General features: G+C 43.9%; 1 pseudogene; it reads right to left on the bottom strand.

Moving 5' to 3' along the window:
- Positions 1–39,630: 39,630 nt before the first annotated feature.
- On the bottom strand, positions 39,631–40,515 carry LOC141002029 (coxsackievirus and adenovirus receptor homolog pseudogene; annotated as a pseudogene).
- Between the last annotated feature and the right edge of the window lie 31,574 nt (positions 40,516–72,089).

Below are 72,089 nucleotides of genomic sequence, written 5' to 3'. Positions count from 1 at the left end.
ATTTTTTTTTCAAGAGAAAGATATTCCAGCCTTTACGTGCTGCTGTAGAATATAATAACATTGTTTATTATACATTATTAAGACCATTGTCAGATTTTAAACACAAATCAATTCTCAAACATTTTCTAAAAATGGAGAGCAGAATGAAAATAAATGTCAACACCTTGACAACCAAAAGCACAGCCAGTCGGCCTCAGAGCAAAGTTACCAGGACAACTGGTGACCTGCTCGCATATGTTGGTTGAACCTTTGTCATGCCTCTTCCTGTGAGGCCTTTGGGTCGGGGAGGGAACCTATCACACACTGCAGGTTCTGCATGGCCTGCACGGTACTAAAAAGGAAAAGGTCCTGCACAGGATTTACAGTAGTAATGGCTTCAGATTTTTTGTGAGCGATCACACATGTGCACACAACCTGATTATTTGCAGCATAAAGTCAAGTTAGGGAAAACTGCAATCCAGGTGATGTTGATGAATTAAAGGTTTGATGGTGTTCAGGGTGCTGAAGAGGCCACTAGATACATTAGAATGCAGTTAAAAATAAAATTACAGGTTTGTAAGAGCATGATACTGGTGATGTGTATGGTGGCCCTGAGGGTAAAAAACATAACTACATTTAATAAAACAACAATAAAACATTTCAGAAAAACACAACAACAGTTTGGAAAACACGATTACATTTCACAAAAAAACACAACATTTTAGAAAATATGACATTTCAGAAGACACAACATTTTAGAAAACACATCAAAATTACACAAAACACAACAATATTTCATAAAACATGAGCTTTTAGAAAACAAAGCAACATTTCACAAAACAAAACATTTTAGGAAACACAACATTTCACAAATAAATGATCTGAAATGTCATGTTTCGGAAAATGTTGTTGTGTTTTGACCTTCAGGGCCACCATATATTTGTCATTATTTGGAAGTAGCTAACACAAAGAGATATTGTGTCACACTGATTTCAGTCACATCAATGATCGCTCCATATGTTGAACACGGTGTACAATACCTTATAAAGGTTATAAAACATCAATCACGAGGTGAATGATCTTAACTTAAAGAGGTGAGACTTCTTTGTGCGAGCGTGAGGATCATGAATCACTGCCATCATTAAGCACATGCAGGATAACAAGCTACCTTGTTTAAATGCAGCAACACGGCTCAGTCCTCTCGGATCAAACAGGGTGACATCACAGCAGATCAATAAACATAATAGCCTCCGCCTCAGGGCACAATTAGCCGTACATCGATACATGGTAGCCAGCGGAGGGTGGGGTTGTGGTTGGTTTGCCAGTATGCAACCCCAAAGGACGGATACGTCAAACTGAGCATTAACTCCTATTTAGTTTGTTTTTGGACTTCACTAAATAATTTGTCATCTTGTCTTGAACCAGACACGTTTGAGAGACACAAAGCTCGGGAAGTCAGACAATATACTTTTGTGTTGGTGGATCAGTGGCTTTAAAACTGTTCTGGGTTTATTCATACTGCAGCCAAACTGACAATGAATCACGTTTATTGATCAAGTCAGACCCCTGGGATGTGCGACCCTTACACCTGTTGATAATGTTTGGCAGATTGCTGCCTCGCAATGGCCCGATTGACATTTCACAGCAGTGAACATGTGGTACGGACCAGAAACGCCGGGCTTGGTTTGATGATCCTGATGTGGCCGTTTTATGGATATACTGCACTATCAGCTGTAACTGGCAGACAAATCACCCCGCTGTTAATTGGAGAGACCCTGCACAGAACTTAACAAACAAATGTATTAAATAAATATGAGAAGGTGTTTTTCGCCACTGGACCACAACTCATTGCGTGAAGTGTTTATACTTTTTCTGTCGGTTTTTATTAAAATACTAAACATTTTAATATTCGAGGTGGTCCAAGCCACACACACTGTTAACAATAATTTGGTTAAATCTAAATTATATTGTCAAGCATCTTTAACTTTTTACAAAAAGAAAACAGATGTGCAGCTTTGCAGTTCATAGCTGAAAGCCTTGGACTAAAATGTGTTTTCTTAAAATCTGATTGGGTTTTTGGTGCTTTTCTTTGTTTTGTTTTGACTCGATGTCGTTGTAAATTAGTGTTAACCCTCAATGACCTCTTGAGCATATTGTAAGTAGAAGTTGATTGATTGATTGATTGATTGATCTGAACCTTTAAACATCCCAGAATGCAACACACATGCATGCAGTCAACTGTCTTTCTTGAAGCACACACACACACAGCTGCTTGTCAAAAGACGACTTGTGATACCAGACTGGAGCTTGTTTCAACGTTTAGTCAGTCTGAGAGCAAAGTGAATTTTAGCAGCAGCACAGTTGCTTATAAAATCAATGCAAAGATGTGAGAGCAAATTAAAATGGTCCCTACAGGCAGCAGGAATTCAGGAGAAGACGTTCTGCTTGATTTGAAATGTTTCAGTCTAAACAAAAAGCTGCACATGCCGACACACGGTCTGCAGCCTACACTGTCAGCTAGCTCACAGCTAAAGTCTGCACAGCTCCGCTCAGCTTCAGCGAGATGAAGGTTTTGATTAACTGAAGTACCAAACAGTGCAATGGCTGTTTGAGATAAATATGTTAACATGGACTGCAAAAACACAACAGCTGTCAAATTTGCACAAATAACAAGAGGACAGTTGCTTTGTGCTCGGTCCAAAACACGCCTGACTGAGAACGCCAGTGTTTCACATTACGTTAGCTGACCTCTGGATACATCAAATGCTTTTTATTACATTTCAGAGGCAACACCCAAAAGAGTTTTTTTTGTTGATTTTCAGTCAATTTGTAAACAGTTAATCACATGGAGATGAATTCACTTCGAACAGGCTCAGAGTGCCTCCTGAAAGATGAAACGAGCAGAAGCGATTCCTTTTGAAATGCTTGTGCGTTCGAGAACAATTGTTCTCAGACCTGTCATCAGGGAAAAAAGACCTGAAGAAGACCTGCCTGAATTAGTTTAGTCTCATTAGAAAAGAAAGACCTTCTAGCCCTTTCCTCATTATTTTGTGACAAAGCTAAATATCTCTTTGTTGCTGCATTATGTCCCAAATCCACAGGGAGCTTCAGCGAGACAGCTGTGGATATTCGAAAAACAAAATAAGCTTTGGCAGGGAAACAAAAAGAGCCAAAGGGCAATAAAAAATGCTCAACTTGAAGTTTGCTTTTACTCAGATTGTATCTTTTTTTTGGCTTTTTTCTTCATCCCCTCCAGCAGCCCCCTGCTGTCTAGAGATAACAGTGGTACAGTTCAGTCTGGGAAGATGGCAATGTCATGGGGAGAGGGGAGGCGAGGGAGACAAAAAAGTCCAGGGTTGCAAAATTTCCTGCAGTAGAATCAGCATATCAGTAGCTGTATGTATATTCTGCATTATATCGGCTCACCTGCATACAGAAAAGTGGCTGTAATTTCACTCCCAAGTTGTTCTTCTGCATTACGGGGCAGTTTCTGCTCGACTGCACTAATATGCTGCACCGAGGGGAAAGGCTGGTAGGACTGGATGAGATCATTGGGAGGCTGACATGCTTTATGACCATGGACCATTGGCTAACGTTAGCGTTACATAAGAACGGCCGTTTCTACACCAAGTGTTTCAGTGATGATACCAGACAGGAGTGGAGAGTCAGATTGCGAAATGAGCCGCGTAGCCAAGCCAATAACACACATCACCTCTTGTCTTTGGGGAACTGAATGTTTGGGAGTTTCACAAATACAAGTACACACACACTTTTTTTTTTTTTTTTTTACTTTGCTCCAGCACATTCAGCTCCTACAGGGCTCATGTCAAGTACCATTACTGTATCCGTCCTGGTTACTTAAACAGACTTTACTTTGGGTGCTCGTGCTCTTGTTTCAAGATGAGGCCTCGGCTTCCACTTTAGACAGACGCGTCGTTTTCAATTTATTTCACTTTGAGTGAAATGCCGAAAATTACGTTAAAGGTCGAATGCAGTTCCCCCGACACGAGGAGGTTTGATTGTACTTTAACATCACGTGCTGCCATTGAATGAATGGATTGTTTGGATATACAGTCATTTCTGTAGCAAACGATGAATGATGATGAACGAGCGTGTTGATCCAAATGCATCCAGCCAACAAAAAAGGACCTTATATTGGCCCCAATAATGATCCAACAGATCTATTGGGGGAAATTAGGTGTCAGATCATCACAAATAAAAAAATATATTAAAAAAATATAAATATTTAACACTTTCTATAGCATCCAAATGTACTGTTTGCTTAAGACAAATAACTTGTGCTAGGAATCGATTTATTTTATGTTTGTACTTATGCATAGACACCCCAGATCAACCAACACCTTCCTAACCCAATTGCCAGAATAAATGTTACCTAAGCACGTCTCTGCAAAACCACAGATAAGTTAAAAAGTTTATTTACGTTGCAGCTTAACATTCGTTTAAGGTCTATTTTCTATTTCTCTCTCTTCATGATGCAGTGCTCATGCTCTGGCTAGCTTTACACATAAAAAACACTTGGTTAGGGTTAGGAAAACATCATGGTTTGGCTTAAAATGCCTGTTTTGGTCACCAGGATCATGGATGGAGATGGTCCAACTTCCTGTGAAAAATAGCTGTTTACGGTCGCCACAAAAACAGCTGGAAATGTCCTCAGGTGTCCCCACCGTCCCCTCCACCTCCACCTCCTGATGTAAAAGGTAGCTATCAAACACATAATGTGAACGTGATATACCACGTTTGGTAACACATGTCAACCTTGGACGCATCTGTGGTTGTAGAAACGTTATCTGCTAACATTTATCCAGCCAGGCTTTCCTTGAAATATCTGTTGCTGGCAATACGAAGGGATTCGTGTGGAGAAACTTTACCGGCAACAAGATGAAGGTTTTTAATTCACTGACGTACAAAGCAGTATCATTAGGGAGGTTTCTTTGGTGAGCTGTCAAAAGGGAAGACAGGATCTGGCTTTGGCACATCTAACAAAAGAAATTAATGCTTTCTCACAGGAATTAGCACTGGAACAACAGATAAAAGGTGAGGGGGAAGTCGTTGTCAGCCTTGTGTCTTTGTACAGTCAGTCCCTCCTCTTCAAGGCGGACACAGCCAGTGGCCCCCTCATCAGTCCTATTGTGAGGGCTTTTCTGCAGACGCACGGTTGATTTATCTCATTCTGTGTGTGAAAATGAATATTTACAGTTGTGAATTGTTGAAAAATGAAGCTACAGGCCTGCCAACTGTCAAAAAAACCCTCATTAAGATCTTTAAACCAAAGAAAGAGTGGCATGAACGAAAAAGAACAGCCAGCAGGTCCAATGACACAGACGTAATGACAGCAAGCATCAGCGAGTGGTGGAGGAAAAACAGAGAATGATGTAATTTCCTCTGTTTTGGCCACATTTCCATAATTTCCTCCATGTCTTGAGACGTCTTGCCACACTAGTACAAGGAGTGTCTCCAAATTACAGTAGATATCCTCTTTACTCTCCATTTTGAAGTCAACTGTTTGTCAAGTTTAGACAGCTAGGGGCGTGGTTTAGGTGTTGCGACCAACGATGAGGACAATGGCAGCTCCATTAGAGGTCAGCATAAAATTTGATCTGAACATTCAAATTCTGAAATCGTGGAAGTCCTGTGCTTTTTTTTTTACCTCAAACATCCATTCCTGACCTCGTCCCTATGTGGATTTTCTCGCTCTTTACACCACTTTCAAATCAATTTAAAATCAAATCAATTATATTCATATAGCCTAAAATCACAATCACATTGCCTCAGTGGGCTTTACAATCTGTACAGTGAACGACATCCTCTGTCCGTAGACCCTCGATTCGAGTGAGGAAAAACTTGCCATGTTGATGGTAAAAAAAAAGACGATGGAAGAAACCTCAGGAAGAGCCACAGAGGAGGGACCCCTCTCTCAGGACGGACAGACATGCAATAGATGTCGCATGTACAGAACAAAACAACAAAATCACAGTTTACAAGTCGCACTGACAGAATATCTGATAGAAATTATAATATATGTAAAGTGTGTGGATCCAGGTGACGACTGAGCGGGCCGAGGCATCGCCAAGCCACACGACATCCTCTCCACCGTGGTGACCTGGAAGAGGGCAGGCCACACAAGATGATTAGCAGTAAAACATAGTGAAACATTTCTTTCTTTCTTTCTATTTTAGCTGTCAAACAAGTTTGGATCGGCTTCACTACTTTCAATGAAGAATTACTTTGTGTCAAGTCTGCACTGTGCTGCGTTTTGTTTTCCTGCCACTGTCTCCACACTGGGATTTACCCTGTTTTAAGATCGTTAAGACCTGTGTGACAACAAACCTACTGTGTATGTTTTATCGGAGAGAGAAATCTAAACGCGGTACAGCAGACACAGTCCTGCTGAGAGATACCGTGCACCTGCTCCACAGATTGTTCGTATATCTATAGCTGTAAAAAACATGTGGCCTCTTACAATACCTCAAAAGGTCAACACTCTACTGTACAAAAGGGTAAAGCGAGGTTACCGGAGGATTAACTCTTATCACATCTCCCACATGGCCTCGCTGCTATAGATAGCCCCATCTTCCCTGACCTCTCAGTACAGCCCCCTAACAACATTATTTGGCTCGATTAAACTGACATTTGCAACTTTGCCTCGGTCTCGCATTATCCCATTTTGTGCCGCGGCTGCACGTACACACAATCGTCTGTGTGCAGCCACCAATTTGCAATTCAGCCCCCATCGCCGTAGCTAGGAGGAATGATTTACTTTCATTATTTTCAAAGCCAAATGCTGCCTGTCTGCTTATTGTTGTGCCGATAAAACCGGAGCTGGCTTGCCCTCAAAAGACTGTGTAATGTTCGAGCGATTTTTATTTCGCCTTTCATCATCGGGCGCTCTATCGTTTCTTTCTATCATTAAAGGAAGGATTGTGCAGCAGATGTGTTAAAGAGTTCACATCCAGGAACAAGGCAGCGTTCGTACGATCAAACTCCCGAGCTCTCCCTTTTTCTGACCCTTATCTCGCTCCATACAGGTGTCAGACCACAAACATGGCAACTCAAACACATCATCCCAGCACGGAGCCTGCTTCCTTTTATTTGTACAGCTGAAGCTCCCGTCGCCTTGGTTGAAAGGCACTGATGATGCACTTGTGTTAGAGAACAGATGAGTGACCTTTGCAGCCAGACGACCATGAGAAAGTCAAGGAAAATAAACATGCGTGTGCACGGGCCGACCCGTCGTGTTTTCACTTGTTGGTGTATCTTACAAAGTGCTTCGGGCTGTTTGATTTCCAGACACAGCTTATGATGCTCACGTATACAGTAACATTTCCCATGACTCCAGACTCACCTCTCTCACAGGGAATATGTTTTTTTAACCAAGCAAGGAAGTTGGTGAATCATGTTAAAAGGGAATATCATAATGATTATGAGTCATTTCCAGTAGCGGAGAGGGGACAGGATTAAATAAGTGAATACTTCTTCCTGCACCTTTTCCAACATGTAAATTGTGTTAACGGTCATATTGATAACATTTTACTTCGACAAATCATTTTTTGAAAATATTACTTGGGTCCACAACGATTGTTTTTGTTTACCTTTGTGTAAGAATCCTGATGGCTGGTTTCAGCTTCTAACAAGGTTTGTGAGCCACCGCTGGTGTCACGTGCTACTTGTGTTTCGTCAGCATCGAGAGTCTACGTAGTTGCCAGTCTGTTGGAAAAAAGTAAAAACAGCTGAGTTTCTACAGGATTCGCCCAGCATACTCAGTGTTTCCCACAGGATTTTGTGAGACCATGGTGGGTGGACCTCGGAAATTTTGCACATTTTAAAGTAAAATGCATCAATCTGGTGCACTTTGAGACGTTACTGTTATTAGAGACCACGGATTTTAGGTGCGGCTGTAGCTCAAGAGGCAGAGTGGGTCGTCTACCAATCGGAAGGTCACTGGTTCAAATCCCCGGATCCTCCAGTTGCATGTTGAAGTGTCCTTGAGCAAGATACTGAACCCCAAATCGCTCCTGATGAGCAGTTGGCACCTTGCATGGCAGCCTCTGCCATCAGTGTATGAATGGGTGAATCTGACAAGTGTTGTAAAGAGATGGAACGACACATTTAGTGGCTGAATGTTATCAACAACATCTTTTATGCTGATTTTGTTATTCTTGACTTGCTTTTAACTTTTTACATGTTCTCAATCAATCAATCAATTACGTTGTGTAAAGGAACAATGCAATTATACCAGAGGAATCTACTGTCTTACATAAATTACTTGAAACTTAAAACTTTTGAGTTTTTATGGCAAAACTGTTGCGTAATTACACATTCAAATAATGCGGAGCAACATTTGCATTCATTCGGAGTTTGTGTTTCCCTCCTTTCAGCTCGGTTAATGGTCTCTTTCAACTCCTGAGGGAAATATCAGATTCTTCAGCTGCTAACTATGTTCATCATCGAGTCATTAACTGTGTCTGTCTGCTGTCTGGTGATGATAAGGCAGCATATCTGAGCATTTTTTTGCAGAAGAGGGCCGACCGCTGCGTCCAAAAATATGACGCTGTGAGAGCAGTGAGAGTGAAAAGAGCGGTTGCATTCATGTCCAGAAGAACAACAAAATTCAGTTTTATTGTCAGCTTTCTATCACATTTTCACATGGGTGTAGATTTGAGAATTATGTGTTTTAATTCAGAAATAAAATGTGGAATCTGTCTCTTACTTTCAAACACTATCAAGCAAAATACACACAAAAACGTCAAAAAAAATCTGCAACCATCTGTCAAACGTGTGACTGAAATGAAACGGAACGGGAAAAACAAGTTCATGTCGAGAAAACATCCTCATCATCAAAGCTAATCTCACATAACAGAAAGTCTGCTGAGCATTTAACCACAACAGACCACAGGCGGAGCGAGACCCAGTATCCTTACGGAGCGGTTCTTGTGACATACATTGGACCCGGAGCAGCAGGAGACACAGCTGCTCTGCATTTGCTCCACAGGCCAAATAAATAAGTTCCAGCAAAACGTTATAGGCAACATTGGCTCTTGATCGCATTTGTTTTCAATTCAGTCAGCTGTAAAAATCCAACAATCGTAAATCAATTTGGTGTTTTTTGAGGCTCTGAAGCCATCAACAGCAATCTTTGATCCGCCCCGTCTGCACAGCACATGTCCCACATTCAATAAGCTCACAGCAGATTAGAGTCTCTTTGTCTTTTGAAATCAAGCTGTCCAAAATCGGCACTAAAGGAAGCTGGGTTTGTGCAATTACATAAATATTTAATTGTAATGGATGTTCTGTCATGTAGTACAAGTGTTCAGCCATGCCAGCAGCGGGTGTCTCGGATGGTAACGTGGGTTCGGTTGGTCGCTCCACCACTTTGCTTCAGTCTGAAATACCTCAACAACTATCGGACGGATGGCCGTGAGATTTTGTACAGACATTCATGGTCCCCAGAGGATGAATCCTGATGACTTGACCTTTCCTCCAGAGCAACTGAGAGGTTAAAATGTTTTGGCTTTGTATGAAATCTTTCAACAACTTGTGGATGGACGGCATTGCTAATAACTTTGGGGATCCCTTAACTTTTACCTTAGTGACATCACCAGAGCCATAAGAGCCATTAGCTGTAGTCTATAAGCTCAACACACAGTAGGACTCACAGTCAGCTAACAGCTAACTAGCCTAGTTCCACGCACAAGTTTTTTTTTCTCCTGAAATGTTATTTTTTTCACTCCGTTCCTCACAAAAATTCACTCGGGTCCACACAAGGGAAAAAAAGTCTTGTAAAAAAAGTTAAATTTTACTCAGTTTCACATATTAAAATTTTGCATTCTCCTGAAAAAAAGTCTTCACAGATGGACAAAAACAAAATGTGCACTTTGAAAGTTTATCCTTGCAAAACTTCTTTTTTTTCAGCAGATTGTAAATCATAAACACAAGAGAGATAACCAGAAAAAAAATCTCACTTGCATTAAAGGGGGAGTCCCCACTGAGAGTGAGTTAACTGCATCCCTTTCAGATTTCAAGTCATAGACAGTAACCAACAGTAACTATCGCAACCGCATGAGAATAATATGAGCTCCACTGTAGTCGGCCCTCGGCTCAGTTTGTCTTTTACTATGCTAACGCCTACTTTTTTCTTCATTTCTGTAATGTGAAGCTTATTCTGCATTGTGGTGACTAGTTGTCTTCTTGCAGTATGAAAACAACCTGAGGGAACAAATCTGGGTTAAAGGGTATTTCATAACACAGAGATACAGCATCTTGTTAAAACTGCTGTCTTTAATATTAAGTGTACTTTTCATTATCAGTTGAATCTGATCAGTTTCCTGTTCACTCTCCATGTGATTTTTCTTAATCAGTCACTGTAGCGTTATCAGGTTGTTTCCTATATTTGTGTTCGGCCAATAGAGGCTTCAGACTTCCTGTACAGACTGTACTGTCTTGGAGACGGTGACCTCAGATTCCTGCGTCTTGACCCCAAACCCCCTTATCACATGTTGAGCTAAGCCAACTGCATCAAGTATTCAATGTATTACATCCAAAAAATGTACTATTATGCCTAATTAGCTTTATTTACTGCATAAAATGTGGGTTTTTTTAGTCTATGGGCTACTGTAATATTTTTTAAGGTCACTTTATAGTTTATATATATATATATCTTTTAAAAAAAAGCTTCAGTTTCAATAAGAAGTTGCTGCTAAAAAGTGAAGGCAGGCAGAGACACAGCTGATACAGATGAGAGCCTGATTAACCAATCATGTGCAAGCTTTTTTACAGATATAAGGTGGTTTCTAACCCATCACTTCCGTTTGTCTCTCAGGAAGGACTGAGCTGAAATGTAAACCCACTTTTGTTTCTATACATGTCAGGAAGACGAGAGCCTATACGTGCCGGCAGCTCTATATGTATGTGTGACAAACAAAATGAAGGAAATGAGATGACACTTGAGACCTGACAATCTCTCAGGGTATCCATGTCAGTCCCCTTTTCAACTCCAGGCTATATCTGAACCCATTTACGCGAAGCGGGTGCTATTTTGGGGACAGCTGGAGGACTGGTGTGTTTTGTGTGTGTGTGCATGTGCAGAGGGGGGTGTTTTTGGAGACTAGTGCATCCCTTTTCAATTTGAAAATATATATACGGGACTTACTTTTAAAAGATGTGCTTCTTCAGCGGGAAGGAATTGGTTTGGGATTGAGTATGACAGACAGGAAAGGGAAAAAGGACAATACTGATACTAATGCTCAAAATAAAGTATTTCTCTGGCTGACAGGTATTTCAAAAATACATTTTCAAGTCAGATTGATCGTTGAGTGACACTTGAAACAACAATTTGAACAACAGTCGACTCTTCACGAAAGGTCACAGCGAGGTTTTACATTTACATGAAGATGGCTCAACACCTTTCTTGTAACCTCCAGGCCTTTGCTCCTCTGTCTTCTACAGCCTGAATCAATTGAGAATCCCACCGTGTATCTTGACTAATGAGGAGGATTTCTTGACATGATTGGAAACCTTTGTAAACACGAGAAAGAAAAGCATGCCTGCTAATAGCCTGCTGTTAAAACAAACACTGTTGAGCCGGCCTCTCATCTGTGTAACAGATACCCCCCTTTTTTCACCGCCGGCCGTGTTGCGTTCGCTGTCTGGCCTGGCGGGGGGGGTTCACGTTTCGAAAGCTTGGCAGTGCAATGGCATGTGAAAAATGTCCCCCATGTAGGGACGGCAAGGAAAAGTAGAACAATAGGGCACGTTAATGTATTCTGATGCTCGGTGGCACCGATACACCAGCCCTCGGTCAGCAACACACTGAACTGTGTGACGCAGTGTTTTATTATTTTTAACTGATGTTATTTGACAATTGAAAATATTAGATTCCGGCTGATCAACAGTGCATCATCATGAAAATCATGTGATAAGGTGACCAGATGTGAGGAAATTTAAAATCCAGATGAAAAAATGTCAATCCCGTCACAACATTAACATTAAATTCATGTGAAAATGTAAAAATGAGTCAACATGTGGAATTTCATGTGAGTTTGTGTGTGGAAATTCTAATCCACATCCACAAAAAATGTTATGTTACATGTGAAAATGTTCAGTTCATATGTGATTTTCATGTGATACGTGTAGTGGGTGGAGACGTTCGTGGCACCAGAGAAAGCTGTGTCACTTGAGTCAGTGTCTGTTGGGGCTGAAGACTACAAGTTTGAAATTAGAAAAAAACAACAACACATGGAGTTTATCTGCTGTCGAACTTGACGGAAAATTGTTTTTCCAGCCTGGAAAATTCACGTGAATGCCCTCTAGAGTCAGAACAACCACTCTGAAAGTCTGAGAAAATTTTGTGAAACGAGTTGCCGAGTTGACGTCATGTGAGGCTTAAACATGGCGGAGGAAAGAAAACATTGGGTTGATGGTAAGAAACCCAAAGTCATGTATCGTTGAGTCACTGTATCGTTTCCTTTGCTCTTCCTTGTCACTCAGATACTGGAAACAGCTGTCAACGTGTTGTTTAAACGCCCTGATCGATAAAAATGCAAAACAACTTATTGTTGGCCTCCATGTTTCTTGCACATTCTGACGTGACACACTATGTCCATCATGAGTCTGGCAATATTACGGGAGTGCAAAGCTAAATCAATGGAGCATTCTTTTATTACTGTTAAAGGAGAGGAAACAACATGCCAAAAGTGGTTTACTGTAAATCTCTCGGTTGCGGGCATCACGTCAATAGACTAAAAAACACTTTGTCGTGGGATTCTAACAGTTCCCCCAACAACTCGTGCACATTCGGTTGCTTTTGCCTCATAAAAACGCTGGAGAAACACGGTAAACAGTTCAGATGAGGTGTCTGCATGCGTTTGTCATTCACTGTCCCCCGTAGGCCAGCGCTAATCCCGCTGCTGTTTTATGATCCACCAAGTGCGTCAAACTGTTTCCACTCCGAGCAGATCCTCCAGCCGCCGTCCCTCTGCACTCTTACTCCACACATCCAGAGCTGCTTGGGCCAAAGCCAGGCGCTCAAGGCCTCTTTCCAGGGCAGAGAGGAGGGGAGGGGAGGGGGGAGTAAGTAAGTCAAAATGTTCATATTCACTGGTCAGTATTTGTGTCAGGATGTAGAGCAGAAGCAGTTGGGTGAGATCCAACAGTGAACGTCCGTCCACTGAGAATACAATGAGCTGATTGGCTGAAACCCTTCACACCCTGATCTTGTATCAATTAAAGGTTAACGCAGCACAGAGAGGTACAGTGGTGCCAGTGATGGAATGTAACTAAGTACATTTACTCAAGTACAATTTTGTGGTACTTTTAGAGTATTTCCATTTTCTGCTACCTCGTACTTCCACTCCACCTCATTTTGGAGGCAAATATTTGTACTTTTACTCCACTTCATTTATTTGATGACTTTAGTTACTAGTTACTTTGCAGATTACAGGCTGCATTAGAGCAATATCACATTTCAGTAATCAGAAAAAATCTGAATATCCCATGTAATAATCGGCCAGATCAATAATCTCTCGACCCATAGAAAACAATATATACATTTAAATACATACATAATTTACTTTTACTTGTATTTTTGATAGTTAATATGAGATACTTTAAGACTTTTACTCAAGTACTACTCATAGTAATATTTTAACACAATATCTTTACTTGATTGACTTTTGAGTATGTATGTATGTATGTATGTATGTATGTATATATATATATATATGTGTGTGTGTGTGTGTGTGTGTATACATATATATATGTATATATATATATATGTATGTTACTGTCCCCATAGACAGACCTAGAATTCAAAAGCCTGTTATGTAAAACTACTTGGATGAATTAGGATTTTAACTCAAATGGTTAAAAACACATTTCATTACCAGCGCAAAAACCAAGCTTGTACAATTGTGACCTCTAGTGGCCTGGAAGACGATGTGCAGCCGCCGGCTTTGAGCTACATAATGTGCCTCAGTGTGTTCGTGCAGGAGAATCCACCCAATGCAGGGCCGCCCCTGCCTACACGCAGATCACGCACAGTGCGTAGGGCCCCGCGATCCGATAGGGGCCCCGTTTTGCGCGAAGGATGCGCATATGCACAGCCGTGGTGCGCGCTACTAGATCAGCTGTCAGCGCGAGGCAGGAGAAGAGGGAGAAGAAGAGACCTTTTTTTTTTTTGTAATCTGACACCGCACGCGCCGTCACTGCAATGATTGACAGCAATCGATCTGACCAATCACTGGTCAGATGCGCTGCAGGCACTTGTCAAGTAGCTGCAGGTGAAGACGTGATGGCTTCGAAAAGAACCTACGAGTCAGGCGCGAGCAAGAGGAAAAAAAAAAGCAAAACACGAGGAAACTCGTGCTTCTCTCGAAGGTGGGTATTTGTTGAAGTTAGTGCTCCAGCACTAGTAAAAATGTAAAACTTTGTGGCATAAGCAAGCACTAATCCTCCATGCTCAGCACTGCTGCTGCTGCAGGTAGGAGGAGATGCTAGCCTCCAGTAGATGTGGACTGTGGTCTGGAGATGAAAGTAATTTTCCAGCGGCCCTTACCATTTATTAAATGTCTTGTTAACACCTTTGTCTGCATATGCATTCACCTCTGTTGAAAGGCAGTGGTAAATTTATCAGTTGTTGGTCGTATTTTCGGCTAAACTTTATAATCTATTTTAGAGGATTTGGCTAATTATTTTAATGGGTGTAAAATGTCGCCATCTGTTGGTGAATTTAATCTATGACAGGCAGTTTTGGAGGAGATATTAGAGATAAATATAGATAGAAATGAGTGTATTTGATACTTCAGTTGACAGAAGGAACTAAATTTGAATGAAGCTACATTTTGAAATGTCAGTCAGTTTGGTACTGAATTAGTATGTTTTATTATATATTATATTATTGTTTTATTAGGATTGTAGTTGTAGCCTATATAATAATAATACTGCTAATAATAATGATGATAATAATGACAATAATAGTAATAATAGATAGCAATAGCAATAGTTTTTTTAATTAATATTAGTATGAGTATAGAAGTAGTAGTACTGCCAGTATTAGTGGTTGTAGTTTGCATTATAATCGATTATAGTAGATACTACTATATATATATATAGTATATTTCATTATACTGTCGTTTTGTACCTGGGGGGGGGGGCCCGAAGAAATTTTTCCGCTTAGGGACCCATTTTGGTCAGGGACAGCCCTGACCCAATGACAGATAATATATGAGGTGCCCAGTCTTTCATAACCTGGACTTACATTTTCCCATCATTGCAGATATACATTGACTACTTGCCAACCCTCACTGTTTTCCCGGAAGACTCTTTTCTCCTGTGTTTCTCCCAATTCATGTGATTTTTTTAAAACTTTTCCACCTTTTTTGTTATTATAACCTGTTTCTGGCACTACAGTGTGTAGTTCACTGTGCATATGCACCTCGTCCTCCCCGGTGAGTGAGAGACAGACAGAGAAATGAAAGAATCCCTCTTTCTTCCATAAAGTTTTAAAGGAAAGGGGCTGTAAAAATCTGCCATGTTGAATTTTTTGTCAATCACAGGGGTCGCACCACATCAACCCCCACAGACGAACACAATCCAGTGGCGTGTACAGACTCTCTAAAGGGCAAAACATGAAAAAGTTATATAATAATAATAATAATAATAATAATAATAATAATAATAATAATATAAACTTTATTTATATAGCACTTTTTAAAAACACAGATTACAAAGTGCTTTGACAAAACAAAGCAGAAGGAAGTAGAACAAACACATTAGTGTAAAATTGCAAAGGACAAAGGAAAAAAATGGCATTTATAGCAAAACAATTAGAAACAAATAACTGAATAACAGAAATGATGAAAAGAAATGAATAAAATAAGCAAAATAAAGAAACGGAATCAATCAAATAGATAAAATAAACAAAACAAATAAAGTAATATAATAAACTCAAAAGGTAGATGGCGAAGGCACGATCACCTTTGGTTTTTAGCCTCGACTTTGGAACAGTTAGAAGTGGCCTGACCAAGATTTCGTGCAGTGGGTTTTATTTCATGCCACAGATTTACCCAAGTTTCAACAGAGAGCAAATTATTCTGCGTTGTTTATATTGTGTTATTATCATTCTTTAAATGTCGTCAGAATGCAGGAAACACAGTCCTTGAATCTCAAGTTTTCCAGGGGTAAGACCGCTGGAACCTTGCTTCGTTTTTTGGAAATCCTTCCTATTTTTCAGGTCTCGAGTCGGCAAGTATGATGCATAAAGTACAGTAACACTAACCTCTCCAACTGTTACAAACACCACTGGGTGTGATCCTTTTGTTGTGCATCTTAAAAAACAGAAGAGCCTGGGTTTTAAAACATTTTATCGAATATTCTGATTAGAAAAATACAGACAATACAAGAATATATTATTTCTGTACGCAAATTTAGCCTATGATTTATAATTTTCCAATCTCATTGCAATTCACAGCTCATGCACTGCTTTCACTGTTGCTCAGCTCCACTTTGACATGATATCCCTGAGCTGTGGATACGTGCTCAGAACATCGGGCACTTTGAGAATGTCAAGAAAACGAGAGCAGGTTTCTTGACCTCTGAAAATCACGTGATCGATCAGTTTAGTAACCATTTCCTCTGGCTGTGAGACACTGTTTATATTCAGATATTGTCTGTATGTGATGATTTTTTTGGCGTGCACGTGCTGCAGGATGAAGCGATCCGTCATCAGATGGCTGATGAGCTCCACCTTGTGTTTGATGATCATCTTCACAGCAGGGCCCTGGAAGACACAGCAGGTTTTGTTCATCACGATGCATCAGGGAGGTTTTTTTTGTATCAAATCGGTCGTTTGCTTTCGGGAAATGTTCGACACCATTCTTCTTTTCCAGCATGCAGGTTGTAGACATGCGTGTGGAGCTTGTGTCAATGTCTGCCTGAGTGGGAATGTGTTTGTTTGTATGCTCGGTAAAAAGTTCCAGCTACCTGCGGCCTGTAACGGCATAAGCAGACACAGAAAGTTTCAGCTCGGTTTAGCAGATGTCTTTCAGATCAGTAGCAGCTTTGTGCAAAAAGTCATGAAACACAGGAGTCAACCTCTCCAAAGATGCTAGAACTCAAGGCTCTTCATCCTTGAAACACATCCGGCCATCTGGTGCGTATGTAGACCTACTTGTGACTGACATTAATTGACAGATGCTGTTGTGCAAAATCTATTATACTTTTTCCCATACACTTAATACTGGCAGCAGTTTGGGCTTCATTATTGTTTAATCAAGGATGTTAGGAGAGGAGGAGCACAGGATTGGACCAACGACCTCATTATGGCTGTAAACTCATCAGCTTTCTGTGAAACTGAAGCTCTTTTTAGAGGGTACCATCAGCTTATGAAACTTGAGCCAGGAGGAGTTAATTTAGCGTAGCACCAAAGCTCAATAATTACATATTTTGGTTTATTACGTTTGCTTTATCCTTAAAAAACCTAAATTGAACTGAATTTAACCCAGGATATGCCAACATAAACTGAATCGGTTCAGTTTATGGTCAAAAACTGATGCTTTGGGATGGCGGCCGACCCGTCCTACAATCCCAAAGAGTCGGTTGAGAACGAGACTCAAACATCGACTTTTCTCACAAATAGCACCTTTAAAAACTCAAGTTATAAAAAAAGAACAAGGTGCATTCACATGTTCCTAGAATAATCGGAAAAATGAGCTCACAACTGAGAACATTCATGTGAACGCTTCCTCTAGTTGGAGAATGGACTTGGAAACGTTGGTGCATGACTCGCTCACTTTGTGGTCATGTACACAGAAACATGGACGAGAGTAAATGTTTGGTTTATGGTTAAAAACGTTTTAATAATTAGTTTTTTTGGCTCACATTTAATTTATAACATGTGAACTGCTGATTTATTATCACAAACTCTGATAACATGAAGCAATAGTTTTGTTGTTTAAAGGAATATACTGGTGCTGCAACAAGTCTGGGACAAAATCACCTCATAATATAAAGCTTCAAAGTTCAAACAGCTGTCAAGATGTTTAAATGCTCGGAGCAATAAAGTACAACACCTCTTCTTGGAGGCGGTCCAAGTTGTTTTCGCGGATGCAGCAAAACTGGAAGAACTTCTTCCCGACAAAGGGACACGAGGCCATCTGAGAACAGTTAAATTTAAGTAAAGAAGAAACTAACAGAAGGTGTGACTACACAGGAAATACCGAACAAAAGCTTAGTGTCATTATTTTTCTGTTGAAAAATTGAATAAGGTCAACGTAAAGGAGGAAGTGAACCCTGGAGTGTTGACTGTAAAGAAAGCTGGAGGGTGACTGACGTTCAGATCAGGTGTGTCCAATACAGGAAGCAACCATGAGTCACACACCTCCTTTAAAGACAGGCTAACAAGTGCAATGTGTTCATCTGAATTGGAGGAAGTGTGTGTGTGTGTGTGTGTGTGCTGTACCTTAGAGGAAGGCAGCGTCTCGCCTACAGTCCCTGTGAAGACAGCAGCGTTCAGATTTGCTGAATTCTCCCAAACACACTCACACACCTGACAGATCTCCATGAAGATGTTTGCTAAATGTTACCTTCATGTACTTGTGGGTTGCCAGTTTTAATTGAGAAATTCACATCACCGTCAACATCTCCGGAAGTTATGTTGTCAGTATTGATATGACTGCCACCAGTTGCGACGTAACCTGAATTGAGAACCTGTTGACACACGTTTCCTGAACACGAAAAAAACAACAATCACACGGTCTGGTTTCGACAGGCTCAAATCGAAACACTGATGTACAACCGGTTTCACTTTTGAAAGTGTTATTTCATAACTTTCGTTTCACACTCACCGGATGGATTACTTCCTCCATTGCACACTACTTCAATGTTCAGGGATCCCTTCACTTTTCCAATAGTTAGTTTTCTGGCAGTAACAACACTGCTGTCGTCAGCAAACACTGTAAATATTGATCACAATCATCAAAACTAATCGGAAACTTTGATCACAATCTGTATCTTGAATATGAGGATGATGTTATCTCGTGATAACGACAAAAATAACTCATGAGCTCAAGAAAACAAATCAAACTAAACTCGTTGTCACGGGAAGACAGAAGAAATAATGTTCGACCCATGGCCGCTCGGGGCACTACACGTTAAAAAAAGTAGTATATTGCACCTTTAAAGGCACAATTTGTTAAAAAAATTAAAGCCCAAACAAAAAGATCGTACCAAGAAAATGTTAACCAACAAGAGATTAAATGAATTTGAATCTGCCGTGTAATTATTTACTCTGACGTCTGAAATTACATTAGTTTAAGACCAATTTGATAAATACATTTTTTCCTCTGAGCCTTTTTTGTTCCCAACATGGGAAATGGGGACTTTTAAAGAACTCTATATATTATAATCAACTTTTGTGAGATAAAATGACCATTTTGCATCTTAACCTGCCCACCATTTAGTTTCAGTTTGGGCCCCCCTGAGGTAAAACACCCAGACACCCCTGCTCTAAGTATTCATGCATTTATAAATCTTCCAGCACTGATTGAGGATGAATCTACAGCTCACCTGGTGGAAGTCGGTCAGACATCTTGTCCGTGATCTGCAATGACAAGGATAATATTGCTCTAATGTACTAAAGTGAAAGTGTGATACAGGTTCCAAAGTTCATGGGCGAGTTGACAGAGTTTTACACGCCTGCACTTTGGATACAGAGGATTTACCGACAAGGAAATGTGCGTGTTCAGTCGGCAAAGTTAGAAAACTTACTACAATAACTCAACACTTTAACGTGACCATCCAAAAGTTTACGCAGAAATGTCCACCTTCACCTGACGCACATCTGGAGAGTCAGCCTACCTTTGTCGTGTCGTCAGCTGCGGTTGTTGCAATAAAGAAAAGCAGGTTTAAAGGAGTAAAATTAAATAATCAACAGAAAGTAAAAAGCTCGCTGCTCCGTGGCCGCGTCTTCTCTCTCTCACTGACAGATTAACGCACCGGATGCGCGCACTTCCCCCTTCTTCACCCCGATGTCACTGGCACGGTGCCAGGTTAAGACATCATGCTACATAGTTTCAGTCTATTGTAGCTCACATGTTCAAGTTGTCGTCTGATCTATGGGCAATGTGGGCGACCGCCCAGGGCGCAATCTATGTGACCGCTCGTGCGCCCTCGCCATTTTTCTAGATTACCGCTCATTTCCATGTTAAGTTAGTGGAGTGGCCGCTGGGGCGCCCTCATTGACACGTCAACTTGCTGCTGAGAGTCACACAGGCTGTGTGTGTCAGAAGAGAGACACAACTGTGGGCCATCCTGCATAATGAATACTTTTACTTTTGGTAAATCAAGTACTTTTCGCTGCTAATAGTAATACCTTTGTACTTTTACTGAAGTGAGATTTTTACTCATAACGAGTATTTTTACACTGCAGTACTTTTACTTATGTACATGTGATTTAAAGATCTGAATACTTCTCCCACCAAAAGTGTTACAGGAAAAATATGATAAACAAATGAGGAGGAGGAGGAGGAGGAGAGAGCATGGGAGGATGGGAGAAGGAGCAGAAGGAGAAGGAGGTGGTGAAGGAGATGAAGAGAAGTGGGAGGAGGAGGATGAGTTGAGGTGGTAGCAGAGGAAGAAGGAGGGGACAGAGGAGGGCAAGGAAGAGGGTGGAGGAAAGGGGAGAAGAGGGAGGAGGAGGATGAAAAGAAATAGCAGAAGGAGAAGGACGAGGAGGGAAAGAAGGAGGATAAGTGGAGGAGGAGACAACAGTCTCATACTGTATCTCATCTTTAGTCAGCTACAGAAACAGTCACAACAAAGGTCCAGTTTTTAATTAAAATATAATGAAATGATTCACTTCATTATAATATTCACAAAAACATGGACAAACAAGTCAAACTACACTGTTAAATACAAAAATATCAGTCATGTTAAGTTCGCCATGATAGTCCGTCTGTTAATACTGAGGGGATAACAGTTAATGACTGTTTATAATGGAGGTGATGACCTCTGAATAAATCACCAGTGTGACAGACAGGAAGAGACAGAGTTCAGATGTAACGTCCACACGCTCCTGTTGAAACTGTCCGGATTGGCACTTTAACATTAAAGTGACCCCTGGATGTCTTTGAGGATGCTGCTGCCTCTAAAACCCCGAGCTGGTCCTCAGTTTCCTCTGCCTGGCTCTGGCTGGCAGAGGAGCCTTTTGGGGCAGTCTGGGTGAAGCCGTCTTTGCTCTCGGCGGCGGCGCTGTTTGTCGCCCCGGTGCGGGGAAGAGTGGCCGACCTGCTCCACTGGGGTTCATCTGGCTGCTCCTCCAGATGGAAGAACGCTGGAGCGTGAAGGATGGCGACAGGCTGGTTGTAGAAAAACAAACTGTCGGTCAGAGAGGCTGGAACTCTGATCTGCTGCGTTGTTTTATCAAAACCATTCAGATCATTAAGCTCCAGGTCGTTACAGTCCATCGCAATGGCCACGGCGTTGGGGTTGGCTATTACGTCGTGCAGATTATCCCCCATTTCCCTTTCTCCTTCCTCTTCTTCATCATTGGTGGAGGTGGTTTGGTCTCTTCTCATCACAGGGAGGATCTTCTTTTTCTGAGTTTCACTGAGCGAACGTCTGCGAGCAAGACGAGAACATTTGACTTAAACAGTGACAGGATAATGAAACTCATTCTTTCGTCTAAAAGCTCACTCTGTTAAAATAATCAGACAAAAAATAAATGTGCTTTTGTGGTCAGTGAGCAGTTTGACTTCTTGGTGTTTTACTGATATAGAAGTACCTTTTTTAAAGGATAATATAATACTAAATGCTAAACAGTGGCTCTGCAACATCGCACCTTTAGATCGGCCTGGATACGACACAAAAGTGACCTTGAGATGTGACAAAGCTATCAGTGTCCTTTGAGGAACTACTAGCAGCTAGAGACGGCAGCTACAGGCACGGTTTAGGTGTGATGACTCGTTTAAAAACAACAATGGCCGCCCCTCAAGAGGTTAGCATAGATGCTATAGCAACTGTTACATCCGAACTGGAGAGTATTTCTTTATTGAAAGAAGAGGAAAGAACAGCACTGAAGGCTTTTCTCAATGGAAAACATGTTTCCGCTCTTCTCTAGACTGGCTTCAGTAAGAGTTGGCGCTCTCCTACTGTTGATCTGATTAGCTGATTAACAGTGATTGACACACGGTTCGTCCAATCACCTGCCAAGTAGGTTTGAAAGTGTCTGACTCTTCCAAACAGTTTCGAGCTGCTCCTCTCAAATCACTACTAACATACTCCTGAAATTATAAACTGTGCTACAATTATTGGTAGGTAGGAACTACAACCCTTAGTTACAGCACATAAGAGTATATGATTACCTTAAAAGGTAAACAAAGGTATACATGCTTGATTTGAGCTGGGACGACATTTGCGATTGCGACAACTGTCAACATGTTTAAATGCTCGGATTAATAAAGTACAACACATCTTCTTGGAGGCGTCCAAGTTGTTTTCGATTTCATTATGACTTAACCTTCCTCTAGTGTTATGGTCGGCACCAACCCGTTTTTAGGTTTTAAATGCATAAAAGTACTGCATAAATGTGTTTATTGCATCAAGACTTTTTGACTTTGTCAAGAACTTCTATTTAAATAAAATAAAATTTAAAAAAATCAATTTTACTAAATTATAAAATGCTCTGGTCAAAATTATGACCTTTGTGTTGTTAGGGTCATCTGAGGAGGAAGATGATGTGGAGTAGCAACCGGGAGACACATCTGATCAGTCTGATGAGGAGGTCACTGGTGCTGAAGAATGCTCCCGCTCCTGCTGAAACATTCAAATCCAAAAGTGGCAACATCTGTTGGAGCTCAGTACCTCCTGACGTACATGGCAGGGCAGCTTCACCCACAGCAACACGAAGAGCATCAGCACCAGCATCCTCCTCAGCCAGCCCTGCCTCAACATCAACAGCCACAGCCACAACCCCAGTGAGACCACCTGATTCTAAAAGAAAGAGGTGTCAGGTCTGCCCTAGCAATAAGGACAGAAAGACAAACACATTGTGCTTCACCTGCAAAAAATATCTCTGAAAAGAACACACTAAAAGTGTCACTTTTTGCCACACATGCATCTAAACACACACGCATACACATGCATGTTCTTGCACAGAGAGACTTTTTATGGACCTAGTTCAAACGTATTGTGCCTTTACTGCAAAAAATAGCTCTGCACTAGTGTCACTTTTTGCCACACATGCATCTAGAAATACACAAATACACATGCATGTTCTTGCACACAGAGTTTTTATGGAACTAGTACTTGATTTCTGTTGGTTTCATTTGCTTGATTGGTTGTTGTTTGTTTGACCTTGCAAATCTACAATTTATTATTATTTTTTTTATCATTTATTACTAGTTCTACTTTTCATTTTGTATTTGTATGAAAGTTCTATTTTTGAAAAGAAAAAGACTTGTTTTTTGCCTTTTTCTTGAAGTAAATATATATGTGTCGAAATTGACCCGTAACACCGTAGATGTCACTATAGTTAATAATATTAAAATTAAAAGAAATGTCTTTTTGAACATTTAAGAGATGTGTTGTAATACCCCTCAGGAATAGTCAGGTAACATAACAACCTTTTATTTATTTATATTATTCTCTTGAGGTTCACTTGACAGTTTTTTTATATTGAAAACGAGGGGTATGCTGTCAAAAGAAAGGCCCAGGGGGCCACAACAAAAATATTAAAACCAATCTTTTCATGGATAAGGAAGCCTAACAAACTAACCAAGAGGTAAGAAACAAATTGGATGATAAATAATTGTTTTTAGGGTTTTTTATGGCTGATTTAAGACACGGGTCAAAACCGACTCGTTAGCATATGAGAAAGCTATCACAAGAGGAAGGTTAAAAGCTCACGGATGCAGCAAAACTGAAAGAACTACTTCCCGACAAGGAGACACTAGGCCATCTGAGGAGCACTTACATTTAACTAAATATCTCAATGTGCGTGCTACAAACAGAAACTAACGTACAGCCAACAACGCTGAATGAACTGAGTGTGATGTACCGAACAAAAGCTTAGTGTCATCGTTTTTTCTGTTGAAAAGTTGAATAAGGGGAACCTAAAGGAGAAAGTGAACCCTGGAGTGTTAACTGTAAAGAAAGCTGGAGGGTTACTGACGTTCAGATCATCTGTGTGGCAGCAGGTGTGTTATTGATATAACTGCCACCAGTTGTGATGTAATTCGCATCGACAACCTGATGATACATGTTTCCTGAACACGAAAAAAAAACAACAATCACACGGTCTGGTTTCAACAGGCTCAAATCGAAACACTGATGTACAACCGGTTTCACTTTTGAAAGGAGAACAGCTCCACGTCAAGTTATTTCATAACTTTTGTTTCATACTCACCGGATGGATGACTTCCTCCATTGCACACTATTTCAAAGTTCATGGATCCCTTCACTTGTCCAATAGTTAGTTCTCTGGCGGTAAAAACACTGCTGTCATCAGCAAACACTTCTGGCATGGATGGCCCTGTGAATATTGATCACAATCATCAAAACTAATCAGAAACTTTTATCACAATCTGTATCTTGCAGAGGATGCATGAGGAGGAATATTACCTCGTGATAACGACATAAATAACTCATGAGCTCAAGAAAACAAATCAAACTTAAAACTCAAACATGCTGTAATCCTATATTCTTGAAATGTAGGACTTCTAGATGGGCTATGTGCTCAACAAACGTAAACATATGGTTTTGTAGTACATCTAAAACGCATGTCTGCTATTCCTTATATCAAGAGTGTTGTCTGTTTATTGGCCCCTTAAAAAAAGCAGTATATTGCACCTTTAACCCTCTAGGCCCAGAGTTTATTTAGGAAAATATTAAGTTTGGATTTTAAGATTTCAAAAGGCTATAACTTGGAAGTGGTGAGAGATAAATCCATAGTGTAAATGAGAAAAATATTCATAATGACCTAAAGTTTGTGATGGGAGTAAATTTACTCATCTAATTTGCATATTGTGACATCACAGGTTGGCAGCCATATTGGATTACGTAACTTTCAGTAAAACTGATTTTTGAACATATTTACACTGAAGAAAAAAAAAATTATATTGTCATCTCATCCTCAAAATAAAGGAACATGAGTTTGATTGGAGTAAATTTACTAATCTAATGTGTATGTCACCAGGTAAAATTCAGTAAAACGGAATTCTGAACATATTTACACAGTAGATTTTTTTTCATTTCATTTCATTTTTTCATAGATTTTTTTCATCCTCTCATCCTCAGAGTAAATGAACAGGAATCTGATAGGAGTAAATTTCCTAATCTAACTTGTAAAAAGAAAAGAAAACTCTCGCCGTGATCATCGCCGTGTGTGTTGCTTGTGTGACAGTGTGTGCAGCTGCAGCATCGTCAGAGTCACTCCTCTCTGACCAGCGATCATCATCAGAGGGCAAATCGTCCCCTTCTGAGTCGCGATCAGCAAAGATCTGTGCAAGCACCTCATCTGCACTGTGAAGTCCTCTGGGCATTTAGTTTTTTGTTACAAAAATTGCTATCTGTCTCTCTATCTGTCCAGCACGCTCCTGCAACCGCTCCGCTGCTCTCTCCTCTCCCGCTCTGTCGCTCAGCTTCTGCCGCTCTGACAGCTGGTGTCGGGTTTCAAACTTTTGTTTCTCAGATATTTTGCATAGAAACACAACCACAAAAGATGTCAGGATTGAAGCTGAATCTAGTGGCCATCTAGTGGTAGCAAGCAGTAACAGCACAAGGCAGTAGATTTGAAGACATGGGCTGTTTTATTGAGCAATTTTGCCTGTCGCAATAATGCAACTTTGGCACCTAGAGGGTTAACCCAGCCTCATGAAACATTGTCCCTTTTCACTAAAATATTCACCAAAAATACAAATTCCACCGGAATCCAATGGGAACTGCTGTGTCTCGTTCAGCCAGTATAGGAGCACATTTGGGAGCGATTTCAAGTCAATCGGTCAAAAGACGACCGTAACCCTAACCCTAGCACCCTAACCCTAACCCTAGCCCCAGCCTTAAGGCAGTCCCATGAAACATTGTCCCTTTTCACTAAAATATTCACCAAAAATACAAATTCCACCGGAATCCAATAAAAACTGCTGTTTCTTCTTTCCGCCAGTACCGGCGACATTTGTGGTCAATTTCGAGTCAATCGGTCAAGCGAAACCCTAACCCTAACCCCAACCCTAACTCCAGCCTTAACCCTCTAGGCGCCAAAGTCGCATTATTGCGACAGGCAACATTGCTCATTAAAACAGCCCATATCTTTAAATCTACTGCCTTGTGCTGTTACTGCTTGCTACCACTAGATAGCCAATAGATTCAGCTTCAATCCTGACGTCATTTGGGGGTGTGTTTCTATGCAAAATACCTGAGAAAAAAAAGTTTGAAACCCGACACCGGCTGTCGGAGCGGCAGCGGCTAAGCGGGCGGAGTGGGAGAGGAGAGAGCCGCGGAGCGGTGGCGGAAGTGTGCTGGACAGATCGAGAGACAGACAGCGATTTTTGTAATAAAAAACAAAATGCCCAAAAGACTTTACAGTGCGGATGAGGTGCTTGCACAGATCTTTGCTGATCGCGATTCAGAAGGGGATGATTTGCCCTCTGATGACGATCGCTCGTCAGAGACGAGTGACTGACAATGCTGCAGCTGCGCACACTGTCACACAAGCAGCACACGCTGATCACGGCGAGAGTTTTCTTTTCTTTTTACAAGCTAGATTAGGACATTTACTCCTATCAGATTCCTGTTCATTTACTCTGAGGATGAGAGGATGAAAAAAAAAAAAATCTACTGTGTAAATATGTTCAGAATTCCGTTTTACTGAATTTTACCTGGTGACATACAAATTAGATTAGTAAATTTACTCCAATCAAACTCCTGTTCCTTTATTTTGAGGATGAGATGACAATATAAATATTTTTTTTCTGTGTAAATATGTTCAAAAATCAGTTTTACTGAAAGTTACTTTCAGTCACCTGGTGACGTCACAATATGCAAATTAGATGAATAAATTTACTCCCATCACAAACTTTAGGTCATTATGAATATTTTTCTCATTTACACTATGAATTTATCTCTCACCACTTCCAAGCTACAGCCTTTTGAAATCTTACAATCCAAACGGAATATTTTCCTAAATAAACTCTGGCGCCTAGAGGGTTAAGCCAGTCTCATGAAACATTGTCCCTTTTCACTAAAATATTCACCAAAAATACAAATTCCACCGGAATCCGATGGGGACTGCTGTGTCTCGTTCAGCCAGTATAGGAGCACATTTGGGAGCGATTTCGAGTCAATCGGTCCAAAGACCTGGAAGCTATTGAAAAAATGGGCCACTTTTTTCACTAAAATATTCACCAAAAATACAAATTCCACCGGAATCCAATAAAAACTGCTGTTTCTTCTTTCCGGCAGTACCGGCGACATTTGTGGTCAATTTTGAGTCAATCGGTCAAGCAGAACCCTAACCCTAACCCTAACCCTAACCCTAACTACAGCCTTAAGCCAGTCTCATGAAACATTGTCCCTTTTCACTAAAATATTCACCAAAAATACAAATTCCACCGGAATCCGATGGGGACTGCTGTGTCTCGTTCAGCCAGTATAGGAGCACATTTGGGAGCGATTTCGAGTCAATCGGTCCAAAGACCTGGAAGCTATTGAAAAAATGGGCCACTTTTTTCTTTAAAATATTCACCAAAAATACAAATTCCACCGGAATCCAATAAAAACTGCTGTTTCTTCTTTCCGCCAGTACCGGCGACATTTGTGGTCAATTTCGAGTCAATCGGTCAAGCGGAACCCTAACCCTAACCCTAACCCTAACCCTAACTCCTATTAGGAGACTGTTATTGCGCAATTCCATTTTCGATTTCGGGCCGTTAACTCAGCCCACAGGACTCAGAAAATTACAAAAATTGCACCTAAATTAACACCGCGCCACGTTGGATTTTTTGATGCCAAGCTCGTCCGGATCTGACGACAAAAGTGCAATGGCCATTTCTGCACAAACACCAGGTGGCGCATGACCAAAAGTTGAATGTCCAATGTGGAATCTTCCACATTCACACCTAAACCCATTCATTTTCTTTTCACGTCGACCTCTCGGCCCACGAGCCTCCCAGCTGCTCCCTGATAGGCTCTACCCCCCCATTTTTGGCCACACCGGTTCCAACGGTGCCAACCCCGAGTCTCTACGATGTAAGGAAATGGGTGTAACCTCAAAAGCTGCCTTGAAAGACATGTTTTTTTCAGCCCAACATTTACCATGTCCCTCCTTTTAAAAGGGATGTCCCACAGACTCGGTCTAGATGTCTACTTGCTCCTCAGGAGGAGACCTTTCAATGGACACCTGAACTGAGCATGTGGGACCTACGGATGGAGATATATCTGGGAGAGAAAGACCCCCTTATGCTTCAAAGTGACACACTTCCAAGTTGCATGCAAACAGGCGAGAATATGGAATGCTTCCAAATTACATGCAAATAAGCGAGAATATGGAAGGCTTCCACATTACATGCAAACAAGCGCGAATGTGGAAGGCTTCCAAATTACATGCAAACAAGCGAGAATGTGGAAGGCTTCCACATTACATGCAAACAAGCGAGAATGTGGAAGGCTTCCACATTACATGCAAACAAGAGAGAATGTGGAAGGCTTCCACATTACATGCAAACAAGCGCGAATGTGGAAGGCTTCCAAAAGATGCACTTCCAAATTCCCACTGTCCATAATCTGGAAGCTGCCCCATATCCCACTGGCGGGAATGTGGAATGTGGATTCATCCATAATCTGGAAGCTGCCCCATATCCCACTGGCGGGAATGTGGAATGTGGATTCATCCATAATCTGGAAGCTGCCCCATATCCCACTGGCAGGAATGTGGAATGTGGAATGTTTCATAATCTGGAAGCTGCCCCATATCCCACTGGCGGGAATGTGGAAGGTGGAATCATCCATAATCTGGAAGCTGCCCCAAGTCTAACCTTTTCCACTGGCGGGAATGTGGAAGGTGGAATCATCCATAATCTGGAAGCTGCCCCAAATCTAACCTTTTCCACTGGCGGGAATGTGGAATGTGGAATGTTCCATAATCTGGAAGCTGCCCCATATCCCACTGGCGAGAATGTGGAATGTGGAATGTTCCATAATCTGGAAGCTGCCCCATATCCCACTGGCGGATTCCAAAAGATGCAGCCTTGGCGGCGGTGGCATCGGTGGCGGAAGAGTCGCCTGCGGAATCAGGGGGGCAGCATCACACTCCCGTGCGGAAGTGTCTGCAGATGACGCCCAAATCGGCCCAAAAGGGAGAGCAATTGCACAAGTTTCCCAGGAAAGGGACTCTGTGCGGTAGGTGGTGTGTTTGTTTGTTTGTTTGTTTGTTTGTTTTGGTGGGGTGGGGTTAGACTTGGGGCAGCTTCCAGATTATGGACAGTCCGGATATGAATGTCCGTAATCTGGAAGCATTCCATTTTCTCGCTAGTTGTCCATAACTTCGAAGAGGTTAGATTTGGGGCAGCTTCCAGATTATGGATGATTCCACATTCCACATTCCCGCCAGTGGGAAAGGTTAGACTTGGGGTAGCTTCCAGATTATGGACAGTCAGGATTTGGAAGTGCACCTTTTGGAAGCATTCCATATTCTCGCCAGTTGTCCATAATTTGGAAGGGGTTAGACTTGGGGCAGCTTCCAGATTATGGACAGTTTGGATTTGGAAGTGCGCCTTTTGGAAGCGTTCCATATTCTCGCCTATTAGTATAGCCTATCGTGTGTGCGTCTCCCTAGCTCGTATTTTTCTGCTGAATAGGCTGACTTCCTGTTGACACAGGAAGTTAAAAACTTGACCTCCGGCAACAGGTGAGAATGTGGAAGATTCCACATTTCAACTCCCGCTTCCAATTTGTATACTAATAGGCGAGAATATGGAATGCTTCCAAAAAACGCACTTCCAAATCCAGACTGTCCATAATCTGGAAGCTGCCCCATATCCCACTGGCGGGAATGTGGAAGGTGGAATCATCCATAATCTGGAAGCTGCCCCAAGTCTAACCTTTTCACTGGCAAGAATGTGGAATGTGGAATCATCCATAATCTGGAAGCTGCCCCAAGTCTAACCTTTTCAATGGCCGGATTATGGAAGGGTGGAGTCTTCCACACTCTGTGTCTAGCTACAAGGTGGCAATAATCATGACAAGCAAAGGCATTTTGCAAATTTTTTATTGCTTTACAGCACACAACCTGAGGTAAAAACCAGTAGAAGACCTGAAGGCAATGGATCGAACATAGCTATAATAGCACACAACATTTAAAACCAGTGGAGGTATCAGAGCGTCTGGATTCAGGCACCCGTCTTTTCGTCAGCACAACCGTGCTGTGTACATTCCCCAGTGGTGTAGGTCGGTGGGGGGAGAGGGAGCTGCTGCGACTGGGGGGATGGAGGAGTCGAGGGGTTGGACATAAGGGTTGGAAGGGTGGTGGCAATAATTCTACATTGGGAGGGGGTGGGGAGGGCCACTCGTCCTTGAATTCCTTCACCTGGATTCTAGTGCCGGCCTCTACATCACTGAGGTGGACCCTGGATGGATGAAAGGAAAATAGTTGGACAATTTAGACCATGACAGACAAATGGCCAGCAAAGTACAAAAATATGACATTTGGATATCTTTTACACTGTTGATCCACGCTGGATTGAGACCTTGAATTCTGCGTCATCAGGGGTGATAGGGCTGGTCTCACAGCTGTTCTCGGACTGTGTATGGAGAACAGAGTAATGACAGCAAAGACAAGCTGTATTAATCAAAGTTAGCGCACAATCGATCGGATGACCTTGTGTACTTACCTTGCTCATCTCAGGTGGAGAAATCACCCAGGCCTGAAAAGCAAATGGAATAGGTGTATATCTGGAAGCAGACGATCTGCTTCCAAATTCCTATCTATTGCACTAGCATTAGCCTGCTAGTTAGCATAGTTTCGAACGCTGGCAAAAGTCAAAGCGAAACAAATAAATACACCACATATTTAGTGTCCAAAGGGGAAACGTTACTAACACATGTCGGGATGGCCCATGTTTACTTACCTGCACCGTCTTTTTACTGCAGTCTATGAAGAGCGCTGAGGAGGAGCGTGTCGTGTGTGCGTCTGCCTAGCTCGTATTTTCCTGCTGAATAGGCTGACTTCCTGTTGACACAGGAAGTTAAAAACTTGACCTCCGGCAACAGGTGAGAATGTGGAAGATTCCACATTTCAACTCCCGCTTCCAATTTGTATACTAATAGGCGAGAATATGGAATGCTTCCAAAAAACGCACTTCCAAGTTCCAACTGTCCATAATCTGGAAGCTGCCCCATATCCCACTGGTGGGAATGTGGAAGGTGGAATCATCCATAATCTGGAAGCTGCCCCAAGTCTAACCTTTTCACTGGCAAGAATGTGGAATGTGGAATCATCCATAATCTGGAAGCTGCCCCATATCCCACTGGCGGGAATGTGGAATCATCCATAATCTGGAAGATTATGGATGATTCCACATTCCACATTCCACATTCTCGCTAGTGAAAAGGTTAGACTTGGGGCAGCTTCCAGATTATGGATCATTCCACATTCCACATTCCCGCCAGTGGGATATGGGGCAGCTTCCAGATTATGGACAGTTGGAACTAGGAAGTGCGTTTTTTGGAAGCATTCCATATTCTCGCCTATTAGTATACAAATTGGAAGCGGGAGTTGAAATGTGGAATCTTCCACATTCTCACCTGTTGCCGGAGGTCAAGTTTTTAACTTCCTGTGTCAACAGGAAGTCAGCCTATTCAGCAGGAAAATACGAGCTAGGCAGACGCACACACGACACGCTCCTCCTCAGCGCATAGAAAGACGGTGCAGGTACGTCAACATGGGTCACCCCTACATGTGTTAGTCACCCTGTCCCCTTTGGACACTAAATATGTGGTGTAGATATTTGTTTTGCTTTGACTTTTGCCAGCGTTTGAAACGATGCTAACTAGGGGGCTAATGCTAGTGCAATAGATAGGAATTTGGAAGCAGATAGCGTGCTTCCACATTCACACCTAATCCCATTCATTTTTTCCCCCCCAGGAAGCACATCTAATCGTGACTAGTTTTGACGTGAGATGGTAAGTGGACACAGATGACCAAATTCTTTGTACTCAAGTTTGATGCAGCTTTTCATGTTTTGACACCTCTCTTCTCTTTACACTGCTCCCACCCAGTCGGACCAACAACAACCTTCCGGCCCTACAGAGGGAGCCAATGGTCCACCTGAGTACTCTGTCACCGATCCCACTCCGCTGTGCCCCACTCCGTTGCGCCCCATGAGCCCGACTCCCACTGATGAAGCCGAGCTGTCTTTGGCTTCTTCCCAGCCAATTGGAAGTGAGGCTAAGAAGGCCTTGCAGAAGTCCAACAAGGAGGTGGGGGCAGAAAAAAATCCAGCTGAGAAATAACCCCTGTACATTCCATCCTGTTGGAGCCAGTTCGTTGCCACTGTTGGATCCTGCCTTACGACACTTGATTTATTGTACAGCATGTCATGTACTTTCACTTTAGGTTCAGTGATAACAATTTGTCCCAAGTGGGGAGAAACATTTGGGCACCAAGCACAGGGAAGGCTCTGAAGGAGCCATGTTTCGCTCTTGTGTGTACCTGTATGGCTGTTTATGCTTGCCCATATTTTTTGGTTAACATAGGGATAAGGACCAAGCTCGAGGCCTGTGTTGATGACAATGGCAAATACAATTTTTTGTAAAAGGTATGTGACTTGTCCTCATGAATGCGGGGAAAGGGAAGGGAATTTAAATGCAGTTTCCAGAAACTCGATACTTCCAAATGATGAAGTAGGGACTTTGGAAGCCTTCCATATTCTCGCTATTTGTCCGTAATTTAGAAGGGGTTAGATTTGGGGCAGCTTCCAGATTATGGACAGCGGGAATTTGGAAGCCTTCCATATTCTCGCTATTTGTCCGTAATTTGGAAGCCTTCCATATTCTCGCTTGTTTGCATGTAATGTGGAAGCCTTCCACATTCTCGCTTGTTTGCATGTAATGTGGAAGCCTTCCACATTCTCGCTTGTTTGCATGTAATGTGGAAGCCTTCCACATTCTCGCTTGTTTGCATGTAATGTGGAAGCCTTCCACATTCTCGCTTGTTTGCATGTAATTTGGAAGCCTTCCACATTCTCGCTTGTTTGCATGTAATGTGGAAGCCTTCCACATTCTCGCTTGTTTGCATGTAATGTGGAAGCCTTCCACATTCTCGCTTGTTTGCATGTAATTTGGAAGCCTTCCACATTCTCGTTTGTTTGCATGTAATTTGGAAGCCTTCCACATTCTCGCTTGTTTGCATGTAATTTGGAAGCCTTCCACATTCTGTGGAAGGTGGAATCATCCATAATCTGGAAGCTGCCCCAAGTCTAACCTTTTCACTGGCGAGAATGTGGAATGTGGAATGTTCCATAATCTGGAAGCTGCCCCCCCTCCCAGAGCAACAACAACTGGAGCCAACACATTCATGCCTTTAACAAAAAATGTTTTTAATTTTTTTAACAGAACAGAACAGAAGAAGAACAGGCCTCTTCTTGACCCAAAACAAACAGAAATTACACATAGGTGCTGTACATGATTAACTAAAAATAAATAATATATTTTTTACATAATGTACAAAACAAAAATAATTTAACTAACAAAATAATTTAACTAACCAAAGTAGCCATGGCAACCAAACCCTTAATTACTGTGTTCCCCAAAGAGGTCAAGTGAGCAGGACAGCTGGATGGACTCATCCTCAACTCCTGTGCTTGAGATCTGCGGTTGGAACAGGGAGGAGGGCGGAGAAGCGGGCAGAGAAGCGGGCCCAGCAGCAGCTGGCTCAGAACAGGGCGGAGAAGCGGGCCCAGCAGCAGCTGGCTCAGAACAGGGCGGAGAAGCGGGCCCAGCAGCAGCTGGCTCAGAACAGGGCGGAGAAGCGGGCCCAGCAGCAGCTGAAGAGAGTGCACCGTCCGGCACACCGTCCGGCACACCGTCCGGCGCACCGCCACTCGGGGTTCCCTCGGTGGTCCCCGGCTGAGAAGAAGCATTCTGTGGCATGTTGAGGGTAAAGCTCCATTTATCCTCAGATTGTTGGGTTATGAGGGGATCCAGCCTTTCAATAGTCACCTGAATTCGTTTTCGTTTGGCAGCCGAGGGGGAGAAGAGCCTCTTCTTCCGTCGACTGTTTACCATTACCTCCTCCTCTGAAGACAGCGAGGTGGAGTCCGGCCTGTCATCATAGACAGGCTCCTCTTCATCCTCGCTGTCTTCAGAGGAGAGGGAATAGGAGGACTCTTCCTCCAGGGGCTTGGGCTTGGCTCTGGCTTTATGTCTCTCCTTTAACAGGGCTTTCATGCGAAGTTTTCTGTTCTGGTAAGCCACGTCCTTGGTCGGAAGGGAGACATAAAACTTTTCTGCTGTTGATGGGTCGTGGCACATTGAGAGGGCAACCTTTCTCCTCTCCGTCTCAGACAGGTGCCTCTCGGCCTGAGTGGAGACGCTGCTGCGGATCATATTAAAATTGATCGGCCCCTGGAGCCCTGCGTCCTTCCAGGCCAGCTGGAGAAAGTTTGTCGGCTTGCTGATGCTGCGCCCGAGGTACGTGTGAAAAATGTTTTTGCTGGTCTTTCCCTTGGTACAGCAGTCGCCATCATAGAGCCTCTTCAGCCAACTAAACTCTTTGGCGTTGAGCACCAGCGATGCCTGGCCGAAGGTCTTGGCAGTCTTGTGCTCATTCACCTGTGAGAAGGAAGGAAGGAAGGCAGAAAGGATCCGCTGTCAAAGACCTCCCGATTTGTATACTAATTGCCTACAATTTGGAATGCTTCCAAAATATGGACTTCCAAGTCCGGACTGTCCATAATCTGGAAGCTTCCCCAAGTCTAACCTCTCCCACTGGCGGGAATGTGGAATGTGGAATGTTCCATAATCTGGAAGCTGCCCCAAGTCTAACCTCTCCCACTGGCGGGAATGTGGAATGTGGAATGTTCCATAATCTGGAAGCTGCCCCAAGTCTAACCTCTCCCACTGGCGGGAATGTGGAATGTTCCATAATCTGGAAGCTGCACCAAGTCTAACCTCTCCCACTGGCGGGAATGTGGAGGGATGGATCCCCCCCCCTCACACTACTCACCAGGACCTGGTATCGACTGCCATCCATCCAGACGTCCGCATTAGCCACATACTCCTTAAGCATGCTTGTGAGCACCACCGATCTGTGGCCGCTGATTATGCAGAGATAACCCATCAGGTAGCCCATCAACATGGAATGGTCACTGTCTGTAAATTTGTCGCTGGCCAAGACATCTACAAACGCGCACACACACACACACACACACACACAAAACATCAGCAAAAAGGTAGGTTCAAAACATGTGCACTGCCGCTGAGGTCCACTTACCCAGCAGCTGCTGGATTCTTTTCTTGGCAGTGCTTAGGAAACTAAGCTCTTGCTCTGAGTCCAGCTGGGTGACTGCGGAGACAGGAGGAGGATTAGCCCCTGCCAAAAGTGGTACGGTTCTTTGGTTTTGAAAGGAATTTTGAAGGTCCCAAAAAAATGAAAACATAACTCACTAGTCTTTGTCAACTTGACCTTCTGCTGGCGAATCACCACATCCCTGTGGATCTCTGACTGGAGCCTCTTAAGCTCGTACAGGACCCTGCCGATGTCCTCTCTCTTGAGCTTACTCTGCTTCAGGAAGGCGTGCTCCACGTGTCTATACAAGTTGACCACATTGATCAACATGTTTTTGACGGTGGTGGGCATATAGCCCTTATTCTTCAAGTAAGCGGGATAGCTGCGGGAAGAGGCAGGGAGGCACATGGTGAGCGGTGAAAGAGAGAGAGAGAGAGAGACAGAGAGCAGTGACACCTTGCAAAGGAGGAGGAACCCATACAAACTTACTTCCTCAGCTTGTCCATGCGGGCTAAAAAACGCAAGTCATCCCTAGTCGAACTTTCAGGCATTCCGCCCACCATGTAAGCGCAAAAGCGGACACAGTGACTGGCAACCTGCTTTGCATTGTCGACGTCTTTCCGACCCGTCCGTGACCCCAGCTTAAATGTCCTGTAGTCGTCGATGACCCGTTCTACAGTGGGAGGGGACAAAAACCAAACAAAAACAACAAATCATGTAATCATCCAAATCATGCACTTCCAATTTGTATACTAATAGGCGAGAATATGGAACGCTTCCAAAAGGCGCACTTCCAAATCCAAACTGTCCATAATCTGGAAGCTGCCCCAAGTCTAACCCCTTCCAAATTATGGACAACTGGCGAGAATATGGAATGCTTCCAAAAGGTGCACTTCCAAATCCAGACTGTCCATAATCTGGAAGCTACCCCAAGTCTAACCTTTCCCACTGGCGGGAATGTGGAATGTGGAATCATCCATAATCTGGAAGCTGCCCCAAGTCTAACCTCTTCCAAGTTATGGACAACTAGGGAGAAAATGGAATGCTTCCAGATTACGGACATTCATATCCGGACTGTCCATAATCTGGAAGCTGCCCCAAGTCTAACCCCACCCCACCAAAACAAACAAACAAACAAACAAACAAACACACCACCTACCCCACAGAGTCCCTTTCCTGGGAATCTTGTGCAATTGCTCTCCCTTTTGGGCCGATCTGGGCGTCATCTGCAGACACTTCCGCACGGGAGTGCGATGCTGCCCCCCTGATTCCGCAGGCGACTCTTCCGCCACCGATGCCACCACCGCCGAGGCTGCCCCTGCCCTGCATGCCATGGCGGCCGCCATGGCTGCTGCCGCTTCCTTCTTGGCCATTGCCACTTCACGTTCCAGTGCTGCCAACCGACTGAGGATTTTAGCGCACCTGCAGGGCCGCTCATTGTTGTTCTCATCAGTCTGCTGGAGTTGAAAAGTAGACCACCGCTCCTCCTCATCCCCCTCCAGCGTCTCTACCTCTCCCTCCTGCTCCTCCTCCTCCTCCACCGCCCACTCTGCTGCCACCTCCTCCAACATCGTCCACTCTGCCGGCACCACCTCCGCCTCTTCCTCCTCCGCCTCCGCCTCCGCCTCCGCCTCCTCCTCCTCCGCCTCCGCCTCCGCCTCCGCCTCCGCCTCCTTGCCACCGTCGCTTTGGGCAGCGGGAGCAGAGTGAGCCCGCGGTGTTCTCTTTCTGGGAGTCGGGGGAGGGACCGGCTGTCCAGAAGAGTCGGGGGCATCTGGAGGCATCTCGCCATCCTTGATGAGCAGGGACAGTGCACTCAACACAGAGTTTTTGCTAATGTCTGTGGGGGTGGGACTCAAAGCCACCCTCTTCGCCTGCGTCTGTAGAGGTTCTCGTTCCTGTTAAAAATGGTCAGATGTCAATTGGCTGCTCTTCACCTCGTAAGAGCTTTCACCTGTTGGCACAGGCGCCCACCCAGACCAACCATACGCATACACTTACAGCGGGAGATCTGATTTGGTGCGCGTCCAGGAGATGCTTGTCAAGGCGCACCAGCTTTTCCTTCATACAGATGGGGCAGTCCAATGGATCTGTTGTTCTGCAGCAAAGGCAAAAAGGTCATTATTCCCAAACATCCAATTTGTATGCTAATAGGCGAGAATATGGAAGGCTTCCACATTACATGCAAACAAGCGAGAATGTGGAAGGCTTCCACATTACATGCAAACAAGCGAGAATGTGGAAGGCTTCCACATTACATGCAAACAAGCGAGAATGTGGAAGGCTTCCAAATTACATGCAAACAAGCGAGAATGTGGAAGGCTTCCAAATTACATGCAAACAAGCGAGAATGTGGAAGGCTTCCAAATTACATGCAAACAAGCGAGAATGTGGAAGGCTTCCACATTTCAACTCCCGCTTCCAATTTGTATACTAATAGGCGAGAATATGGAATGCTTCCAAAAAACGCACTTCCAAGTTCCAACTGTCCATAATCTGGAAGCTGCCCCATATCCCACTGGCGGGAATGTGGAAGGTGGAATCATCCATAATCTGGAAGCTGCCCCAAGTCTAACCTTTTCACTGGCGAGAATGTGGAATGTGGAATCATCCATAATCTGGAAGCTGCCCCATATCCCACTGGCGGGAATGTGGAAGGTGGAATGTTCCGTAATCTGGAAGCTGCCCCAAATCTAACCCCTTCCAAATTACATGCAAACAAGCGAGAATGTGGAAGGCTTCCACATTTCAACTCCCGCTTCCACATTACATGCAAACAAGCGAGAATATGGAAGGCTTCCAAATTACGGACAAATAGCGAAAATATGGAAGGCTTCCAAATTCCCACTGTCCATAATCTGGAAGCTGCCCCAAATCTAACCCCTTCCAAATTACGGACAAATAGCGAGAATATGGAATGCTTCCAAATTACGGACAAATAGCGAGAATATGGAATGTTTCCAAGTAACATGCCATCTTACCGTGCATTCCCATATTTCAGAAGGAGCCCAAACTCCGTACTGTTGGGAATCGTGTGAGCAGACTCCAGGTGTTGCTTAAGCCTCGTATAGCTGCGGTAGCACAGCGCGCACAGCTTTGTTGGAGGCTGCATGCAAAGGATGGAAAACAATCAGACAACTAAGCAGCATGTGTCTTCTAAAACAAATTAATAGTACCGCTGGGGTATACTTACCATCTCCGTCAGAATAGAAAGAATACAGGCGACCTCGTCCCTGAAAAACAAAAGACTGTCCACAATGTGGAAGCACACACTGTCCAAAATGTGGAAGGAGACCATGCGCTTCCAAATTCCTATCTATTGCACTAGCATTAGCTCGCTAGCTAAATTGCAAAATGCTCGGAAAACAACCTTCATAACGCTACCTAACAGGCAAAAAACACAACCTGCGTCAATAGGCACACTACATAACACTACTACAAAAATACACCAATTTCTACAACACAAATGGCCACTTACCTGTCTATTCACCAAAATACGACACCAGCGAGCTCCAGACTTTCACCTGCCTCCTCAGTCCACCGTCTGCAGCAAACTTCCTGTTCACAGAGGAAGTGTCATGTGGTGGGCGGGAGACAATGGCTTAATAGAAGCAATGTGGAAGATTCCACATTCGCACCGTTCATGTTAATTCAAATTTGAATAGTAACAGGTGAGAATATGGAATCCTTCCAAAAAACGCACTTCCAAGTTCCCACTGTCCATAATCTGGAAGCTGCCCCATATACCACTGGCGGGAATGTGGAATGTGGAATCATCCGTAATCTGGAAGCTGCCCCAAATCTAACCTTTTCACTAGCGAGAATGTGGAATGTGGAATCATCCATAATCTGGAAGCTGCCCCAAGTCTAACCTTTTCACTAGCGAGAATGTGGAATGTGGAATGTGGAATCATCCATAATCTGAAAGCTGCCCCATATCCCACTGGCGGGAATGTGGAATGTGGAATGTTCCGTAATCTGGAAGCTGCCCCAAATCTAACCCCTTCCAAATCACACACAACCAGCCAAGAGCACTGTTCTTGTTTCCAAGTGAACTTTATTCCATCACAACAGGTCAACAACAGGTCAACAACCAACACAGGCCCTGACATCACATCACATCACATCACATCGCATTGACATCAGGATTGTCTTAAACTGTCCAACGTGCGGCCGGTCTTGCGGCGCGTCGGGGGACTCGCGTCCTCCGCGACCTCATTGGAGGTCTCTGACTCCGGATGCCGCCGCCGAAAGCGCCGTACGGTGAGGCACAAGATGGAAGCGGCGAGCGCGAGCGTGACCAGGCCCCCCGCCGCGGCTCCTGCGATCTCTGCCGCTGACGGAGGACGCGTTAGGTTCAGATCCAGGAGGCACTCCTCCATCCCGACGCGATTCGTCGCGGTGCATATGTATGTCCCGTGGTCGCGCTCCGTGGCGTTGGGGACGGTGAGCGTGCCCGCCGCTTTGTCCATCACCGCCGAGTTGGGCATCAGCTCCCAGGGCGGATGTCGTGACCAGTGGTAATTGATGGGTGCCGCACCTTCCTGGGACCCGCAACGCAGCACTTTGGTTCGGCCCCTCTCCGTGTAATCGCACCTGGGCTTCGACGGCGGCTTGAGCACTCTGAGGACCGTATAGATGCTCCTGATGCCCGGAACCTTCTTCACCTGGCAGTAGTAAATGCCCGTGTCTTTGGTAGTCAGCAGCAAAAGGTTAACGGCAGCATCTCCTTTCGCGGGGTCCTCGGCGTCAAAGTAGACTCTGCCCTTAAGAGGCTCGTAGAGGCTGTCGTAGATATGCCCGGCCGTATACAGCAGGAACTCGGCCTTTTCCAGCGGGTGGCGTATGGACTTCACGCTCCATTCGATCTCCAATTGTCCTGCGTCCTCCGGGCCGGGGGTGAAGAAGCAGGCCAACTTCACCTTCTCGCCCTCGGCCTTCTCCAAAATCTTGCCGGTGCTGGTCTTGATCTCCATTGCTCTAGCTGTCAGTGCCAGGACGACGAGTCGGACAGCGAGCCTTTCCATGGCGGACAGATGGATGACAAACGCTTCCTGGGGAGAGAAATGAAAAATGAGTGGGAATAGGTGAGAATGTGGAAGCAGGCGATCTGCTTCCAAATTCCTATCTATTGCGCTAGCATTAGCCCGCTAGTTAGCATTGTTTCGAACGCTGGCAAAAGTCAAAGCGAAACAAATAAATACACCACATATTTAGTGTCCAAAGGGGAAACGTTACTAACACATGTCGGGATGGCCCATGTTTACTTACCTGCACCGTCTTTTTACTGCAGTCTATGAAGAGCGCTGAGGAGGAGCGTGTCGTGTGTGCGTCTGCCTAGCTCGTATTTTCCTGCTGAATAGGCTGACTTCCTGTTGACACAGGAAGTTAAAAACTTGACCTCCGGCAACAGGTGAGAATGTGGAAGATTCCACATTTCAACTCCCGCTTCCAATTTGTATACTAATAGGCGAGAATATGGAACGCTTCCAAAAGGCGCACTTCCAAGTTCAGACTGTCCATAATCTGGAAGCTGCCCCAAATCTAACCCCTTCCAAATTACGGATAGCGAGAATATGGAATGCTTCCAAAAGACGCATGTCCGACAAGTTGCGACTGTCCATAATTTGGAAGATGCAACTAGCGAGAATATGGAATGCACTGTCCATATTCTGGAAGCTGCCCTAAGTCTAACCCCCCGCACCCCCAAGCGTCCTAGCGGCTCAGGCTTCGGATATGTGACAGACCCCCTCCGGACCTCTCCGACACCGTATCCCGCGCCTCTCTGCGCCCTTCCCCGGCCGAGCTACGGCCCCGTAAGAGGCCGGGATTTTCACAATTTGGCGCCCCCTAGCTCGGCCGGGGAGCGGCCTAGAGACTCGGTTCTGACAGGACGATGCTCCCCTTGACCCTGCCTTTCCGTAGACGCCTGGCTCGCCGCTCTCGGGTGAGATTAAATTTTTCACTTTTCTGCCCATCCCCCACCCTTTGCTGCTTGGCCTCAGAAAGGCTTTTCTGCAGTCTGCTGAGCAGCTGGGAGAGAGCTCGGGCGAACCGATGCTGAAGGCCTGAAACTACTCGGATTCCAGTCTAACACAGCATCGGCGGAAGCCACAGCGTGTTGCCGTCTGCCTTCGTCGCTTGGGGTCGTTTGGGGTCGTTTGGGGTCGTTTGAGGTCAAAGGTCAAAATCAATGGTAAATGGTTGAAATATGGTGGCCTTCCACAATCCTATCAGTTTACATGTATTTTAGGGTTAGGGTTATCACACCTCTCCTCACATCCCTCATCTCATCTCCACCTGCACATCACACCTGTAATGAGCCCCCTGTTCTGCCTTTCTAAGGCTTCAGGGGGACACTCCTATGGCGGGCCGCCCACCCCCCTCACATCCCTCATGTCATCTCCACCTGCACATCACACCTCTCTTCTCATCTCCACCTGCACATCACACCTCTCCTCACACCTCTCATCTCACCTCCACCTGCACATCACATCACACCTCTCCTCACACCTCTCATCTCATCTCCACCTGCACATCACACCTCTCCTCACACCTCTCATCTCACCTCCACCTGCACATCACACCTCTCATCTCACCTCCACCTGCACATCACACCTCTCCTCACATCCCTCATCTCACCTCCACCTGCACATCACACCTCTCCTCACATCCCTCATCTCACCTCCACCTGTACATCACACCTCTCCTCACACCTCTCATCTCACCTCCACCTGCACATCACACCTCTCCTCACACCTCTCATCTCACCTCCACCTGCACATCACACCTCTCCTCACACCTCTCATCTCACCTCCACCTGCACATCACACCTCTCCTCACACCTCTCATCTCACCTCCACCTGCACAACACACCTCTCCTCACATCCCTCATCTCACCTCCACCTGCACATCACACCTCTCCTCACACCTCTCATCTCATCTCCACCTTCACATCACACCTCTCCTCACATCCCTCATGTCATCTCCACCTGCACATCACACCTCTCATCTCACCTCCACCTGCACATCACACCTCTCCTCACATCCCTCATCTCACCTCCACCTGCACATCACACCTCTCCTCACATCCCTCATCTCACCTCCACCTGCACATCACACCTCTCCTCACACCTCTCATCTCACCTCCACCTGCACATCACACCTCTCCTCACATCCCTCATCTCACCTCCACCTGCACATCACACCTCTCCTCACACCTCTCATCTCACCTCCACCTGCACATCACACCTCTCATCTCATCCCCACCTGCACATCACACCTCTCCCCCGGCTCTCGGACCCCGCCGAGCGGCGCCCCCTAGCCCGCGCGCCCACCGAACAGCGCCCGCTGCAATCCCTTCCAAAACCCAATCCGCGCGCATTCACCCGCCAGTACCCGGGAATCCCTTCCAAAAACCGCCTGCCACCGCTTTCAATGCACCTCCATTCAAAGCCCTCTCATAGCCTGTCCAATGGCGCCCCCTCTGGTGCAACTTTTTCAGCACCCAGATTCTCACCTATTTGAATGTAAATCGAAAATCGCTTCCACTTTGTATTCACATTGAATGGAGGTCTCCTAACTCCAGCCTTAACCCTCTAGGCGCCAAAGTCGCATTATTGCGACAGGCAACATTGCTCATTAAAACAGCCCATATCTTTAAATCTACTGCCTTGTGCTGTTACTGCTTGCTACCACTAGATAGCCAATAGATTCAGCTTCAATCCTGACGTCATTTGGGGGTGTGTTTCTATGCAAAATACCTGAGAAAAAAAAGTTTGAAACCCGACACCGGCTGTCGGAGCGGCAGCGGCTAAGCGGGCAGAGTGGGAGAGGAGAGAGCCGAGCGGTGGCGGAAGTGTGCTGGACAGATCGAGAGACAGACAGCGACTTTTGTAATAAAAAACAAAATGCCCAAAAGACTTTACAGTGTGGATGAGGTGCTTGCACAGATCTTTGCTGATCGCGATTCAGAAGGGGATGATTTGCCCTCTGATGACGATCGCTCGTCAGAGACGAGTGACTGACGATGCTGCAGCTGCGCACACTGTCACACAAGCAACACACGCTGATCACGGCGAGAGTTTTCTTTTCTTTTTACAAGTTAGATTAGGACATTTACTCCTATCAGATTCCTGTTCATTTACTCTGAGGATGAGAGGATGAAAAAAAAAAAATCTACTGTGTAAATATGTTCAGAATTCCGTTTTACTGAATTTTACCTGGTGACATACAAATTAGATTAGTAAATTTACTCCAATCAAACTCCTGTTCCTTTATTTTGAGGATGAGATGACAATATAAATATTTTTTTTCTGTGTAAATATGTTCAAAAATCAGTTTTACTGAAAGTTACTTTCAGTCACCTGGTGACGTCACAATATGCAAATCAGATGATTAAATTTACTCCCATCACAAACTTTAGGTCATTATGAATATTTTTCTCATTTACACTATGGATTTATCTCTCACCACTTCCAAGCTACAGCCTTTTGAAATCTTACAATCCAAACGGAATATTTTCCTAAATAAACTCTGGCGCCTAGAGGGTTAAGCCAGTCTCATGAAACATTATCCCTTTTCACTAAAATATTCACCAAAAATACAAATTCCACCGGAATCCGATGGGGACTGCTGTGTCTCGTTCAGCCAGTAGAGGACCACATTCGTGCCGAATTTCGAGTCAATCGGTCAAAACACGACCGTAACCCTAACCCTAGCCCCATAACCCTAACCCTAACCCTAACCCTAACTCCAGCCTTAAGCCAGTCTCATGAAACATTGTCCCTTTTCACTAAAATATTCACCAAAAATACAAATTCCACCGGAATCCGATGGGGACTGCTGTGTCTCGTTCAGCCAGTATAGGAGCACATTTGGGAGCGATTTCGAGTCAATCGGTCGAAAGACCTGGAAGCTATTGAAAAAATGGGCCACTTTTTTCACTAAAATATTCACCAAAAATACAAATTCCACCGGAATCCGATGGAGACTGCTGTGTCTCGTTCAGCCAGTATAGGAGCACATTTGGGAGCGATTTCGAGTCAATCGGTCCAAAGACCTGGAAGCTATTGAAAAAATGGGCCACTTTTTTCACTAAAATATTCACCAAAAATACAAATTCCACCGGAATCCAATGGGAACTGCTGTGTCTCGTTCAGCCAGTATAGGAGCACATTTGGGAGCGATTTCGAGTCAATCGGTCCAAAGACCTGGAAGCTATTGAAAAAATGGGCCACTTTTTTCTTTAAAATATTCACCAAAAATACAAATTCCACTGGAATCCAATAAAAACTGCTGATCTTCTATCCGCCAGTACCGGCGACATTTGTGGTCAATTTCGAGTCAATCGGTCAAGCGGAAACCTAACCCTAACCCTAACCCTAACCCTAACCCTAACTCCACCCTTAAGCGAGTCTCATGAAACATTGTCCCTTTTCACTAAAATATTCACCAAAAATACAAATTCCACCGGAATCCAATGGGAACTGCTGTGTCTCGTTCAGCCAGTATAGGACCACATTTGGGAGCGATTTCGAGTCAATCGGTCCAAAGACCTGGAAGCTATTGAAAAAATGGGCCACTTTTTTCTTTAAAATATTCACCAAAAATACAAATTCCACTGGAATCCAATAAAAACTGCTGATCTTCTATCCGCCAGTACCGGCGACATTTGTGGTCAATTTCGAGTCAATCGGTCAAGCGGAAACCTAACCCTAACCCTAACCCTAACCCTAACCCTAACTCCACCCTTAAGCGAGTCTCATGAAACATTGTCCCTTTTCACTAAAATATTCACCAAAAATACAAATTCCACCGGAATCCAATAAAAACTGCTGTTTCTTCTTTCCGCCAGTACCGGCAACATTTGTGGTCAATTTCGAGTCAATCGGTCAAGCGAAACCCTAACCCTAACCCTAACCCTAACTCCAGCCTTAAGCCAGTCTCATGAAACATTGTCCCTTTTCACTAAAATATTCACCAAAAATACAAATTTCACCGGAATCCAATGGGAACTGCTGTGTCTCGTTCAGCCAGTAGAGGACCACATTCGTGCCGAATTTCGAGTCAATCGGTCAAAAGACGACCGTAACCCTAACCCTAACCCTAACCCTATCCCTAACTCCAGCCTTAAGCCAGTCTCATGAAACATTGTCCCTTTTCACTAAAATATTCACCAAAAATACAAAACCCACCGGAATCCGATGGGGACTGCTGTGTCTCTTTCAGCCAGTATCGGAGCACATTTGGGAGCGATTTCGAGTCAATCGGTCCAAAGACCTGGAAGCTATTGAAAAAATGGGCCACTTTTTTCACTAAAATATTCACCAAAAATACAAATTCCACCGGAATCCGATGGGGACTGCTGTGTCTCGTTCAGCCAGTATAGGAGCACATTTGGGAGCGATTTCGAGTCAATCGGTCCAAAGACCTGGAAGCTATTGAAAAAATGGGCCACTTTTTTCTTTAAAATATTCACCAAAAATACAAATTCCGCTGGAATCCAATAAAAACTGCTGATCTTCTATCCGCCAGTACCGGCGACATTTGTGGTCAATTTCGAGTCAATCGGTGAAGCGGAACCCTAACCCTAACCCTAACCCTAACTCCAGCCTTAAGCCAGTCTCATGAAACATTGTCCCTTTTCACTAAAATATTCACCAAAAATACAAATTTCACCGGAATCCAATGGGAACTGCTGTCCCTCGTTCAGCCAATAGAGGACCACATTCGTGCCGAATTTCGAGTCAATCGGTCAAAAGACGACCGTAACCCTAACCCTAGCCCCATAACCCTAACCCTAGCCCCAGCCTTAAGGCAGTCTCATGAAACATTGTACCTTTTCACTAAAATATTCACCAAAAATACAAATTTCACCGGAATCCAATGGGAACTGCTGTGTCTCGTTCAGCCAGTATAGGACCACATTTGGGAGCGATTTCGAGTCAATCGGTCAAAAGACCTGGAAGCTATTGAAAAAATGCGCTGAGGTTTTCATGAAAAATGGCCACTTTTTTCTTTAAAATATTCACCAAAAATAAAAATTTCGATGGAATCCAATGGGAACTGCTCTCCCTCGTTCAGCCAGTAGAGGACCACATTCGTGCCGAATTTCGAGTCATTCGGTCAAAAGACGACCGTAACCCTAACCCTAGCCCTAACCCTAACCCTAACCGTAACCCTAACCCTAACCCTAGCCCTAACCCTAACCCTAACCCTAACCCTAACCCTAACCCTAACCCTAGCCCCAGCCTTAAGGCAGTCTCATGAAACATTGTACCTTTTCACTAAAATATTCACCAAAAATACAAATTTCACCGGAATCCAATGGGAACTGCTGTGTCTCGTTCAGCCAGTATAGGACCACATTTGGGAGCGATTTCGAGTCAATCGGTCAAAAGACCTGGAAGCTATTGAAAAAATGCGCTGAGGTTTTCATGAAAAATGGCCACTTTTTTCTTTAAAATATTCATCAAAAATAAAAATTTCGATGGAATCCAATGGGAACTGCTCTCCCTCGTTCAGCCAGTAGAGGACCACATTCGTGCCGAATTTCGAGTCATTCGGTCAAAAGACGACCGTAACCCTAACCCTAACCCTAGCCCTAACCCTAACCCTAACCGTAACCCTAACCCTAACCCTAGCCCTAACCCTAACCCTAACCCTAACCCTAGCCCCAGCCTTAAGGCAGTCTCATGAAACATTGTACCTTTTCACTAAAATATTCACCAAAAATACAAATTTCACCGGAATCCAATGGGAACTGCTGTGTCTCGTTCAGCCAGTATAGGACCACATTCATTTCATTCGGTCAAAAGACGACCGTAACCCTAACCCTAACCCTAACCCTAGCCCCAGCCTTAAGGCAGTCTCATGAAACATTGTACCTTTTCACTAAAATATTCACCAAAAATACAAATTTCACCGGATGGGAACTGCTGTGTCTCGTTCAGCCAGTATAGGACCACATTTGGGAGCGATTTCGAGTCAATCGGTCCAAATACCTGGAAGCTATTGAAAAAATGGGCTGAGGTTTTCATGAAAAATGGCCACTTTTTTCTTTAAAATATTCACCAAAAATACAAATTTCAACGGAAAACAATGGGAACTGCTCTCCCTAGTTCAGCCAGTACAGGGCCACATTCGTGCCGAATTTCGAGTCATTCGGTCAAAAGACGACCGTAACCCTAACCCTAACCCTAACCCTAGCCCTAACCCTAACCCTAACCCTAACCCTAACCCTAACCCTAGCCCCAGCCTTAAGGCAGTCTCATGAAACATTGTACCTTTTCACTAAAATATTCACCAAAAATACAAATTTTACCGGAATCCAATGGGAACTGCTGTGTCTCGTTCAGCCAGTATAGGACCACATTTGGGAGCGATTTCGAGTCAATCGGTCCAAATACCTGGAAGCTATTGAAAAAATGGGCTGAGGTTTTCATGAAAAATGTCCACTTTTTTCTTTAAAATATTCACCAAAAATACAAATTTCGACGGAATCCAATGGGAACTGCTCTCCCTCGTTCAGCCAGTAGAGGACCACATTCGTGCCGAATTTCGAGTCATTCGGTCAAAAGACGACCGTAACCCTAACCCTAACCCTAACCCTAGCACTAACCCTAACCCTAACCCTAACCCTAACCCTAACCCTAGCCCCAGCCTTAAGGCAGTCTCATGAAACATTGTACCTTTTCACTAAAATATTCACCAAAAATACAAATTTCACCGGAATCCAATGGGAACTGCTGTGTCTCGTTCAGCCAGTATAGGACCACATTTGGGAGCGATTTCGAGTCAATCGGTCCAAAGACCTGGAAGCTATTGAAAAAATGGGCTGAGGTTTTCATGAAAAATGTCCACTTTTTTCTTTAAAATATTCACCAAAAATACAAATTTCGACGGAATCCAATGGGAACTGCTCTCCCTCGTTCAGCCAGTAGAGGACCACATTCGTGCCGAATTTCGAGTCATTCGGTCAAAAGACGACCGTAACCCTAACCCTAACCCTAACCCTAGCACTAACCCTAACCCTAACCCTAACCCTAACCCTAACCCTAGCCCCAGCCTTAAGGCAGTCTCATGAAACATTGTACCTTTTCACTAAAATATTCACCAAAAATACAAATTTCACCGGAATCCAATGGGAACTGCTGTGTCTCGTTCAGCCAGTATAGGACCACATTTGGGAGCGATTTCGAGTCAATCGGTCCAAAGACCTGGAAGCTATTGAAAAAATGGGCTGAGGTTTTCATGAAAAATGGCCACTTTTTTCTTTAAAATATTCACCAAAAATACAAATTTCGACGGAATCCAATGGGAACTGCTCTCCCTCGTTCAGCCAGTAGAGGACCACATTCGTGCCGAATTTCGAGTCATTCGGTCAAAAGACGACCGTAACCCTAACCCTAACCCTAACCCTAGCACTAACCCTAACCCTAACCCTAACCCTAACCCTAACCCTAGCCCCAGCCTTAAGGCAGTCTCATGAAACATTGTACCTTTTCACTAAAATATTCACCAAAAATACAAATTTCACCGGAATCCAATGGGAACTGCTGTGTCTCGTTCAGCCAGTATAGGACCACATTTGGGAGCGATTTCGAGTCAATCGGTCCAAAGACCTGGAAGCTATTGAAAAAATGGGCTGAGGTTTTCATGAAAAATGGCCACTTTTTTCTTTAAAATATTCACCAAAAATACAAATTTCAACGGAATCCAATGGGAACTGCTCTCCCTCGTTCAGCCAGTAGAGGACCACATTCGTGCCGAATTTCGAGTCATTCGGTCAAAAGACGACCGTAACCCTAACCCTAACCCTAACCCTAGCACTAACCCTAACCCTAACCCTAACCCTAGCCCCAGCCTTAAGGCAGTCTCATGAAACATTGTACCTTTTCACTAAAATATTCACCAAAAATACAAATTTCACCGGAATCCAATGGGAACTGCTGTGTCTCGTTCAGCCAGTATAGGACCACATTTGGGAGCGATTTCGAGTCAATCGGTCCAAAGACCTGGAAGCTATTGAAAAAATGGGCTGAGGTTTTCATGAAAAATGGCCACTTTTTTCTTTAAAATATTCACCAAAAATACAAATTTCGACGGAATCCAATGGGAACTGCTCTCCCTCGTTCAGCCAGTAGAGGACCACATTCGTGCCGAATTTCGAGTCATTCGGTCAAAAGACGACCGTAACCCTAACCCTAACCCTAACCCTAGCACTAACCCTAACCCTAACCCTAACCCTAACCCTAACCCTAGCCCCAGCCTTAAGGCAGTCTCATGAAACATTGTACCTTTTCACTAAAATATTCACCAAAAATACAAATTTCACCGGAATCCAATGGGAACTGCTGTGTCTCGTTCAGCCAGTATAGGACCACATTTGGGAGCGATTTCGAGTCAATCGGTCCAAAGACCTGGAAGCTATTGACAAAATGGGCTGAGGTTTTCATGAAAAATGGCCACTTTTTTCTTTAAAATATTCACCAAAAATACAAATTTCGACAGAATCCAATGGGAACTGCTCTCCCTCGTTCAGCCAGTAGAGGACCACATTCGTGCCGAATTTCGAGTCATTCGGTCAAAAGACGACCGTAACCCTAACCCTAACCCTAACCCTATCACTAACCCTAACCCTAACCCTAACCCTAACCCTAGCCCCAGCCTTAAGGCAGTCTCATGAAACATTGTACCTTTTCACTAAAATATTCACCAAAAATACAAATTTCACCGGAATCCAATGGGAACTGCTGTGTCTCGTTCAGCCAGTATAGGACCACATTTGGGAGCGATTTCGAGTCAATCGGTCCAAAGACCTGGAAGCTATTGAAAAAATGGGCTGAGGTTTTCATGAAAAATGGCCACTTTTTTCTTTAAAATATTCACCAAAAATACAAATTTCGACGGAATCCAATGGGAACTGCTCTCCCTCGTTCAGCCAGTAGAGGACCACATTCGTGCCGAATTTCGAGTCATTCGGTCAAAAGACGACCGTAACCCTAACCCTAACCCTAACCCTAGCACTAACCCTAACCCTAACCCTAACCCTAACCCTAACCCTAGCCCCAGCCTTAAGGCAGTCTCATGAAACATTGTACCTTTTCACTAAAATATTCACCAAAAATACAAATTTCACCGGAATCCAATGGGAACTGCTGTGTCTCGTTCAGCCAGTATAGGACCACATTTGGGAGCGATTTCGAGTCAATCGGTCCAAAGACCTGGAAGCTATTGACAAAATGGGCTGAGGTTTTCATGAAAAATGGCCACTTTTTTCTTTAAAATATTCACCAAAAATACAAATTTCGACAGAATCCAATGGGAACTGCTCTCCCTCGTTCAGCCAGTAGAGGACCACATTCGTGCCGAATTTCGAGTCATTCGGTCAAAAGACGACCGTAACCCTAACCCTAACCCTAACCCTATCACTAACCCTAACCCTAACCCTAACCCTAACCCTAGCCCCAGCCTTAAGGCAGTCTCATGAAACATTGTACCTTTTCACTAAAATATTCACCAAAAATACAAATTTCACCGGAATCCAATGGGAACTGCTGTGTCTCATTCAGCCAGTATAGGACCACATTTGGGAGCGATTTCGAGTCAATCGGTCCAAAGACCTGGAAGCTATTGAAAAAATGGGCTGAGGTTTTCATGAAAAATGGCCACTTTTTTCTTTAAAATATTCACCAAAAATACAAATTTCGACGGAATCCAATGGGAACTGCTCTCCCTCGTTCAGCCAGTAGAGGACCACATTCGTGCCGAATTTCGAGTCATTCGGTCAAAAGACGACCGTAACCCTAACCCTAACCCTAACCCTAGCACTAACCCTAACCCTAACCCTAACCCTAACCCTAGCCCCAGCCTTAAGGCAGTCTCATGAAACATTGTACCTTTTCACTAAAATATTCACCAAAAATACAAATTTCACCGGAATCCAATGGAAACTGCTGTGTCTCGTTCAGCCAGTATAGGACCACATTTGGGAGCGATTTCGAGTCAATCGGTCCAAAGACCTGGAAGCTATTGAAAAAATGGGCTGAGGTTTTCATGAAAAATGGCCACTTTTTTCTTTAAAATATTCACCAAAAATACAAATTTCAACGGAATCCAATGGGAACTGCTCTCCCTCATTCAGCCAGTAGAGGACCACATTCGTGCCGAATTTCGAGTCATTCGGTCAAAACACGACCGTAACCCTAACCCTAACCCTAACCCTAGCCCTAACCCTAACCCTAACCCTAACCCTAACCCTAGCCCCAGCCTTAAGGCAGTCTCATGAAACATTGTACCTTTTCACTAAAATATTCACCAAAAATACAAATTTCACCGGAATCCAATGGGAACTGCTGTGTCTCGTTCAGCCAGTATAGGACCACATTTGGGAGCGATTTCGAGTCAATCGGTCCAAAGACCTGGAAGCTATTGAAAAAATGGGCTGAGGTTTTCATGAAAAATGTCCACTTTTTTCTTTAAAATATTCACCAAAAATACAAATTTCGACGGAATCCAATGGGAACTGCTCTCCCTCGTTCAGCCAGTAGAGGACCACATTCGTGCCGAATTTCGAGTCATTCGGTCAAAAGACGACCGTAACCCTAACCCTAACCCTAACCCTAGCACTAACCCTAACCCTAACCCTAACCCTAACCCTAACCCTAGCCCCAGCCTTAAGGCAGTCTCATGAAACATTGTACCTTTTCACTAAAATATTCACCAAAAATACAAATTTCACCGGAATCCAATGGGAACTGCTGTGTCTCGTTCAGCCAGTATAGGACCACATTTGGGAGCGATTTCGAGTCAATCGGTCCAAAGACCTGGAAGCTATTGACAAAATGGGCTGAGGTTTTCATGAAAAATGGCCACTTTTTTCTTTAAAATATTCACCAAAAATACAAATTTCGACGGAATCCAATGGGAACTGCTCTCCCTCGTTCAGCCAGTAGAGGACCACATTCGTGCCGAATTTCGAGTCATTCGGTCAAAAGACGACCGTAACCCTAACCCTAACCCTAACCCTATCACTAACCCTAACCCTAACCCTAACCCTAACCCTAGCCCCAGCCTTAAGGCAGTCTCATGAAACATTGTACCTTTTCACTAAAATATTCACCAAAAATACAAATTTCACCGGAATCCAATGGGAACTGCTGTGTCTCGTTCAGCCAGTATAGGACCACATTTGGGAGCGATTTCGAGTCATTCGGTCAAAAGACGACCGTAACCCTAACCCTAACCCTAACCCTATCACTAACCCTAACCCTAACCCTAACCCTAACCCTAGCCCCAGCCTTAAGGCAGTCTCATGAAACATTGTACCTTTTCACTAAAATATTCACCAAAAATACAAATTTCACCGGAATCCAATGGGAACTGCTGTGTCTCGTTCAGCCAGTATAGGACCACATTTGGGAGCGATTTCGAGTCAATCGGTCCAAAGACCTGGAAGCTATTGAAAAAATGGGCTGAGGTTTTCATGAAAAATGGCCACTTTTTTCTTTAAAATATTCACCAAAAATACAAATTTCGACGGAATCCAATGGGAACTGCTCTCCCTCGTTCAGCCAGTAGAGGACCACATTCGTGCCGAATTTCGAGTCATTCGGTCAAAAGACGACCGTAACCCTAACCCTAACCCTAACCCTAGCACTAACCCTAACCCTAACCCTAACCCTAACCCTAGCCCCAGCCTTAAGGCAGTCTCATGAAACATTGTACCTTTTCACTAAAATATTCACCAAAAATACAAATTTCACCGGAATCCAATGGAAACTGCTGTGTCTCGTTCAGCCAGTATAGGACCACATTTGGGAGCGATTTCGAGTCAATCGGTCCAAAGACCTGGAAGCTATTGAAAAAATGGGCTGAGGTTTTCATGAAAAATGGCCACTTTTTTCTTTAAAATATTCACCAAAAATACAAATTTCAACGGAATCCAATGGGAACTGCTCTCCCTCATTCAGCCAGTAGAGGACCACATTCGTGCCGAATTTCGAGTCATTCGGTCAAAACACGACCGTAACCCTAACCCTAACCCTAACCCTAGCCCTAACCCTAACCCTAACCCTAACCCTAACCCTAGCCCCAGCCTTAAGGCAGTCTCATGAAACATTGTACCTTTTCACTAAAATATTCACCAAAAATACAAATTTCACCGGAATCCAATGGGAACTGCTGTGTCTCGTTCAGCCAGTATAGGACCACATTTGGGAGCGATTTCGAGTCAATCGGTCCAAAGACCTGGAAGCTATTGAAAAAATGGGCTGAGGTTTTCATGAAAAATGTCCACTTTTTTCTTTAAAATATTCACCAAAAATACAAATTTCGACGGAATCCAATGGGAACTGCTCTCCCTCGTTCAGCCAGTAGAGGACCACATTCGTGCCGAATTTCGAGTCATTCGGTCAAAAGACGACCGTAACCCTAACCCTAACCCTAACCCTAGCACTAACCCTAACCCTAACCCTAACCCTAACCCTAACCCTAGCCCCAGCCTTAAGGCAGTCTCATGAAACATTGTACCTTTTCACTAAAATATTCACCAAAAATACAAATTTCACCGGAATCCAATGGGAACTGCTGTGTCTCGTTCAGCCAGTATAGGACCACATTTGGGAGCGATTTCGAGTCAATCGGTCCAAAGACCTGGAAGCTATTGAAAAAATGGGCTGAGGTTTTCATGAAAAATGGCCCATTTTTTCTTTAAAATATTCACCAAAAATACAAATTTCAACGGAATCCAATGGGAACTGCTCTCCCTCGTTCAGCCAGTAGAGGACCACATTCGTGCCGAATTTTGAGTCATTCGGTCAAAAGACGACCGTAACCCTAACCCTAACCCTAACCCTAGCACTAACCCTAACCCTAACCCTAACCCTAACCCTAGCCCCAGCCTTAAGGCAGTCTCATGAAACATTGTACCTTTTCACTAAAATATTCACCAAAAATACAAATTTCACCGGAATCCAATGGGAACTGCTGTGTCTCGTTCGGCCAGTATAGGACCACATTTGGGAGCGATTTCGAGTCAATCGGTCCAAAGACCTGGAAGCTATTGAAAAAATGGGCTGAGGTTTTCATGAAAAATGGCCACTTTTTTCTTTAAAATATTCACCAAAAATACAAATTTTGACGGAATCCAATGGGAACTGCTCTCCCTCGTTCAGCCAGTAGAGGACCACATTCGTGCCGAATTTCGAGTCATTCGGTCAAAAGACGACCGTAACCCTAACCCTAACCCTAACCCTAGCACTAACCCTAACCCTAACCCTAACCCTAACCCTAACCCTAGCCCCAGCCTTAAGGCAGTCTCATGAAACATTGTACCTTTTCACTAAAATATTCACCAAAAATACAAATTTCACCGGAATCCAATGGGAACTGCTGTGTCTCGTTCAGCCAGTATAGGACCACATTTGGGAGCGATTTCGAGTCAATCGGTCCAAAGACCTGGAAGCTATTGAAAAAATGGGCTGAGGTTTTCATGAAAAATGGCCCATTTTTTCTTTAAAATATTCACCAAAAATACAAATTTCAACGGAATCCAATGGGAACTGCTCTCCCTCGTTCAGCCAGTAGAGGACCACATTCGTGCCGAATTTTGAGTCATTCGGTCAAAAGACGACCGTAACCCTAACCCTAACCCTAACCCTAGCACTAACCCTAACCCTAACCCTAACCCTAACCCTAGCCCCAGCCTTAAGGCAGTCTCATGAAACATTGTACCTTTTCACTAAAATATTCACCAAAAATACAAATTTCACCGGAATCCAATGGGAACTGCTGTGTCTCGTTCAGCCAGTATAGGACCACATTTGGGAGCGATTTCGAGTCAATCGGTCCAAAGACCTGGAAGCTATTGAAAAAATGGGCTGAGGTTTTCATGAAAAATGGCCACTTTTTTCTTTAAAATATTCACCAAAAATACAAATTTTGACGGAATCCAATGGGAACTGCTCTCCCTCGTTCAGCCAGTAGAGGACCACATTCGTGCCGAATTTCGAGTCATTCGGTCAAAAGACGACCGTAACCCTAACCCTAACCCTAACCCTAGCACTAACCCTAACCCTAACCCTAACCCTAACCCTAGCCCCAGCCTTAAGGCAGTCTCATGAAACATTGTACCTTTTCACTAAAATATTCACCAAAAATACAAATTTCACCGGAATCCAATGGGAACTGCTGTGTCTCGTTCAGCCAGTATAGGACCACATTTGGGAGCGATTTCGAGTCAATCGGTCCAAAGACCTGGAAGCTATTGAAAAAATGGGCTGAGGTTTTCATGAAAAATGGCCACTTTTTTCTTTAAAATATTCACCAAAAATACAAATTTCAACGGAATCCAATGGGAACTGCTCTCCCTCGTTCAGCCAGTAGAGGACCACATTCGTGCCGAATTTCGAGTCATTCGGTCAAAAGACGACCGTAACCCTAACCCTAACCCTAACCCTAACCCTAGCACTAACCCTAACCCTAACCCTAACCCTAGCCCCAGCCTTAAGGCAGTCTCATGAAACATTGTACCTTTTCACTAAAATATTCACCAAAAATACAAATTTCACCGGAATCCAATGGGAACTGCTGTGTCTCGTTCAGCCAGTATAGGACCACATTTGGGAGCGATTTCGAGTCAATCGGTCCAAAGACCTGGAAGCTATTGAAAAAATGGGCTGAGGTTTTCATGAAAAATGTCCACTTTTTTCTTTAAAATATTCACCAAAAATACAAATTTCGACGGAATCCAATGGGAACTGCTCTCCCTCGTTCAGCCAGTAGAGGACCACATTCGTGCCGAATTTCGAGTCATTCGGTCAAAAGACGACCGTAACCCTAACCCTAGCACTAACCCTAACCCTAACCCTAACCCTAACCCTAGCCCCAGCCTTAAGGCAGTCTCATGAAACATTGTACCTTTTCACTAAAATATTCACCAAAAATACAAATTTCACCGGAATCCAATGGGAACTGCTGTGTCTCGTTCAGCCAGTATAGGACCACATTTGGGAGCGATTTTGAGTCAATCGGTCCAAAGACCTGGAAGCTATTGAAAAAATGGGCTGAGGTTTTCATGAAAAATGGCCACTTTTTTCTTTAAAATATTCACCAAAAATACAAATTTCGAAGGAATCCAATGGGAACTGCTCTCCCTCGTTCAGCCAGTAGAGGACCACATTCGTGCCGAATTTCGAGTCATTCGGTCAAAAGACGACCGTAACCCTAACCCTAACCCTAACCCTATCACTAACCCTAACCCTAACCCTAACCCTAACCCTAACCCTAGCCCCAGCCTTAAGGCAGTCTCATGAAACATTGTACCTTTTCACTAAAATATTCACCAAAAATACAAATTTCACCGGAATCCAATGGGAACTGCTGTGTCTCGTTCAGCCAGTATAGGACCACATTTGGGAGCGATTTCGAGTCAATCGGTCCAAAGACCTGGAAGCTATTGAAAAAATGGGCTGAGGTTTTCATGAAAAATGTCCACTTTTTTCTTTAAAATATTCACCAAAAATACAAATTTCGACGGAATCCAATGGGAACTGCTCTCCCTCGTTCAGCCAGTAGAGGACCACATTCGTGCCGAATTTCGAGTCATTCGGTCAAAAGACGACCGTAACCCTAACCCTAACCCTAACCCTAGCACTAACCCTAACCCTAACCCTAACCCTAGCCCCAGCCTTAAGGCAGTCTCATGAAACATTGTACCTTTTCACTAAAATATTCACCAAAAATACAAATTTCACCGGAATCCAATGGGAACTGCTGTGTCTCGTTCAGCCAGTATAGGACCACATTTGGGAGCGATTTCGAGTCAATCGGTCCAAAGACCTGGAAGCTATTGAAAAAATGGGCTGAGGTTTTCATGAAAAATGGCCCATTTTTTCTTTAAAATATTCACCAAAAATACAAATTTCAACGGAATCCAATGGGAACTGCTCTCCCTCGTTCAGCCAGTAGAGGACCACATTCGTGCCGAATTTCGAGTCATTCGGTCAAAAGACGACCGTAACCCTAACCCTAACCCTAACCCTAGCACTAACCCTAACCCTAACCCTAACCCTAACCCTAGCCCCAGCCTTAAGGCAGTCTCATGAAACATTGTACCTTTTCACTAAAATATTCACCAAAAATACAAATTTCACCGGAATCCAATGGGAACTGCTGTGTCTCGTTCAGCCAGTATAGGACCACATTTGGGAGCGATTTCGAGTCAATCGGTCCAAAGACCTGGAAGCTATTGAAAAAATGGGCTGAGGTTTTCATGAAAAATGGCCACTTTTTTCTTTAAAATATTCACCAAAAATACAAATTTCGACGGAATCCAATGGGAACTGCTCTCCCTCGTTCAGCCAGTAGAGGACCACATTCGTGCCGAATTTCGAGTCATTCGGTCAAAAGACGACCGTAACCCTAACCCTAACCCTAACCCTAGCACTAACCCTAACCCTAACCCTAACCCTAACCCTAGCCCCAGCCTTAAGGCAGTCTCATGAAACATTGTACCTTTTCACTAAAATATTCACCAAAAATACAAATTTCACCGGAATCCAATGGGAACTGCTGTGTCTCGTTCAGCCAGTATAGGACCACATTTGGGAGCGATTTCGAGTCAATCGGTCCAAAGACCTGGAAGCTATTGAAAAAATGGGCTGAGGTTTTCATGAAAAATGGCCACTTTTTTCTTTAAAATATTCACCAAAAATACAAATTTCGACGGAATCCAATGGGAACTGCTCTCCCTAGTTCAGCCAGTACAGGGCCACATTCGTGCCGAATTTCGAGTCATTCGGTCAAAAGACGACCGTAACCCTAACCCTAACCCTAACCCTAGCCCTAACCCTAACCCTAACCCTAACCCTAACCCTAACCCTAACCCTAGCCCCAGCCTTAAGGCAGTCTCATGAAACATTGTACCTTTTCACTAAAATATTCACCAAAAATACAAATTTTACCGGAATCCAATGGGAACTGCTGTGTCTCGTTCAGCCAGTATAGGACCACATTTGGGAGCGATTTCGAGTCAATCGGTCCAAAGACCTGGAAGCTATTGAAAAAATGGGCTGAGGTTTTCATGAAAAATGTCCACTTTTTTCTTTAAAATATTCACCAAAAATACAAATTTCGACGGAATCCAATGGGAACTGCTCTCCCTCGTTCAGCCAGTAGAGGACCACATTCGTGCCGAATTTCGAGTCATTCGGTCAAAAGACGACCGTAACCCTAACCCTAACCCTAACCCTAGCACTAACCCTAACCCTAACCCTAACCCTAACCCTAACCCTAGCCCCAGCCTTAAGGCAGTCTCATGAAACATTGTACCTTTTCACTAAAATATTCACCAAAAATACAAATTTCACCGGAATCCAATGGGAACTGCTGTGTCTCGTTCAGCCAGTATAGGACCACATTTGGGAGCGATTTCGAGTCAATCGGTCCAAAGACCTCGAAGCTATTGAAAAAATGGGCTGAGGTGTTCATGAAAAATGGCCACTTTTTTCTTTAAAATATTCACCAAAAATACAAATTTCAACGGAATCCAATGGGAACTGCTCTCCCTCGTTCAGCCAGTAGAGGACCACATTCGTGCCGAATTTCGAGTCATTCGGTCAAAAGACGACCGTAACCCTAACCCTAGCCCTAACCCTAACCCTAACCCTAACCCTAACCCTAACCCTAGCCCCAGCCTTAAGGCAGTCTCATGAAACATTGTACCTTTTCACTAAAATATTCACCAAAAATACAAATTTCACCGGAATCCAATGGGAACTGCTCTCCCTCGTTCAGCCAGTAGAGGACCACATTCGTGCCGAATTTCGAGTCATTCGGTCAAAAGACGACCGTAACCCTAACCCTAACCCTAACCCTAGCACTAACCCTAACCCTAACCCTAACCCTAACCCTAACCCTAGCCCCAGCCTTAAGGCAGTCTCATGAAACATTGTACCTTTTCACTAAAATATTCACCAAAAATACAAATTTCACCGGAATCCAATGGGAACTGCTGTGTCTCGTTCAGCCAGTATAGGACCACATTTGGGAGCGATTTCGAGTCAATCGGTCCAAAGACCTGGAAGCTATTGAAAAAATGGGCTGAGGTTTTCATGAAAAATGGCCACTTTTTTCTTTAAAATATTCACCAAAAATACAAATTTCAACGGAATCCAATGGGAACTGCTCTCCCTCGTTCATCCAGTAGAGGACCACATTCGTGCCGAATTTCGAGTCATTCGGTCAAAAGACGACCGTAACCCTAACCCTAGCACTAACCCTAACCCTAACCCTAACCCTAACCCTAGCCCCAGCCTTAAGGCAGTCTCATGAAACATTGTACCTTTTCACTAAAATATTCACCAAAAATACAAATTTCACCGGAATCCAATGGGAACTGCTGTGTCTCGTTCAGCCAGTATAGGACCACATTTGGGAGCGATTTCGAGTCAATCGGTCCAAAGACCTGGAAGCTATTGAAAAAATGGGCTGAGGTTTTCATGAAAAATGGCCACTTTTTTCTTTAAAATATTCACCAAAAATACAAATTTTGACGGAATCCAATGGGAACTGCTCTCCCTCGTTCAGCCAGTAGAGGACCACATTCGTGCCGAATTTCGAGTCATTCGGTCAAAAGACGACCGTAACCCTAACCCTAACCCTAACCCTAGCACTAACCCTAACCCTAACCCTAACCCTAACCCTAGCCCCAGCCTTAAGGCAGTCTCATGAAACATTGTACCTTTTCACTAAAATATTCACCAAAAATACAAATTTCACCGGAATCCAATGGGAACTGCTGTGTCTCGTTCAGCCAGTATAGGACCACATTTGGGAGCGATTTCGAGTCAATCGGTCCAAAGACCTGGAAGCTATTGAAAAAATGGGCTGAGGTTTTCATGAAAAATGGCCACTTTTTTCTTTAAAATATTCACCAAAAATACAAATTTCAACGGAATCCAATGGGAACTGCTCTCCCTCGTTCAGCCAGTAGAGGACCACATTCGTGCCGAATTTCGAGTCATTCGGTCAAAAGACGACCGTAACCCTAACCCTAACCCTAACCCTAGCCCTAACCCTAACCCTAACCCTAACCCTAACCCTAACCCTAGCCCCAGCCTTAAGGCAGTCTCATGAAACATTGTACCTTTTCACTAAAATATTCACCAAAAATACAAATTTCACCGGAATCCAATGGGAACTGCTGTGTCTCGTTCAGCCAGTATAGGACCACATTTGGGAGCGATTTCGAGTCAATCGGTCCAAAGACCTGGAAGCTATTGAAAAAATGGGCTGAGGTTTTCATGAAAAATGTCCACTTTTTTCTTTAAAATATTCACCAAAAATACAAATTTCGACGGAATCCAATGGGAACTGCTCTCCCTCGTTCAGCCAGTAGAGGACCACATTCGTGCCGAATTTCGAGTCATTCGGTCAAAAGACGACCGTAACCCTAACCCTAACCCTAACCCTAGCACTAACCCTAACCCTAACCCTAACCCTAACCCTAACCCTAGCCCCAGCCTTAAGGCAGTCTCATGAAACATTGTACCTTTTCACTAAAATATTCACCAAAAATACAAATTTCACCGGAATCCAATGGGAACTGCTGTGTCTCGTTCAGCCAGTATAGGACCACATTTGGGAGCGATTTCGAGTCAATCGGTCCAAAGACCTGGAAGCTATTGAAAAAATGGGCTGAGGTTTTCATGAAAAATGGCCACTTTTTTCTTTAAAATATTCACCAAAAATACAAATTTCAACGGAATCCAATGGGAACTGCTCTCCCTCGTTCAGCCAGTAGAGGACCACATTCGTGCCGAATTTCGAGTCATTCGGTCAAAAGACGACCGTAACCCTAACCCTAACCCTAACCCTAGCACTAACCCTAACCCTAACCCTAACCCTAGCCCCAGCCTTAAGGCAGTCTCATGAAACATTGTACCTTTTCACTAAAATATTCACCAAAAATACAAATTTCACCGGAATCCAATGGGAACTGCTGTGTCTCGTTCAGCCAGTATAGGACCACATTTGGGAGCGATTTCGAGTCAATCGGTCCAAAGACCTGGAAGCTATTGAAAAAATGGGCTGAGGTTTTCATGAAAAATGGCCACTTTTTTCTTTAAAATATTCACCAAAAATACAAATTTCGACGGAATCCAATGGGAACTGCTCTCCCTCGTTCAGCCAGTAGAGGACCACATTCGTGCCGAATTTCGAGTCATTCGGTCAAAAGACGACCGTAACCCTAACCCTAACCCTAACCCTAGCACTAACCCTAACCCTAACCCTAACCCTAGCCCCAGCCTTAAGGCAGTCTCATGAAACATTGTACCTTTTCACTAAAATATTCACCAAAAATACAAATTTCACCGGAATCCAATGGGAACTGCTGTGTCTCGTTCAGCCAGTATAGGACCACATTTGGGAGCGATTTCGAGTCAATCGGTCCAAAGACCTGGAAGCTATTGACAAAATGGGCTGAGGTTTTCATGAAAAATGGCCACTTTTTTCTTTAAAATATTCACCAAAAATACAAATTTCGACGGAATCCAATGGGAACTGCTCTCCCTCGTTCAGCCAGTAGAGGACCACATTCGTGCCGAATTTCGAGTCATTCGGTCAAAAGACGACCGTAACCCTAACCCTAACCCTAACCCTATCACTAACCCTAACCCTAACCCTAACCCTAACCCTAGCCCCAGCCTTAAGGCAGTCTCATGAAACATTGTACCTTTTCACTAAAATATTCACCAAAAATACAAATTTCACCGGAATCCAATGGGAACTGCTGTGTCTCGTTCAGCCAGTATAGGACCACATTTGGGAGCGATTTCGAGTCAATCGGTCCAAAGACCTGGAAGCTATTGAAAAAATGGGCTGAGGTTTTCATGAAAAATGGCCACTTTTTTCTTTAAAATATTCACCAAAAATACAAATTTCGACGGAATCCAATGGGAACTGCTCTCCCTCGTTCAGCCAGTAGAGGACCACATTCGTGCCGAATTTCGAGTCATTCGGTCAAAAGACGACCGTAACCCTAACCCTAACCCTAACCCTAGCACTAACCCTAACCCTAACCCTAACCCTAACCCTAGCCCCAGCCTTAAGGCAGTCTCATGAAACATTGTACCTTTTCACTAAAATATTCACCAAAAATACAAATTTCACCGGAATCCAATGGAAACTGCTGTGTCTCGTTCAGCCAGTATAGGACCACATTTGGGAGCGATTTCGAGTCAATCGGTCCAAAGACCTGGAAGCTATTGAAAAAATGGGCTGAGGTTTTCATGAAAAATGGCCACTTTTTTCTTTAAAATATTCACCAAAAATACAAATTTCAACGGAATCCAATGGGAACTGCTCTCCCTCATTCAGCCAGTAGAGGACCACATTCGTGCCGAATTTCGAGTCATTCGGTCAAAACACGACCGTAACCCTAACCCTAACCCTAACCCTAGCCCTAACCCTAACCCTAACCCTAACCCTAACCCTAGCCCCAGCCTTAAGGCAGTCTCATGAAACATTGTACCTTTTCACTAAAATATTCACCAAAAATACAAATTTCACCGGAATCCAATGGGAACTGCTGTGTCTCGTTCAGCCAGTATAGGACCACATTTGGGAGCGATTTCGAGTCAATCGGTCCAAAGACCTGGAAGCTATTGAAAAAATGGGCTGAGGTTTTCATGAAAAATGGCCACTTTTTTCTTTAAAATATTCACCAAAAATACAAATTTCGACGGAATCCAATGGGAACTGCTCTCCCTCGTTCAGCCAGTAGAGGACCACATTCGTGCCGAATTTCGAGTCATTCGGTCAAAAGACGACCGTAACCCTAACCCTAACCCTAACCCTAGCACTAACCCTAACCCTAACCCTAACCCTAACCCTAACCCTAGCCCCAGCCTTAAGGCAGTCTCATGAAACATTGTACCTTTTCACTAAAATATTCACCAAAAATACAAATTTCACCGGAATCCAATGGGAACTGCTGTGTCTCGTTCAGCCAGTATAGGACCACATTTGGGAGCGATTTCGAGTCAATCGGTCCAAAGACCTGGAAGCTATTGACAAAATGGGCTGAGGTTTTCATGAAAAATGGCCACTTTTTTCTTTAAAATATTCACCAAAAATACAAATTTCGACGGAATCCAATGGGAACTGCTCTCCCTCGTTCAGCCAGTAGAGGACCACATTCGTGCCGAATTTCGAGTCATTCGGTCAAAAGACGACCGTAACCCTAACCCTAACCCTAACCCTATCACTAACCCTAACCCTAACCCTAACCCTAACCCTAGCCCCAGCCTTAAGGCAGTCTCATGAAACATTGTACCTTTTCACTAAAATATTCACCAAAAATACAAATTTCACCGGAATCCAATGGGAACTGCTGTGTCTCGTTCAGCCAGTATAGGACCACATTTGGGAGCGATTTCGAGTCAATCGGTCCAAAGACCTGGAAGCTATTGAAAAAATGGGCTGAGGTTTTCATGAAAAATGGCCACTTTTTTCTTTAAAATATTCACCAAAAATACAAATTTCGACGGAATCCAATGGGAACTGCTCTCCCTCGTTCAGCCAGTAGAGGACCACATTCGTGCCGAATTTCGAGTCATTCGGTCAAAAGACGACCGTAACCCTAACCCTAACCCTAACCCTAGCACTAACCCTAACCCTAACCCTAACCCTAACCCTAACCCTAGCCCCAGCCTTAAGGCAGTCTCATGAAACATTGTACCTTTTCACTAAAATATTCACCAAAAATACAAATTTCACCGGAATCCAATGGAAACTGCTGTGTCTCGTTCAGCCAGTATAGGACCACATTTGGGAGCGATTTCGAGTCAATCGGTCCAAAGACCTGGAAGCTATTGAAAAAATGGGCTGAGGTTTTCATGAAAAATGGCCACTTTTTTCTTTAAAATATTCACCAAAAATACAAATTTCAACGGAATCCAATGGGAACTGCTCTCCCTCATTCAGCCAGTAGAGGACCACATTCGTGCCGAATTTCGAGTCATTCGGTCAAAACACGACCGTAACCCTAACCCTAACCCTAACCCTAGCCCTAACCCTAACCCTAACCCTAACCCTAACCCTAGCCCCAGCCTTAAGGCAGTCTCATGAAACATTGTACCTTTTCACTAAAATATTCACCAAAAATACAAATTTCACCGGAATCCAATGGGAACTGCTGTGTCTCGTTCAGCCAGTATAGGACCACATTTGGGAGCGATTTCGAGTCAATCGGTCCAAAGACCTGGAAGCTATTGAAAAAATGGGCTGAGGTTTTCATGAAAAATGTCCACTTTTTTCTTTAAAATATTCACCAAAAATACAAATTTCGACGGAATCCAATGGGAACTGCTCTCCCTCGTTCAGCCAGTAGAGGACCACATTCGTGCCGAATTTCGAGTCATTCGGTCAAAAGACGACCGTAACCCTAACCCTAACCCTAACCCTAGCACTAACCCTAACCCTAACCCTAACCCTAACCCTAACCCTAACCCTAACCCCAGCCTTAAGGCAGTCTCATGAAACATTGTACCTTTTCACTAAAATATTCACCAAAAATACAAATTTCACCGGAATCCAATGGGAACTGCTGTGTCTCGTTCAGCCAGTATAGGACCACATTTGGGAGCGATTTCAAGTCAATCGGTCCAAAGACCTGGAAGCTATTGAAAAAATGGGCTGAGGTTTTCATGAAAAATGGCCCATTTTTTCTTTAAAATATTCACCAAAAATACAAATTTCAACGGAATCCAATGGGAACTGCTCTCCCTCGTTCAGCCAGTAGAGGACCACATTCGTGCCGAATTTTGAGTCATTCGGTCAAAAGACGACCGTAACCCTAACCCTAACCCTAACCCTAGCACTAACCCTAACCCTAACCCTAACCCTAACCCTAGCCCCAGCCTTAAGGCAGTCTCATGAAACATTGTACCTTTTCACTAAAATATTCACCAAAAATACAAATTTCACCGGAATCCAATGGGAACTGCTGTGTCTCGTTCGGCCAGTATAGGACCACATTTGGGAGCGATTTCGAGTCAATCGGTCCAAAGACCTGGAAGCTATTGAAAAAATGGGCTGAGGTTTTCATGAAAAATGGCCACTTTTTTCTTTAAAATATTCACCAAAAATACAAATTTTGACGGAATCCAATGGGAACTGCTCTCCCTCGTTCAGCCAGTAGAGGACCACATTCGTGCCGAATTTCGAGTCATTCGGTCAAAAGACGACCGTAACCCTAACCCTAACCCTAACCCTAGCACTAACCCTAACCCTAACCCTAACCCTAACCCTAACCCTAGCCCCAGCCTTAAGGCAGTCTCATGAAACATTGTACCTTTTCACTAAAATATTCACCAAAAATACAAATTTCACCGGAATCCAATGGGAACTGCTGTGTCTCGTTCAGCCAGTATAGGACCACATTTGGGAGCGATTTCGAGTCAATCGGTCCAAAGACCTGGAAGCTATTGAAAAAATGGGCTGAGGTTTTCATGAAAAATGGCCCATTTTTTCTTTAAAATATTCACCAAAAATACAAATTTCAACGGAATCCAATGGGAACTGCTCTCCCTCGTTCAGCCAGTAGAGGACCACATTCGTGCCGAATTTTGAGTCATTCGGTCAAAAGACGACCGTAACCCTAACCCTAACCCTAACCCTAGCACTAACCCTAACCCTAACCCTAACCCTAACCCTAGCCCCAGCCTTAAGGCAGTCTCATGAAACATTGTACCTTTTCACTAAAATATTCACCAAAAATACAAATTTCACCGGAATCCAATGGGAACTGCTGTGTCTCGTTCAGCCAGTATAGGACCACATTTGGGAGCGATTTCGAGTCAATCGGTCCAAAGACCTGGAAGCTATTGAAAAAATGGGCTGAGGTTTTCATGAAAAATGGCCACTTTTTTCTTTAAAATATTCACCAAAAATACAAATTTTGACGGAATCCAATGGGAACTGCTCTCCCTCGTTCAGCCAGTAGAGGACCACATTCGTGCCGAATTTCGAGTCATTCGGTCAAAAGACGACCGTAACCGTAACCCTAACCCTAACCCTAGCACTAACCCTAACCCTAACCCTAACCCTAACCCTAGCCCCAGCCTTAAGGCAGTCTCATGAAACATTGTACCTTTTCACTAAAATATTCACCAAAAATACAAATTTCACCGGAATCCAATGGGAACTGCTGTGTCTCGTTCAGCCAGTATAGGACCACATTTGGGAGCGATTTCGAGTCAATCGGTCCAAAGACCTGGAAGCTATTGAAAAAATGGGCTGAGGTTTTCATGAAAAATGGCCACTTTTTTCTTTAAAATATTCACCAAAAATACAAATTTCAACGGAATCCAATGGGAACTGCTCTCCCTCGTTCAGCCAGTAGAGGACCACATTCGTGCCGAATTTCGAGTCATTCGGTCAAAAGACGACCGTAACCCTAACCCTAACCCTAACCCTAACCCTAGCACTAACCCTAACCCTAACCCTAACCCTAGCCCCAGCCTTAAGGCAGTCTCATGAAACATTGTACCTTTTCACTAAAATATTCACCAAAAATACAAATTTCACCGGAATCCAATGGGAACTGCTGTGTCTCGTTCAGCCAGTATAGGACCACATTTGGGAGCGATTTCGAGTCAATCGGTCCAAAGACCTGGAAGCTATTGAAAAAATGGGCTGAGGTTTTCATGAAAAATGTCCACTTTTTTCTTTAAAATATTCACCAAAAATACAAATTTCGACGGAATCCAATGGGAACTGCTCTCCCTCGTTCAGCCAGTAGAGGACCACATTCGTGCCGAATTTCGAGTCATTCGGTCAAAAGACGACCGTAACCCTAACCCTAGCACTAACCCTAACCCTAACCCTAACCCTAACCCTAGCCCCAGCCTTAAGGCAGTCTCATGAAACATTGTACCTTTTCACTAAAATATTCACCAAAAATACAAATTTCACCGGAATCCAATGGGAACTGCTGTGTCTCGTTCAGCCAGTATAGGACCACATTTGGGAGCGATTTTGAGTCAATCGGTCCAAAGACCTGGAAGCTATTGAAAAAATGGGCTGAGGTTTTCATGAAAAATGGCCACTTTTTTCTTTAAAATATTCACCAAAAATACAAATTTCGAAGGAATCCAATGGGAACTGCTCTCCCTCGTTCAGCCAGTAGAGGACCACATTCGTGCCGAATTTCGAGTCATTCGGTCAAAAGACGACCGTAACCCTAACCCTAACCCTAACCCTATCACTAACCCTAACCCTAACCCTAACCCTAACCCTAACCCTAGCCCCAGCCTTAAGGCAGTCTCATGAAACATTGTACCTTTTCACTAAAATATTCACCAAAAATACAAATTTCACCGGAATCCAATGGGAACTGCTGTGTCTCGTTCAGCCAGTATAGGACCACATTTGGGAGCGATTTCGAGTCAATCGGTCCAAAGACCTGGAAGCTATTGAAAAAATGGGCTGAGGTTTTCATGAAAAATGTCCACTTTTTTCTTTAAAATATTCACCAAAAATACAAATTTCGACGGAATCCAATGGGAACTGCTCTCCCTCGTTCAGCCAGTAGAGGACCACATTCGTGCCGAATTTCGAGTCATTCGGTCAAAAGACGACCGTAACCCTAACCCTAACCCTAACCCTAGCACTAACCCTAACCCTAACCCTAACCCTAACCCTAGCCCCAGCCTTAAGGCAGTCTCATGAAACATTGTACCTTTTCACTAAAATATTCACCAAAAATACAAATTTCACCGGAATCCAATGGGAACTGCTGTGTCTCGTTCAGCCAGTATAGGACCACATTTGGGAGCGATTTCGAGTCAATCGGTCCAAAGACCTGGAAGCTATTGAAAAAATGGGCTGAGGTTTTCATGAAAAATGGCCCATTTTTTCTTTAAAATATTCACCAAAAATACAAATTTCAACGGAATCCAATGGGAACTGCTCTCCCTCGTTCAGCCAGTAGAGGACCACATTCGTGCCGAATTTCGAGTCATTCGGTCAAAAGACGACCGTAACCCTAACCCTAACCCTAACCCTAGCACTAACCCTAACCCTAACCCTAACCCTAACCCTAGCCCCAGCCTTAAGGCAGTCTCATGAAACATTGTACCTTTTCACTAAAATATTCACCAAAAATACAAATTTCACCGGAATCCAATGGGAACTGCTGTGTCTCGTTCAGCCAGTATAGGACCACATTTGGGAGCGATTTCGAGTCAATCGGTCCAAAGACCTGGAAGCTATTGAAAAAATGGGCTGAGGTTTTCATGAAAAATGGCCACTTTTTTCTTTAAAATATTCACCAAAAATACAAATTTCGACGGAATCCAATGGGAACTGCTCTCCCTCGTTCAGCCAGTAGAGGACCACATTCGTGCCGAATTTCGAGTCATTCGGTCAAAAGACGACCGTAACCCTAACCCTAACCCTAACCCTAGCACTAACCCTAACCCTAACCCTAACCCTAACCCTAGCCCCAGCCTTAAGGCAGTCTCATGAAACATTGTACCTTTTCACTAAAATATTCACCAAAAATACAAATTTCACCGGAATCCAATGGGAACTGCTGTGTCTCGTTCAGCCAGTATAGGACCACATTTGGGAGCGATTTCGAGTCAATCGGTCCAAAGACCTGGAAGCTATTGAAAAAATGGGCTGAGGTTTTCATGAAAAATGGCCCATTTTTTCTTTAAAATATTCACCAAAAATACAAATTTCAACGGAATCCAATGGGAACTGCTCTCCCTCGTTCAGCCAGTAGAGGACCACATTCGTGCCGAATTTTGAGTCATTCGGTCAAAAGACGACCGTAACCCTAACCCTAACCCTAACCCTAGCACTAACCCTAACCCTAACCCTAACCCTAACCCTAACCCTAGCCCCAGCCTTAAGGCAGTCTCATGAAACATTGTACCTTTTCACTAAAATATTCACCAAAAATACAAATTTCACCGGAATCCAATGGGAACTGCTGTGTCTCGTTCAGCCAGTATAGGACCACATTTGGGAGCGATTTCGAGTCAATCGGTCCAAAGACCTGGAAGCTATTGAAAAAATGGGCTGAGGTTTTCATGAAAAATGGCCACTTTTTTCTTTAAAATATTCACCAAAAATACAAATTTCGACGGAATCCAATGGGAACTTCTCTCCCTCGTTCAGCCAGTAGAGGACCACATTCGTGCCGAATTTCGAGTCATTCGGTCAAAAGACGACCGTAACCCTAACCCTAACCCTAGCACTAACCCTAACCCTAACCCTAACCCTAACCCTAACCCTAACCCTAGCCCCAGCCTTAAGGCAGTCTCATGAAACATTGTACCTTTTCACTAAAATATTCACCAAAAATACAAATTTCACCGGAATCCAATGGGAACTGCTGTGTCTCGTTCAGCCAGTATAGGACCACATTTGGGAGCGATTTCGAGTCAATCGGTCCAAAGACCTGGAAGCTATTGAAAAAATGGGCTGAGGTTTTCATGAAAAATGGCCACTTTTTTCTTTAAAATATTCACCAAAAATACAAATTTCAACGGAATCCAATGGGAACTGCTCTCCCTCGTTCAGCCAGTAGAGGACCACATTCGTGCCGAATTTCGAGTCATTCGGTCAAAAGACGACCGTAACCCTAACCCTAACCCTAACCCTAGCACTAACCCTAACCCTAACCCTAACCCTAACCCTAGCCCCAGCCTTAAGGCAGTCTCATGAAACATTGTACCTTTTCACTAAAATATTCACCAAAAATACAAATTTCACCGGAATCCAATGGGAACTGCTGTGTCTCGTTCAGCCAGTATAGGACCACATTTGGGAGTGATTTCGAGTCAATCGGTCCAAAGACCTGGAAGCTATTGAAAAAATGGGCTGAGGTTTTCATGAAAAATGGCCACTTTTTTCTTTAAAATATTCACCAAAAATACAAATTTCGACGGAATCCAATGGGAACTGCTCTCCCTCGTTCAGCCAGTAGAGGACCACATTCGTGCCGAATTTCGAGTCATTCGGTCAAAAGACGACCGTAACCCTAACCCTAACCCTAACCCTAGCACTAACCCTAACCCTAACCCTAACCCTAACCCCAGCCTTAAGGCAGTCTCATGAAACATTGTACCTTTTCACTAAAATATTCACCAAAAATACAAATTTCACCGGAATCCAATGGGAACTGCTGTGTCTCGTTCAGCCAGTATAGGACCACATTTGGGAGCGATTTCGAGTCAATCGGTCCAAAGACCTGAAGCTATTGAAAAAATGGGCTGAGGTTTTCATGAAAAATGGCCCATTTTTTCTTTAAAATATTCACCAAAAATACAAATTTCAACGGAATCCAATGGGAACTGCTCTCCCTCGTTCAGCCAGTAGAGGACCACATTCGTGCCGAATTTTGAGTCATTCGGTCAAAAGACGACCGTAACCCTAACCCTAACCCTAACCCTAGCACTAACCCTAACCCTAACCCTAACCCTAACCCTAGCCCCAGCCTTAAGGCAGTCTCATGAACATTGTACCTTTTCACTAAAATATTCACCAAAATACAAATTTCACCGGAATCCAATGGGAACTGCTGTGTCTCGTTCAGCCAGTATAGGACCACATTTGGGAGCGATTTCGAGGTCAATCGGTCCAAAGACCTGGAAGCTATTGAAAAAATGGGCTGAGGTTTTCATGAAAAATGGCCACTTTTTTCTTTAAAATATTCACCAAAAATACAAATTTCGACGGAATCCAATGGGAACTTCTCTCCCTCGTTCAGCCAGTAAGGACCACATTCGTGCCGAATTTCGAGTCATTCGGTCAAAAGACGACCGTAACCCTAACCCTAACCCTAACCCTAGCACTAACCCTAACCCTAACCCTAACCCTAACCCTAACCCTAACCCTAGCCCCAGCCTTAAGGCAGTCTCATGAAACATTGTACCTTTTCACTAAAATATTCACCAAAAATACAAATTTCACCGGAATCCAATGGGAACTGCTGTGTCTCGTTCAGCCAGTATAGGACCACATTTGGGAGCGATTTCGAGTCAATCGGTCCAAAGACCTGGAAGCTATTGAAAAAATGGGCTGAGGTTTTCATGAAAAATGGCCACTTTTTTCTTTAAAATATTCACCAAAAATACAAATTTCAACGGAATCCAATGGGAACTGCTCTCCCTCGTTCAGCCAGTAGAGGACCACATTCGTGCCGAATTTCGAGTCATTCGGTCAAAAGACGACCGTAACCCTAACCCTAACCCTAACCCTAGCACTAACCCTAACCCTAACCCTAACCCTAACCCTAGCCCCAGCCTTAAGGCAGTCTCATGAAACATTGTACCTTTTCACTAAAATGATTCACCAAAAATACAAATTTCACCGGAATCCAATGGGAACTGCTGTGTCTCGTTCAGCCAGTATAGGACCACATTTGGGAGCGATTTCGAGTCAATCGGTCCAAAGACCTGGAAGCTATTGAAAAAATGGGCTGAGGTTTTCATGAAAAATGGCCATTTTTTCTTTAAAATATTCACCAAAAATACAAATTTCAACGGAATCCAATGGGAACTGCTCTCCCTCGTTCAGC

This window comes from Pagrus major, chromosome 9 (genome assembly GCF_040436345.1).
Source record: "Pagrus major chromosome 9, Pma_NU_1.0".
NCBI lineage: Eukaryota > Metazoa > Chordata > Actinopteri > Spariformes > Sparidae > Pagrus > Pagrus major.
The sequence above is the reverse complement of the archived record's forward strand: the minus strand, read 5'-3'. Positions and strand labels throughout refer to the sequence as shown.